The following is a 72,089-nucleotide window of genomic DNA, read 5'->3' as shown; positions in this document are numbered from 1 at the left end:
TACATTCACCGCCATTTTGTGTTGCCTTTACACAGGCTGCTCAATTCACAAAGTGTCTCTGCCCCTTGGACTGCAACGTGTCAAAAACCCCCTCCGTCCTTGTCTTGAAACCCATCTCAGACACCAGCCGGCTTAAACTAATCCTTGTCTGGACTACCTAATCTCTATATCAACTATCTGTTAGCCTTTAGTATTTTTCTCATGCCGTATCTTATCTTCTGGCCTTCGCTATTCTCTACTTGTATTCTCTCATTTCACAACTGTCCTCCAAAGCATACAAATGTCCTGCCACCTGCAAGTTAAGTTGTAGAGACGACCACTGATTAACCTGTGGGGAGGGGTGACAAAAACAGTTGGAAGAGAGGTTTATTTGGGTTACTTGATATCTTGTTTTTAAACTTTTCTCATTGGTTATATCTTGTTTTCAAACTCTTCCTAGTGGCTAAACATGTATGCATTGGGTGTGTTCTTGGTGAATCTATGAGCTATAAAAGATTGTGCGCCATGGAGTAAAGTGGCAGTCTCCTAAGAACATACCGGGTGTACTTCTGGGACAACTGTACTTAGCTGCAGCTAATAAACCTGATCTTCTACGCTTAACAGAGTGTCCTGTGTCTCTGTTCAACAAAGCAGGTGAACTCAGGAGATTAAGGCGTACCCTGCGCCGCCAGGCCCATAAGGTCTGGTTCTTCAAGAGTGGTATCGTGGAGGAGTGGTAGATGATATCCGATGACAAACCAAGGGAATAGGCCCAGCCCAGCCTTGTCTGGTCCTGGACGGGCGCAGACAGGCCCTCCATTGGCCCGCGCTCGCCCGAGTGTGTCTCGCCCTGCGGGAGCCCTAGGCAGCATTTATGCACCTCCTGGCGTGAGGAAACAGCGTTGGCGGTCTACGCGCCACGTGGCAGCCTAGGGGTTGGAGTTCTGCTATCCTGTAAGCCCCGTAAGCACTGGCGTTGCTGACAGGCAAGGAAACAATCTGTGGCAGAAAGGTATGAGCTCAATTTCGAATTTCGAATTCTTTCAAAGAATAGTGTCATCATAGACATAGATGAGTCAAGTTGTTCAAACCCAATGCATTTCGGGCGAACCCTTCGTGAGGGAAATTAGATCTGAAAAATAATAAAACTGAGAACCACAGATGTAACAGTTGCTCGCAAGTAAATTTAAGGGTTAGTGGTGAAGTGCAAAGTAAAGCAATACTGTGTACTTAATCCAGGCAGGAAAAAATATTATGTACGACCTTGAAACCACTGCATCAGAGACTGGAAGGGGTCAGAGGGCGAGCAGTAGGTAACTCGACAGGCCATGGGGTCCATTCTTAATGCCCCTACTGTGGCAGCTCCTTCTTCTCTAAGTATCAGACCTCAGTGCACTCGGAGTTAAGACATCATAAATAAGCCAGTGCAAGATGACAGAAGGCAGAGGAGCGCGGGGCGCTCATCGGACAAAACTTGACAAATACGCGCTCCCCAAATGAGGTGTCTGCAGTGGGGGTGGGAATCCAGATACGCGAGCTCCAGCGGATTCGGAGGGCGAGCCACTCACACTCCATGATATATTGCCAGCAATTTAGGGCATACGCACCTTCTTGGAGGCCAGAGTTTACTCAGTCATGACCGAAATCACAGTAGTCAGGGCACACCTATGCAACGTAGGAGCTCGTGTGAAGGAGGTGAAAGACTCCACTGCGGCCCTGAAGGGGGACTTAGCGGCTCTGAAAGCACAGGTCAGTGAATTGCGTAACGCCACCAAAATCCTGGAGGCTCGACTAGAGAACTATAAAGGCCACTCGAGGTGCAACAATATTCGTATAATTGGGGTGCCTGACTGCTCGCAACATCTACGGTTCCTGCCCATGGGGCAACGATTGATTGTCTACACATAGAGTAACACTGTCTGCAGACTGAGACATTTTACTTACATTGATACTGATATTGCTCCAAATAAAAAATGACTGCTGAAATAGATGGCCAAATTATTCCCCAGAAATCTGCATAACACTGGTAAAACTTTTCCATTTCCTTTAACCCCTTGTGTGCCCCGCCCTTTCCCCGCCCTGTGCCGGGCGTTGAATTAGTGGGCGGGGTTCATGACGAGATAGTCTCGTCATGGGCACAGCGCAACCGCGGCCCATGACGAGACCATCTCGTCATGGGCACTCAAGGGGTTAAGGCGGGCGGATGGAGGGAACCTTCTATGGCCCCAGCCACCCATTGTTAATCATGTTGAGTTGGGGTAGCCGGTGCTCTGCACAGTAGGGGGGCGCGGGCATTTTCAAGGGAGGCAGGGAGGGGGATTTGTTTAGGGTTTTGCCTACTTTGTTTTCTATGTTCTTGTTAAGGTGTTTTATTGGTAGCACTTTGAGACTGACGTGGATACACTACCCCCCACTTCCATATGTTCATGACCACTACACTAGCAGCACATAGCTTTACAGTGCTCTCCTGGAACATCAATTGGCTGGGGGACAAAACCAAATGAGGGGTAGTCCTGCAATTCCTTGAGAGGCACTCTCCAGATGTGGTCCTCCTTCAAGAGTACCTCCAGGGAAACACCTATCGGGCGTTGGACAGATGTGGAAACAAAATGGTGGCTCACACGTGCTATGCCAAAGACTCTAGAAGGGTGGGCTTTCTTATGTGTAAGTCAATGCCGCTCCCCATACAAAACACCTGGCAGACACACACAAGGGTGGTATGTAGCAGTCTCTGTAGCTTGGAGGGCAAAAAGCCCAACATTATTTCAGAATATGTGCCTCCAAGACTGCAGGAAGCCACGTTCCTTGACCTGAGTGCTCTACTCCTCTGCCTCCCTGATGGCGGATTGGTGATGACTGTAGATTTAAACACGGTCCTGTGTGATACCAGCGACCCCTGGCCTCCCAGGCTTGATGGGTCTCCCGGTCGCTCCCTTGCTGATTTCATGATGGCCCTGGGGCTCGTTGACACATGGCACGCCCACAATCCCATGACACAGCAATACACATTCCATTCCGGGGCTCATGGCAGCCTCTCATGTATCAACTAAATTCTCACCCTATCTCATCAACTCGCTCACTTCAGAGAGGTTTGCCACGTCGCCGGGGGTTTTTCCGACCACACCCCAGCCTGGGAGGTCTACGGTCTGTCAGAACCCAATGATTACGGGCGAATTGTACTTAGCCCTCAGTACCTAAAGGTGCCCCGCATCTAAGTTGGCATCCATGGGGCCATGGAAATTTTAAATAGAAAGAGAGTTCGGTGGACTCAGCACAAACCCTGTGGGAGGCATACAAGGCAGTTTTAAAAGGTCAAGGCCTCTTACTGATAGTGGGGCACAAAAAGGAAAAAAAGGGCCTGTTTAGAGACAGAATCCAAATTTACTGACACAGACCAAGAGGGCTAGCTCCACAATTTAACTTTTAAGCAGAAAGAATACAGGGACACTCCAACGCAAGCCACTAAAGCCAGCTATCGTGCAACCCCAAATCACCTCTATGAGCTGGGCGATAGGGTTGGAAAGCTCCTAGCCTGGTTTGACAGGAAGGAGAGGGCCAAACCGATGGGTCCTTGAAATGCTGACAGAAAGGGGTGATCGGGTTAGGGACAGGCAGGGCCTACTATACTTGCTTCATGCACAAATGGCTTTTGACATGGCTGAATGGCCATTCATGTTTAAAGTCCTAATTAAACTGGGCTTCGGCCCACACTTCATAGCATAGGTACAACTCCTCTACGCCGCTTTGTTGGCTCAAGTGACGGTAAAAGGGGCATGTCCTCAATGTTCCATCTCCGGGCGTTGCACAAGACAGGTATTCCCACTTTCCCCCTGGTCTTGGAGTTGCTCGCAGCTTGGATTAGGAATGATCCCCTGATCAGAGAATTGAAGTGGACATAGCACTGGGAGGACAGGATGCCTCTTTATGCAGATGAACTTTTGCTCTACGTCTCAGACCCGGTCCCTACTCTTGGTAGGATTATGCACATACTCACTCTGTTCCATCGATACTCGGGATACACTATCAACTGGAATAAATCCCTGATCTATCGCCTTCATGGAACTGCACCTTGTGTGCTTCGGGACTGTGCATTTAGCATTGTAGAGGAGGGGTTTCACCACTTGGGGATCTATATCACCCCAGAACCGGGGTTATTCTTCACTCACAACCTAGAGCCACCACTCGTGTACTTGCGGAGAGATGTCCAACATTGCAGAGCCCTGCTCTGTCTCTTCTAGGGAAGGCTGCCTTATTTATAATGATGGCACTGCCCCGCTTTCTCTATGCACTTCAAAACACTCCCTATCCAGTCCTGGCATCCTACTTCCAAGCAATCTAAAGTGAAACCTGTAAACTACTCTGGGATGGGGAACCAGCGCAAATAGCCATTAAAAAGCTGATGAGTGGCTGGTAAGATGGTGGAATTTCCCCTGCCAGACATACAGAAGTATTATTGGGCAGCGCAGCTCACTGCCATCAATCACTGGGTTATTCACCCTGAGGGAGAGTCAGCTTACTGCATGGATCGGCAGGACATTCGACCGGGGTGTTACCTCAGGGCCATCTATGAAGGAACCTGTCGCACATCGTACCGGAGCCCAACAGCAGTCACAATTATCCTTTGGCACACAACACTGAATGCCTTGGGCTGGAGGGATAAAATTACACAGGCCACCCCCTTGTGGGACACTGAACTGCTGGGCACATGGGAGAGACAGAGAGGTTCCGAAAAGTGGGACCTCATTGGCCTTTCCAGGGTGGAAGACCTGTGGACACAAGGAGGTGTGATCCCATTCACTGAGCTGCAAAGCTAGCGTCAACTGGCACCCACTGGGCCTACTGTTATTTGCAAATGCAGCTTGCATTACAAAAGGCGTTGCCAAAGTGGGAGGAACACCCCAAATGATCACCGTTTGAGGATAGTTTATTGAAGGATCACATGCCCAGAAAGGGAATCTCCCTTACTTACTGTAAACCGATTAATAACTCCCCTGATACTTTACATTGACTGCGGGAACAATGGGAGTGGGGCCTTTAGGGCTGGGAGAATGACGAGAGGCCTGAGGCCTTGCCCCCCCCTTCCCCCCAGGAGGTGGCCATAAGTTTCAGGTTTAGCCTAGTGCAATTAAAAATTCTACATAGATGCTACTATGCATGCACTACTATGGTAAAGATGGGCAAGGCAACAACAGCATTGTGTCTTAGAAACTGTGTCCAAGTGGGAATGTTTTTCCACATGATATGGGGTTGTCCTCCTATTCAGCAGTATTGGCAGTCAGTTGTTACTTGTCCGAACAATGTATGTGGGAGCAACGTGGAGGCTTCTGCAAAATAGTGCCTCCTAAATGTCTGGGAATTAAATTACCTTACCCGAATGTACCAGATCTGGATGACATTTGGGTCAATGATGGCTAAGCGCAATATTGAGCATGTGTGGAGGGCTCAACTGGCACCGCAACTAGGAGATTAGAAGAGTGACATGGACTGGTGCATGCCAGCAGAGAGAGTAGTCTACGAGAGAAGGGGCTGTCCTAAAAAAGGGGTCAAAATATGGGGGAAATGGAATGATCGTTGGGGTGGGCCATGTGCCCCTATTGAGAGTACCAGTCTTGACATTTTGTGTTTGGAGTGCCCAGTCTCTACTGCTGTCTTGTGAATTGTTGCTGGGGGGTGGGTGGAAGGATGGGGGCTTTTCAGAGACTGATATGGCCGTGTCTCAGTGCTGCAGCATGTTATGTTTCTTTTGCTTCTTTTACCTGCTATAAAAAGATCTTTAAAAAAAATATTGAACCTGTAATTAAATGCAAGATCTTTACAGCCGTATCTGGCTCACCGGCTGTGTACCTTTCCCAGACAGTCTCCCAGGGCAATCCACATTGCCTTCCTGGTTTGTAAAAGGCAGGGAGAGACTGGGCAGGATTAAACAAGGTTCCGGAGGAAGAATAAGTAGGAGATTAAGTAGAAGAATGATGTACAGGAGGTGTTACCTGAACATGGAGGAAAGTCAGAGCCCCTTTTTTGTTCCCTTATAACCCCAGTGCCTACTTTGTTCAAAATAAAAGAGTGTTTGGCCAAAGTTTTTCTTAGAAGCCCACTCCTGAATGCGAGGACTGCAAAAAACGAAGGCTGCCTAGTTTTGATTCCACTCATGCCCCTCTCCTCCTTAATCTCTCCACCCTTTACTTGGACACCCTTGCTGGATACCTAGAGAAGAAAGATTAGATGAGGCAAGAAGAAGGATGGTGGGTAACCACCGCTCAACCCAAAGGGAGTGGCCTAAGGCAGGTGGGAGACAGGACAGGGGCAATGCCAGGGCACAAGAAGAATTCAACAACATTCTGGAATGGTAAGAGTAATACCTTGTATTACAGAGTTTTTCGAAATATGCTAAATGTACAAATATAGTGTGAAAATTAGTTTTGAAATATCAGAGTTTTAATGATGCATAGAGTCGTAACCAATGAACTGATGATGTGGCACCTGAAAAGAGATACCTAGGTCACTTAGGAGTGCAAACCATTATATGAATAGTTATGCCACATTTTCCTGCGATTTGCCAGTTTCTAGTGTTCTGTTTAACTTATCCTGCACATTCCCCCTCCTAATCAGTGTTCCTCTGGAAAGCCACCACTCCCCTTGCTTCCACGGAGCATCAAGTGAATGATGTCAATATAACAGTGACGTACAACAGCGTGTATAGTGAATTAAGCTTCTATTATGTACTCAAAGTATCATTTTCTTTCAATGTTTTGTTCCTTCCATATCTCTTGCCTTCCTTCCATCTTTATTTCTTTATTTCCTTCTTTCTTGTTTTCTTTTTACTTTACTTTCTCTTTTCTTTATTTCCTCTTTTCTTTCCTCTTTTTTCTTTTCTTCTTTCTTTGTTTCCTTTTTTTGTTCCTTTCTTTTTGCTTTCCCTCTTTCTGTTCTTTCTTTCTTTCCTTCCTTCTTTCTTTCTTTTCTTTCATTTTCTTCCTTGCCTTTTCTTCCATCCTTTCTTTCCTTTTTTCCTGCTTTCTTTCCTTCTTGCTTTCTTTCCTTCTTGCTTTCCTCTTTTTCAAAGGCTGGCAGGCAGTGGCAGAATAATTGGCTTTTTTACGTCTGTGTTAGCCAAGACTTTTGTACTTCGTAACATTGTGTGTATCACATAGTTACTTATAGGGGCTTTCAGCCACACTTCATCCATTTGCCTGTGGTTGCGTCATTCTCATTTTTCTTCAACCCACTCAGCATGCTTTATAGGGCAATGAGTCAAGCCACTTCAGCCATTGGCTGACTTCACTATGAGTTACAGCATGCTGCTCTTTCACAATGAGCACATCCACACACAAAGTAGTCCCCTCCACTGCTAGGGAGCACTATGGTAATGTGTGTTTTGTTTTTTTTACCAAAAAACGTTTTTGCCTTTAGTCAATGTTTTTTTAGACTGACAAAACCATGACAACCCAAAAAAAGAATTGCCAAAAGCCTGGTGCACAATGTCAGACCTATTTGCTTTGCCAATATTTTTTTCGGGTTCAAACGCTTTTATTTCGAAATATATATATAAACAAAGAAAACACTGAAAAACAAAGTGAATGATATTTGCACACTACAAGGTAAATGATAGAGCGGCATGTAATTTCATAGGAGAACAGCGTTGCAGTACGCAAAAGGCGGACTCTCGGGTGGTCTCAGCAAAAGTAAGATGAGAAACTTCAGGCTTACTGTAGGTAATGATGAGATAGCAACCAGTATGGATGACCCGTGAGCAAGAGCTGGGTGGATAAGGCGAGTTAGCCAGACGTACACTAGTACGTGGGCGAATGAGATGCCAGAGTGTGCAAAAGAGAGAAAGATAGTGGAGAGAGAGAGAAAGAGAGGACTGGAGTGAGGAGAAGAGGGGTGGAGGGGAGGAGGGAGTATGGTCCCCTGGTGCGTTGTGGGTGCCCATCGGGTTAGGTGGGAGTAGGTCTGCAAGGCATAGTATGTGTATTTGTGATATTAGCCTTGGTATATGTGAGCTATGGAGGGTCCACTTTTTGGAGATACATGTCGAGTGAGTGCCATAAACCACGTGAGCCAGAGGTGGTGTGTGTTTTTTTATACATTATGTTTGTCAGCACTTCTGGTGGCACATAAAATTTTCCACCTTTTTTTAAGGAGATTTCTGTGGTGGATTTCCATTCTACCAGAATTGTTTTAGTGCCTAAGGCTAGCATTAAGTGGAGTAAGAGTGAGTCTTGTGGGGATAGGTTGATGATATGGTAATGTGCTGCTAGACTGTGTGTTGAGATCAGTCTGGTTGTGGAGAAATGGATTTTACAAATATCTTGGATGGTCTGCTGTATCTCGGACCATAGTGGTTGGACCATTTTGCATGTGAGGAACATATATATGTTCAATCGACCCAGTGGATTCCTCACAGCACCAGCATTTGTCTGATTGAAGTATCCCCAGTTTGTAGAGCCTGGATGGAGTCCAGCAGGATTTGTGAATTGACCAAAATCTAGATTGAGCAATCATCGGAGTAATTTTAGCTTGGAAAGGAGAATGCCAGATTCTATGCCAGCATTTGTCTGATTGAAGTATCCCCAGTTTGTAGAGCCTGGATGGAGTCCAGCAGGATTTGTGAATTGACCAAAATCTAGATTGAGCAATCATCGGAGTAATTTTAGCTTGGAAAGGAGAATGCCAGATTCTATGCCAGGTAGATTCTGAGAAGTGTGCAGTTAGGTTTTCTGGAATGTGAGTTGACCATTTCTTTTTCAGTTTTTAGATGAGTTGTGGTCTTTAAGAGTTTATAAATGTGCGATGGAACGTGACCTATTCTTTTAAGTTTCCCTAGGAGGTGAGGTAGGTCCGGTTTATGTGGATTTCAGAGATTCCTAGTTGATCTTTTACATTTTAAGAAGTTATAGAAATCGATGAGAGGGAGATGGTTTCGCGAGCTCAAATCAGCAAAGGGGATGAGGTTTATTGTTGAGCTCAAGTCTCCATGCAGTTAACACCTTTTTGGCCCATTGTTTCCAGTAAGGGGTTCTGCCCTCTAATTTGATTTTGGGATTATACCATAGAGAAGCTATGGTAGAACGGTTGGGGAGTATTTTGTCAACATGTATGAAGACTTCTACTGTGTCTGCTATTATCGAGTAAGAATGGGAAACAGGCAATTTCATGAGACCACGCATTGTTAGCGTAGATTTTAGCAGACTAGGGAAGAGTAATTGTGATTCAATTTGCATCCAACGCAGTGGAGGTACTGTGGCTTCATTAAGCCACCAGTTACCCTGCGCAGCTAGAGCTAGGAAGGCTTGTTGGTATCTGTGAAAATCAGGCATGTTTACCGTCTCTATTTTTGATCATTTTTAGGATGGGACTGGCGATCCTTGCCATCTTCCCCTGCCATATAAAATTTGAGACAGCCTTGTCTGCTGCTTTGAAGATGTGGTTAAATGGTTTTGTAGGGAGCATGCTTGCAAGGAAGTTGACTACTGGTGCTATTATAATTTTTGATGTCTTCCCTTCCCACCAGGTTGAGAGTTTGGGAGACCAGGAGGATAATAGGTCGTTGATTTTGGAATGTGTTTTACTATCGTTGATCGCGATGGAGGCATGTAAGTCTTTATCAAACCAGATGCCTAGGTATTTGAGCGTCTCAGATTGCCATTTCAGGCCTCAGTCGCCTAACATTGTTGGGGTACAGTGGATATTCATGGGGAAGATTTCCGTTTTGGAGCAGTTGAGGGTATAGCCGGATACTACTGAGTAGTTGTTGATTTCTTTTTTTTATTTAAACTTTTATTTATTGGTTTTAAGTACAGCCCTACACACATGATTGGACGACAAGTTCAAGAAAATAAACATATTAATTGAGCAGACATTGGTTTACATTGTACCTCAGACAGTACTCTCCCGTTCCGCATGTCTATGCATCTCCATTTCAACAGTAGGTGACACACATGGATCCCTTCTATATTAATTCCATTGCAACCACTTTCTATCCCATTTCTTGGGGCACCCCTGAGCCTTAAAAACCTCTGTTTCAGCCAGCATGCATCTATCCATTTCTTTTGCCCATAGGGTAACGAGCGGAGAGTTTGCTCCCCCCAACCCTTCGCCAGCTCTTGTGATGTGCGGGATAGCTTTGCCTGAATCTTCAGTGAAAATCAGAACGTCATCAACGTATGCTGCAACTAGTTGTCTACCTGACTGGAATTGGATACCTCTGATGACCTCATTCGGTTTTAGGTGGCATAAGAAGGGTTCAATAACTAATAGGAATAAGAGGGGGCAACCTGGTCTGGTGCCTTGTGCAAGGGAGAATCATTTGGATAGTTGCCCATTTATCCTGACTTTCGCCAGAGGGGCTGCATAGATGGCCATCAGCAATGGATGAAGTCCTCACCAAGTTGGAATTTGTGGAGTGCCTCATGTAGGAAAGTCCAGGAGACCATGTCAATAGCTTTTTCCATGTCGAGCGACATCGCCACGGTGGGTGAGGACGATAACCAAGCTTTTTCAAGGGCATGGCAGAAGACACGGATGTCGTTTTACAGCAAGCCTTCCTTTCAAAACTCCAGTTTGGGTTGGAGCAATGAGTTTTTGTAGTACCCTTTCTAATCTTTGTGCCAGAATTTTGGCATATATTTTACAGTCGGTGGTTATCAACGATATCAGTCTGTAGTTTTTGACCTCCAGAGCCTCCTTCCCTTCTTTCGGGATGACAACTATCGTGGTAACCCCCATCGCCTGCCTGATGTTGCATCATACCCGTGATACCACCAAAGGCTGATTCCTGCCATTTAACACCCTGGAATCCCTCTGTTTAACCCCGTTTCCTTTGACGACATTGTAACCTAAAATGGTGCCAGCCACTCCTACAAGACTTCCCGGATGGCTCCCTCGCCCTACTTCAGCCTAACGGCCATCACTTATCTGCAATGGACAGGACCACTTTTGCAGAGTAAAAGTGGCGATCCATCGGTGGAAATCAACTCTCCATGTGGCGTTCCACCACCCCTTTGCCACCACAGTGCCGTACCACCCTGCAGCACAATATGGCTGCACCCCGCCGACTGCTCATGTACCCCATCACCAGATAAGTAGCAGGCACCCCTATTTGTCATAAACAAGGCAGAATAACATGCCCCATCCTATAGTCATAAACAACTGCCCGACTTCACCCGGCGACTATAACTTACAACTTTAACTGAATTCAGAAAGCCCCTCACCGGTTGCTCTGGCTGCAAAGAGGATGTCATGCAGCACTGCAATGCTATCCCGCTACCTTCAATAGAGAGATCTGCCTCCTACGCTTAACGGAGCTCCCGCAACAATCACCACTACCACTTGGCCCTATTTGCTGCAGTCCTGCTGTGCTCCAACCCCGCTGCACCTTCTGTCTGTGCCGTCCATAGGGAGACTGCCTATTAGAAATCCAATGGCACGATAGTGTATGTGGCCTGTGCACAAGAGCCCACGTCACATCACGGCACGGTGATTATTGGAGAATTAACAACCACCAGCAATATGATACTCACCCGCCAACGGCATGCTTACCACCTGCAACCCTTCAGCCTGTCTCAATCACCTCGGCGCATAGACATACATCCTACTGTGTCTCCCGCCTGAGGGTCGACCGATAAAATTAAAATCTAAATTAGTGACTTTCACTCATGTGAGCCACCCAGCAGCCACCATCTGGGGCCTATTCCTGTAAACACTAGCGACCATTCTTGAATGTACAACTCAGTGCACAATTCTTTGCCTGACCTTTAGATGGCAGACATATACCTGTAAAACACACAAGATGATGGACATGGCCATAAGCAAATCAGTCTTGACCCTGTGCCTCATGGGAACAGTCCATCCCAAACTGCCAAGCCATGTCTTCCCTGGACCGGAATCAAGCATCCTAGGACCAGTTTCGAAGTTTCACCCCTCTTAAGCCAGGATAGCTTGACTCCAGTGGCGTAGTGAGCACGGGACCCACGTCTGGGCATACCCTTTCCACATAGGGCGAACAGCAAAACACACAAGATGATGGACGGAATGTTGCACATTGGCAAAACATTCACCCCCAGTCACAGATCTGGGTTTAATCCATCGTTATTTTGCTCACCACGCCACCCCAGTTCAGACATGGCCATATGCAAATCAGTCTTGACCCTGTGCCTCATGGGAACAGTTCAGCCCAAACTGCCAAGTCATGTCTTCCCTGGACCGGAATCAAGCATCCTAGGACCGGTTTCGGGGTTTCACCCCTCTTCAGCCAGGATAGCTTGACTCCAGTGGCGTAGTGAGCACGGGACCCACGTCTGGGCATACCCTACCCACATAGGGTGAACAGCAAAACACACAAGATGATGGACGGAATGTTGCACATTGGCAAAACATTCACCCCCAGTCACAGATCTGGGTTTAATCCATCGTTATTTTGCTCACCACGCCCCCCAGTTTAGACATGGCCATATGCAAATCAGTCTTGACCCTGTGCCTCATGGGAACAGTCCAGCCCAAACTGCCAAGCCATGTCTTCCCTGGACCGGAATCAAGCATCCTAGGACCGGTTTCGGGGTTTCACCCCTCTTCAGCCAGGATAGCTTGACTTCAGTGGCGTAGTGAGCACGGGACCCACGTCTGGGCGTACCCTTCCCACATAGGGCGAACACCAAAACACACATATACCTGTGTCAGAAATCATCTCCACAGTAAGAGGGGCACTTACTATCTAATTTCTAAGATCACACCTAAATACCTGCTTACTCACCAGGCCCTCACCTAATAACCCTGAACACTGAGCACTTCTTGGCTGGACTGCTCAATCCTATCAAGTAACTCAGAGCACATCCATGTGCTCCCCTTCCCGCCTATCCACCAGCTGCCTCTGGTGCAACGTACTGAGCCAAAAATTGGAAAATCAAATAGAAGGCCGACCAACTTTGCCTATACTTGTTTGCACTAGGTTTGATGATGAAAAATAAGTCCAGGTCCTTAAAAATGAGTGCTGGTTCCCACCACTGGCACAAATTAAACACAAGCTGTTGTCAGCAATTCACTTGTGCACCAGTATGGTGCCATTTTTTTATTTCCACACAACAGTTCTCCACTTGGTTAGTGTCTCGACCTTTGCACCCACAGCCGGCCATCAAACCTGCAAGTTATTTTTCAAGAAGTTAGCTAGGATGGTGAATTACAATTTCTATAAACAAATACCCAAGGGACATCTGCATTTTTCAAATTAGCACTTAAATACCCAAGGTGCAGCTGCACGTTCCTGAGCCTACAATGTCCTGAGGTGTACTATTTAGAGAATAAATCTGTCCTAATACATGTTCTAACTGCCAAATATCTTGCTCATTACTTAATGTTCGGAAGTATTCCAGTGCTTTGCCGCATTACATGGCACAGGCTTCCCACTTGCGCTGCTCTGTATTAATCTTTGGCTCATAAGAGACAAATACCATGGTCAGCATAATTTGACCCACTATGTTGATGTTCGAGGTGATCGGTCAGAGCTGGCTCTATGCACAAGAGTGATAATGCAAGAAGAAATGAGCAGTGCACTCCTGATTCTCTAATTTAACCAAAGGTATATTCTGGATGATATAGGTGCTGCAGCGCAATGCCCGCTGTCAATCGGGCATAAAGAAGCAAGATCAGAAAATGCAATCAACTAATGATTGACGCTGCGCACTGTGCTACATGTAACAATGTTACAAACAATTAATCACATTAACAAAATTTCAAAAACACCAAGCAATGATATTCGTTTGAACATATATTTTTTGCATATATGTAACAACAGTTTCAAATTATAGCATCATGAGTGTATCAACACATTTACAAGAGAAACAGTTGACATCTACCATAGGCAGTGCAATATATAGATATACCACATAATATTTCAAGAAATCACAAAACAGATGCTTTTGATGAGCCCAATGCATTTCGGGACTTTGCTGTCCCTTCGTCAGGGGCGTTCTGTGAAGAAAATACATATATTATATGATCGAACAAACAAATCGTTATTATATTTACACAAAAAGGACACATGGTGGCAACTCGTATAGTTGACATGGTACATGCAGCTAGACCGTAAATCACACATGCAGTAAATAAATCCTCCGTTCGGTTAAAGATAAAGATTATATAGAGGAGAAATGAAGTCACCCAATAGTGTGAAGATCAAAACAATGAATGTGACTCTGAAGCGAAGTATAAATGAGAAGGAAATCCATACCAAGTAAAAGAAAGAAAAAATCCATGCATGAGATGAATCTGAAGGAGATGGGGTTGTGAGGTCTCACCTCAAATATTATGTGTATACTTCCATGATAGGAGCGAACGATAAAGACAGGCTAACTGTTGCTAAAAACCAAGAGAAACAACTCGATGAGAGCAGGTGCTTGTATTGCAATAACGCGTGTAAACCGTGTCGAAGAAAGCACAACTTACCAATTACACAAGCAGGCGCTTGTCTGGTTCATCTCATCTCCCATTGTTTCACCTTGTATTTATTTTTCTTCCGGATATAACTTTATTTATTTATCTCCCACACAAATTAGCACCCCGGAGGTTAGTAATCACCCATTTACCGGTTTTTAAAATTTGTCATTTCACCTAGCATCAGCTTCGTGAACACGGTCCTGGAGAGCTGCTTTATCGCTCAGCTGATACATTGCATTAATTGAGTACGTGCTGGCGATTTTGGTTTTTTTTGGTTATTGAGTATATTTTCTGGTCTTCTTTGCGTAAGTGGTTTCAGACATCGTTTTGGTTAATATTTCTTGATCTTTATACTTAGCCCTGTCGCTGTTCTAGATTGGTCACTTTACCCTTTTAATCATGGCGCTACATGTAAGTCCTCTTTCAATTGCCATCAGTTTCCTTTCCACGTTGTCATCTCGGCTGGTTTAAATTGAGCGCGCTTTTCGTTAGTTAAAATGATGTTGCGATAACAGGACGCTATCCGTGAGAACCGGACCTGCTTCTTCCGTTGTGTTTCCCATGTAAGTAGTTTTCACCGAATTCAGCTGCGCTCTTGTTATAGTCTCTTGAGTTATTAAGCGTCATTGTTAGGATAAGTTTGTAATCACACACAATTATTATTTTGTAGTGCTTGTTTTCGGAGACGCAATATTATCACTCGATGTCACATATCTTCTTCGAGTGACTGATTGAATACACAGTCCGATTTAGGTTTGGACTACGCGTTGTCAACAAGTATCCAGGTGTCTTAATACTTGCATAGTGAGTATGATTTTTGCTTCGTTGTGTGTTAACTAGCGGCACGGCATATTTGTTATCTTTTCTGATCACGTTGTACTCTTACATTTTCTCTAGTTATCTTTACGCTGATCGCGCCTGCTTGTGTAGTTGGTAAGTTGTGCTTTCTTCGACACGGTTTACACGCGTTATTGCAATACAAGCACCTGCTCTCATCGAGTTGTTTCTCTTGGTTTTTAGCAACAGTTAGCCTGTCTTTATCGTTCGCTCCTATCATGGAAGTATACACATAATATTTGAGGTGAGACCTCACAACCCCATCTCCTTCAGATTCATCTCATGCATGGATTTTTTCTTTCTTTTACTTGGTATGGATTTCCTTCTCATTTATACTTCGCTTCAGAGTCACATTCATTGTTTTGATCTTCACACTATTGGGTGACTTCATTTCTCCTCTATATAATCTTTATCTTTAACCGAACGGAGGATTTATTTACTGCATGTGTGATTTACGGTCTAGCTGCATGTACCATGTCAACTATACGAGTTGCCACCATGTGTCCTTTTTGTGTAAATATAATAACGATTTGTTTGTTCGATCATATAATATATGTATTTTCTTCACAGAACGCCCCTGACGAAGGGACAGCAAAGTCCCGAAATGCATTGGGCTCATCAAAAGCATCTGTTTTGTGATTTCTTGAAATATTATGTGGTATATCTATATATTGCACTGCCTATGGTAGATGTCAACTGTTTCTCTTGTAAATGTGTTGATACACTCATGATGCTATAATTTGAAACTGTTGTTACATATATGCAAAAAATATATGTTCAAACGAATATCATTGCTTGGTGTTTTTGAAATTTTGTTAATGTGATTAATTGTTTGTAACATTGTTACATGTAGCACAGTGCGCAGCGTCAATCATTAGTTGATTGCATTTTCTGATCTATGCACAAGAGGCACCAATGTATATTGTTCCTTTTGGGTAATCTGCATCCTAGGTGACTTTTGCATGCTGACTGGCATACCTAGTTACCATTCAGCAGCAGAATCCAAAATCACAGCAGTCAACAGAGAGGCACTTTTACCCTTAGAGTGTAAAAACACTGAATCAAGCACTTTGCAGACATCTAAATGAGACTCAGAATTGGTGATGCTGTTTCGCGATCCGTTCTCAAGGAGTGTTGCTATCGCTGGTGTTCCTAAGTCGATAGTTTGGGCTTTGTGCATGCCTTCCATTGAAGAACACGGGGCACGGTCCCCATCCTATGCTAATTCAATTTATAGCGTTAAAACTTTATTAATAGTAATCCAGGTCATCTACCTGGCCAGGAAGGAGACAACTATGTAAAAAATTACTTTGCTACCATTTTGTGTACAGTTTATTATTTGATGAGTGAGCTGGTAAGTTTATTGGAAGCTGTTGCTGTGTTCTGAATATCACCTCCTTGAATTAGCCTTGGACTGCTCTGCCTCACTATCCTGAGACAGTCAAGTGCTAAAAGCAAGCATTTGGTCATCCAGTTTGGGATTCAACAGTACTGTAGTCCCACGTCACCAGTATTAAATGACTCCAACAGTCATAACCAGAGCTCCACAACCTCTGACTGACCTGAGGCCCCCAGGAACCACAGCATCCTACAATGTTTACTCTCTCTCTCTACTTCTGACAGTAGGAATTCCATAATTCTAGGAATGAATGAGTATCCGTTGCAAACATGTTCCAGGCATTCAAAGGCTTTTGCTCTGCTTCAGCTGTCCTTGCCAGGCAGACTAAAATGTGTGGAATGAGGAGAGAGCACATCTCATAGTTCAAATGAAAGCAATGATCATGCTTTGGTCCACAGTCTTTAGGTCGAGCCTACCAGACAGCACCAGCTCTCTGGCTATGAAAATCCAGTTGTGAACTTAATGCTTACCATTGCTTGGCTTTATTGTTAAAATAACAATTGATGGACAGAATGTAGAACAATGTCATACATTCACCCCAATACATAGATCTGGGCCTAAATCCATCGTTTTTTTGCTCACCATGCCATTCCAGTCTTGACCCTGCGCCCAATGGGAACAGTCCAGCCCGAACTACCAGGCCAGGTCCTCCCTGGACTGGAAACAAGCATCCTAGGACCGGTTTTGGGTTTTCAGCCCTCATCAGCCAGGATAGCTTGACTCCAGTGGCATGGAGAGCACGGGACCCACGTCTGGGCATACCCGTCCCACTCAGGGTGACAAATGCAAAAATAACAATTGATGGACAGAATGCAGAACAATGTCATACATTCATTTATTGTTAAGCTCACACATTCAGCACTCTTAGAGAGTGATTGTGTTTTCTAGCTATCTTTCGGTGCCGCTTCACCTCTCAAATACCATGCCCACCCCCTAGCCTCCCAAGGCACCCTTCCAGGTTGTCTGTAAAAAGCACAGCAACAGAGATATTTTACTGGTGTTCGGTTGAAGAGCACGTTGTTTTGTTTCAACTCTTGCATCTATATATTATAGGAAGCTTTGGCACAAAGGCTTTTATGGTGCTGGAGGAAGGCCCATCTGCTGCATTGAGATGGCTAATGAGCAAATGGCTGAATCCGGTAGAAAGTAGAGTAGGCCTTGAAAAGTGTTTCCCTTTACATTCTGACACTTCCTTATTCTTTTTAATTCCTTGAAAATGACTTGGAAAATAAACAATGCCCTTTATAAAGACAGAAAACAGTTAATTTAATGTAAATAAGAAATCTGTTGCTCTTCCTCTGGTATTTTGAAATGTATTTTCTTTACTTTTTTTAAAGAGCAACTCACAAACGCTGGCAAAGTGAACAGCTCTGCACTCGCATTATAAACGTTAGACCCACGGTCTTTGCCAATGCTTCTTTGCCAAGCTGTCGCAACTTTCAGGCGACAGACAGGACTGGCTATACGAGTTCTGTCCTGTGAGGGCCAAGGCAAGGACCCCTTTCTGCTCACTTGAGTTTATTGATTGAATGCAGATATAGAACAATTTGGCCCAGATGGCCTGTGTAAGGCGGAAAGAAGCAGAGGTGGGCATGCAGCAAAACAAAGAGAAGGCAGCTACAGACAAGGTACACATTTGTATTAAGCGATAACCCACAATTTTGAGGCTACATACAAGGGGGCCACCAACCCCTGAAGAACCCGCAGAGCAAGCACAAAGGAAAGATTGCAATCATGACACGCTGCACATATTTCCTGGGTGGAGTTTGCAAGTAGCCTCCCCAACATGGGTGATAGTAAAGAGCATTGGGCCCAACGACTATCAGACAACCACAGCCACCCGTCAGTCACGTCATGTCCTGGACTTGGAGCTGTCAACCATATTACAGAAAGAGTTCCACTTTTGATGGACTAACATCTCCAGCAAAGTCCTGTACTAAGCTGGTGACTTTTCCACAATCATGTAGAGCACTTATACAAGTCTTCGGCACAGGAAAACTAACAGGTCAGTCAGAAATGGTAAAATCGGGAGTAGGGTGGTGCAGGGTTAATGCGCTAAGACCTTCAATCCTACAAATCCCAGCATTACTTGTACGGATGCACATAGGAGCTCTATTTTTTATGTCATTAGACAGAGGGGCAACATTCGTTGCACAGTAGGAAATCAGCATCACCCTGCACCTATCTGATTCGTTCTGGCCTGCCATATGTTTTTCAGCAAAGTGAACAGGGCAACACTTGACATGACTGGACGTCTCAATGATTTTTAGGACACTTTGGGTTTGCACCTGAAGCGAAGCTGACTCAAACCATTAGTCAAAGGTGGCTTCTTCTCCCTCGTTTGTAAACTATGTGGTGACCGATGGCCGCTCTCTTGAAGCTTGTTCAGCCACGACAATCTGCATTGTACTGTCCTGATCCTACAGTCTCTGGGTGAAATACTCCTACTTGTAAAACCGGGCCACTCAGAATCAGGGTCATAGTGTTAGTTAGTTAAGAGAAATCTATGTGTTTTATGAACAATAATACCCAAACTGTAATTAAATACAAAGATCATTACAAGTGTATCTGGCTCATCAGCTCTATTCCTTTACCACATAGTCTCCCAGGCCAATCCACATGGCCTTCCTGGGTTGAAAGAGACAGAGAGAGACTGGGCTGGATTACACAAGGTTACACATGAGGATTAAGTAGGAGTATGATGTACAGGATGTGTTACCTGAGCATGAAGGAGAGCCTGGGGCCCTTTTTTGTTCCCTATTACCCCAGTACTTTAATTGGTTGAAAAAGAAAGTAAGAGCTGAGGCCTACGTTTTTCTTAGGAGCCGACTCTTAAATGCTGGGACTCCAGAAAACCACGGCTCCCTAGTTTTGATTCCACTCATGCCCCCTTTTTTTCCATGACCATAGACTTCCTTGTCTCTTTATCTCACTATTAAAGGCTCTTCCCTGCTTTCTATCCTAGTCACTGATATTCTTGCCCCCCCTCTTTATGTCTCCCTTTTCTTTCTCCCTCCTACTCTAGGTCAAACGATGATCATGTGCATTAAGTACTAGTCCCCGAAAATAAGTACAGGTGTCTACCTCCTGCACAAATAAAGCATGGGTAACTCTCTTTCCACTCTGGAAAGAAAGAATCCCAGGGGTGAAGAGAAGACCAGGGAGGGCGGGTGGTCCAAGGAGAAAGCATTTGTAGAAGACATGTATATTGAACAGTACTTTTGGTTAAGTGGAGATAAAAAGGAGAAGGGACTTTCTGAAAGTTAGGTAGATTTAGACAGACGCAAGGGATGGTCACAGCGATGGGAGGACAATAACATCACACTGTGGAAGAGAATTTCAGGAATAAAGATGGCTGGAAGTATGTCAGGAAGAGGAGTCAAAAGACTCTTTGCATTGGGGGTGCTGTTAAACCACAGGGGAGTTACAGAAGGCCATTCCACTATAGACAGTACTATATGGATCCACGCAATAGCCAGTATTGTTGGCAAATGGGTGAAGGAGAGAGGAGGAAAGTAGGGGGGTGTAGGCCAAAGCGTGCCTCAAGCTCTAACAAGTTCAAACTGAGAATTCACTAGAGTAAGTCATACTTAATCTCTCTACCCTTTACTTAGATAACCGGATAGTCAGCGAGGAAAGATTAAGTGAGGCAAGAAGAAGGAACGAGGGTAACACCACACAACCGAGAGGGAGAGGTCAAGGGCAGGTGGGGTGGAGGACAGGGGTAGCTGCAGGTGCGAGTGGGATTCAACCAAGATCTGTAATGGTGAAAATAACACCTTGTAACTAAACCCACCAATGAAGTTCTCTGAGGAAAAAAGTCCACAACATATTAAATACAATATGGTTTTAAAAATACATTCAATCACAATGTCACATCATTAATTTTAAGACTGCAAAGGGGAGTCTTGAAATGTAGCTACCTATCCCATAGAGAAATGTGGGAGAATCAGGAGTCAAGCAGGCAAGTCTCCAATCTCTCACTCCATGAACCATCCGAAGATTGAGCAACCGAAAGAGGGACTCTGGGGGTAGTTGGGAAGGGGCAGAAGGATGTAAGGATTAGGCCACAATTACACCCACAACACTAGATAGGGGCCAACCTGGTGGGACATGACCCAAGAGTTCTCATGGCCGAGCGGCCTTTGGAGGGTGGTCAATCATCCAGTTAAAGAATGGTACAGAATTGGTGATGAAAATGATAAAAGGATACGAGTGCGTCAGGGAGACTGATGTTACTTATCTATTATATTTGTTGGATGTCCTGGATGTGCTTGACATCTTGATTATGGATACTAAAACGCTTAAAAAGTTCTTAGACTTTCTCCACTGGGAAGCTCAGAAAATAGTGGTCTGGGTGCTGATTCTATCCAAGCTGACCTATTCTAATGCTCTCTATTTGGGTCTACCGGAGTATCTAATACATCAACTCCCACTGGTACAGAACACCCGTCCACCTTCTGTTTAAACTCACGAGGCGGTCTTCTGTGTCTCTGTACCGAAAACAGCTGCACTGGTTGTTGGTGGGCAAAATAATCACATTTAAAGCCCTAACAATTGCATACCGAGCATTCCACGGAGTAGGACTTAAATATCTCAATGCCAGGATCTGAGAATATTGCCCTGCAAGGGCCTTGCGTTCGGAGGATGCACGTCTGTTAGTGGTCTCACGCTTTAAAAGAAAGAGACAAGGCGGATCCTCCTACTCCGTTCGAGTCGCCTTGATCTGGAATCAGATCCCTTTACAACTCAGAAATATGCCTGATGAGACTTTCTTCCGGAAGCGTCTAAAAACGTACTTGTTTAGCCTATATAATGGTGTACCAGACCTGTATTTGTCTAAGCGCCGGAGCACTCCTGAATAGCCGCGCGCTCTACAAATATAGTCATTCATTCATCGCCAAGAAATGGGAGGGATGACTTGGATGAACGTTGGTGAGTAGGGCAAGCTCATTTGATGAACCAGGCAAAGGAGCAGGTGAAGAAAATTGAAATGGAGAGAGGGATTGTGGAAAATACAAGACAAACTGGGATGGGTCCAATGAGGAGGAAGATAGTGTGATCAGTTTGGAGAACGTGAGGTAAGCGGTGTCTGAGGTGGAATTCCAGATTTAAAATATTCTAATGAAGTCCCAATACTGAGTTGAGGCAAATTATGATGCATGCGCCCTACTCCAGCTCTAGTCATGCTCTTGTCATCTCGCTCCCGCGCCCCGCTCCAGTATCATACATTGGTATCCATTCTTTGTAATTGTGGACTTGGGATCCTGTCAAGCAAGTGAGTGGAAAGACAAAAAGTGCTTGAGAGGCCCTGAATTTCATTCGCATTTATTAAAGTAGATGATTGTACTAGGCACATTTACTGCAGAGAAAGTGACCATTACCAGGAGATATGTTTCTAATAGTGCACCAGCGCGTAGAGAATCTAGTTCCAAAAATGACTGCATCTGAGGTGGGAAGTAAATACCTGAAGAGTTGGCAAAGTCCAGTAGTTTTAACAACAGTCCTTCTAAAAAGTAGCTTGGTAGGCACAGTCACCATGCAGGTTTTCAGCCACCTCTGGGCATTGCATTGTGGACATAAACTATGGTCAGCCCTAACCCCTTGCAGGCTGGATGATAAACAACAGCCTGCCCTTGGAGTTGAGGTAATAATGTCCTTTTCATAATCAGTCCTGTGGGTAGGATCAGAATGTAAGCTGTCAGACAGCCATGTTGACTACAGTATGGATGTAGGATGTCAGCAGTATATAGTTGGTGCAGTCATGATGTAGGCATAGTATTGTATGCTTCCAACGGTTCCCAGATCCTGGACGCGAACACTAGCATTGTGCGCTTCCTCTCCACGGATCTGCTCCAAGAAAGACATGCGTGCGTCAGGGTCCTCATCTGAGAACTGTAGCAAGCTGCCACCAGGATGTAAAACCCTAAAGCACTCAGCCAGCATCAGGCCTGCTCTGTCCACCCCCTCCTTCCCTCGTAGCACAGCATCCATGGTGCCTTTATCCAGCACTAGGTGAAAAGTGTGTGAATTCAAGTGGGCCAGGTTTGTAGCATCAGCTTCCCTGTAGTGCAGCTCAGAGCCAGGGTTCAATGGAATGGGAGCTGTGGTAGCAAAGTGTTCTTTCATGGAGTCGATGGCCACTGGGGAGAAATCCACACAGGAAATGTGGAGTGGGTGAGGGGACTCCTTGTACAAACCTAGCCCCAGGTCTGATGTGCCACAACCCACGTCCAGGACGCGCCAGGGCCCCATGGGCTTCTCGCTCTGCAGGAAGGTGTGCAAGAATCCAGCCACATGCTTGTAGCCAAAGAACCAGTCAAAGTAACGGAATGTGGCAGGACAGTTTTCCACGTAGAAACGGTCCCATGTGCTCCGCTTATGCATGTTGTGCTGCAGGTCATCTGCAAACGGCATGGAGAAAAACAATTGTGAGCACAAAGTAAGTGTGTCATTCAATAGGTGTCTAATGGAACAGCAGAGGTTGCCTCCAGCTGTTTAACAAATGTTGAGAGTGAATTGTCATAGAAACAGTAAGATTACACAGAATACAAGAAAGATCACTTAACTCCCATTAACCAATGTGAGACGCTCCCCTCACACCATGGCCCGGCTAGTTATTTATCTATGAAATATGAAAATGAAAGCCATATCCGATGCAGACCCAACCATCCCTGTCTGGCTCAACGAGATGCTCTAGTATCTGAATTGAAGTGGGCGGGATTGGTGGATGGGTTAACGTGGGTGGAGGTACTCTACGACTACTAAAGCAAATTCCTCTTACAGATGTGCCCCCTGCCCTCCAGTCAGAAATAACTATTTTTAGCACTCCATAGTCATTGGCATCACCTAGGCTTGCTGACTAAGACACTGGGGCTTGATAGCTTGCTACCCTCAACCTCTGTTGGGAAAGGAGTAGTTCATTACATAATTACATAAGGCCTTCGTTAAACTGTCTGCCTGCATTGCTGCGAAGTCCTTCTGGCTGCTTCTGCCACAAAATAAATTCCAGATCGAATCAAGGGCATTTCTATGCTCAGCACCCTTCAACAATGCTTTCAAAAGCACCCACACCCTTGCAAGACAGGAGTCAGAGGGATCACTGCAGCAGCTTCCTGGACAAGGTGTGACTAGGCCCAGCTTCTATTAGCTTGCACCAGGTTATTATAGGAGAGGAGATTGCTGAGCCTCTTAGTTACCACTCTGCAGCACACTCTAACTGGTCAAGGGGTCTCCAACATTTTCTGTAATGAGAGCTACTTCTGATCTGTGAATATCGTTGTGAGCTACTGAAGGCAGGTAACTTGCGTATCATTACCAGACATTCCCTTGCCCAGCTTCAATGACATCAAACCCTAATGTCCATAGAGCCCTAATACTATTGGTTGAATAAAACACTGTCACTAGGGGTAATATAATAGGGCTTCCATGTGCATCAGTGAGTGCATTGTCTGTGCAGATGTATGTGAATGAATGGGATATATGTGTATGAGGGACTGAGAGTTTGTGTCGTATGTACTTGTGGCACAGGGCATTCCTTTCGCCATATGTGGCACAGTTACATGTACAACACAAACATTTAACCATATTTTAATTAAATGGGAGAAATTTAAAGAGCAGAAAAATGCTCTGCAAAAATATTCCTAATAAGGAACACTTTTCTGCACTTGATGGAACATTTTTCTGCACTTTAAATTTCTCCCATTTAAAAAAAATGGCTGTATTTTTCAGTTATAAATATGGCAGCGGTCTACCAGCCAATGGGAACAAGATGCCTGCTGTGTGTAAATGCAACACTTTGAAATGGGAGAAAATTCAACTGAAGAGTTAACTATATGTTTATGCGCATTACATAAAACTCATTGTTTAAATTTTCTCCCTTGTCAAAGCATCTTTAAAAACAGCAGGCATATTACTCCTAGTGGCCTGTAGACATTGTGCCATAGTTATAACAGGAAAATACAGTCATTTGTTTAAATGTGAGGAATTTAAAAGTGAAGAAATATGCTTCATAAAACATTAGGACTTTGAGACAATGCTTCATAGAAACATTTTTCTTCACTTTAAATTTCTCCCATATAAAAGAAAATGACTGTATTTGTCTGTTATAAGTATGGCACTAAGTCTACCAGCCACTGGGACACAAGATGCCTGCTGTCTGTAAACGTGACATTTTGAAAAGGGAGAAAATAAAAATTAAGAGTTAACTTAACGATAAAGCAAACACTTCATTTTATTAATTTCTCATTTAAAAGCATTCAGAAATATAATGTGGTTCCCATGCTCCAATATTGAGTTGAGAAGACTTTTATTAAAGAATTAAATACCTCAGTGCTTCAGTTCTGAACCTCTGTGACCCACTGGGTCATAAATCTGAGTACAGCACTGCCCATTATCAGGCTCTGCTATCTGCAGCCTGACAGGAATGTTAAATAAACATATCCTTTCCTTAACTTTAAAAGGAAAAGGTAACCTCTATTTATTGTATTGCATTTCCTAGTTAAAAATGAACTCAAAGCTGGGAGCTACTCTGAAAGTTTCACAAGCTATTCATTTCATTTCAATAAGCTTTATTTCGACAGTACTTTTCACAAAAGCATTTACAAAAACGCATCCAGTAAAAATATAAATAATGAAAATATACAGTAATAATAAAATCTTCCACGTATGTGAGCCCATCGCAGCGTACACGGTTGATTGCCAGATATATGCAATGTATACTGTCATCTATTTGACATCTCTGAAGCCAAGTGCAATACATCAGTAAGAGCAGATTACATAATGAGATTTGTATTAGTAAATGCATAATTGACACAGATGAAAAGAGACATAACCAACAGTACACTGATTAAGATGGATTTGTTTAAATAGGTTCACTTGCTGGGCACAGGGCTAACTTCCTAGACCTTAATGCCCACATCCAGCCCAAGAACTTGGCAACCGAGCATGCAAACAGTGGCCGGCAGTCCGATATTAGAATCTGCGGTGCTGTGGAACTACTTCTTGTCTCCAAGCAGATGCTTATGGGTTTAATACATTTCTTGAAGGGGCCTACATTAGCTGGGCAAACAAACAGGACGTGGGCAATGGTTTCCTTAGAGTCAATGCATGTGGGACACATACCACCCGATCCAGGTGCCCATTTATTTGTATAGGATTTTAATGGAAGAGAACCTCCCCTAAACTGGAAGTAGAGTTTTCTATCAAGTGGGACAGATATAATGTCCCAATAGGCTTCCAAGGAACAACAGGATTTAAATTCTAAGAACCTCACCGTCAGAGTCGACCTCTCCACCGCTTGTACCTCACCTAGCGATATTTCTAGCCAGTAGTGATTTTTCAGTTGTTCTGCTGAGGATAAAGGATTGTCCCATAGTTCCTTCATTCCAATGTCAATCAATGTCTTTTTGACATATTGAATCCAGTCAATTTTATGGGTTCGATCGGCATCCATAACATCCCTTAGGGTTGTGACATAATGGGCCAACTCAGGTACAGACCACAGACTTCTCCGATATAGTGTTGGATGGATTCTTGCTTTATAGACTATCACCTTCCAGCCTAGATCCAGCATCAAAGGTTTTAAAGTTGTGCATTGTGGGAGACATGCCACATTCCTCAGAAACTTATTCTCCAAACTAATGAGAGTAGACATGGTCGAGAAGCCCATAATTCCGAGCCATAAAGGGCTGAGCCCAAGGCCTTGGCATCATTGATCTGCAGGACTGGATTGATAGGCTTGGAGAGGGAACAGCTATGCTAATGCACCAGTGAGTTGTCGATGTTTGAAGGTAATTATTTCCACTTGGGGTTTTACATGGCATATTCTCTCAAGAGGCTTGTCACCCAATATTACACTCGCCTTGAAGGATATATGCTGTTTGAACGACATGAATTTTGTCTTTGCTGTATTTATGACAAGACCTCACAACCTGCAAAATTCCTCAAAGTGGAACAGTGCACTCTGCAACTCACTGGGGGGTTTTGAAATTAGTAGGGTGTCATCCACAAACATTAATATGGGGATTTTCAAACCAGCCAGTGACTGGGCATCAGTTGGGAGGCTGAAAAAGAAACTGAACAATGCTGGTAAGAAACAATAAGAATAACGTGGGGGCCAAAATACACATTCTGGTGCACCCCTTTTCAAATGGGGAAGAGATCAGTGAGTTTGCCCTGGGCTCCCCACCGCACCTGGGTGAAATTATCTTCGTGCAATCGAATTATCAAAGATAACAGGTCCGGAGGTATGCCCAGTTTGCACAAAAATAGCCCAAGTTTCTTGCAGGAGACCAAGCCCTTGGCCCCGGCGTCTATTAAGGGGTCAATTTCTTTGTGGGTGCTTTCATCTGGTTTTGCTGAATTTTTGGGATGTTTGGCAATACCCTGGGCCTGATCCAAAGCCTTGCATTTACCCATAATGCCAGGAACTAGTCTCCACTACTCATATAAAATTGCCCAGAAGTATAGAACAAACAATACAGAAATAACACAAAATACCCCAGTCTCCCAGACCAATAGGTCAGGCAAAGGATTTGTAATGACATAATTGTAGGAAAGCGTGTTGAGCCCAGCCACTAAACTATGTGTCTACACATTGGGGTCCTTATCATCAATTTGATAACACAAAATACCCCAGTCTCCCAGACCAATAGGTCAGGCAAAGGATTTGTAATGACATAATTGTAGGAAAGCGTGTTGAGCCCAGCCACTAAACTATGTGTCTACACATTGGGGTCCTTATCATCAATTTGACCGATGAGGACAGTAACTTTAAATGTCCCGATGATCGAGCCAAGAGGGGTACCTAGCCCAGCCTCTGACGGGTGTTTACGAGCTCTCCCTTGGCCCCAGGCACGCCATGCACAGCGGGACTGTGCAGCCATTTAAATGAAGTAGATGGGGGCAGCAGGTAATGCAACATGGAATTCTGGGAGTTTGAATGCCCAGCAGCTGAACAGTGCAGCTGCTCACCCCCTGTAAATCTGACGTAATCTTGGGCAGTAGATAAAAGCAATTCCCCAGCAAAGACAGACGCAGAGTAATGTCAAAAGCTCCCCAGCACAATATGCAGGCAGAGTCAATGTCCAAGTGCCTCCGAAGCACAGCAGGACCTTGGAGCCATTTAAATGGAATAGATTGCGAGCAGCTGGTATTGCAACGGGATTCTGGGAGTTGGTGTGCAATATGCAGGCAGAGTCAATGTCCAATCATTTCCCCCAACTACTACTGGTAGCTTGTGATGAACTGGTTGGAGACACCTGATATAGTATTTCTCATTGTTACTCCCGGTTTCTCAACCTTTATCAGGGTCTCCTCAAGGTTACACCTGCAACTCAACCTATCTTGAGACTGGCAGAAGGGACTAATGTCCACAAATGCCAGATCTGCATAAATACCGCACAGTGCCATTTCTTCATAATGGCCCTGCTTCATTCCTATCAGTCAACATCACCAATTTCTGGCTGACTGTCAACCCCTGATTCTTTACTCAATGCCAAATGGACTTACATTCTAAGCTCATCCCGTTGCCCTAAAGTCTCCCCCAGATGACATAGCGAAAAACGATTCTGTTTGAAGTGTGTATGTTACAAACAACTAATATAAGAGACTCTACTGACAAACTCCTGCGTTTGTGGTGACATCACATACCACAAAGGACGACATACCCAACAGTGTACAACCACAAGTTACATCATAATATTAATGAGTGCAGGTAACTGCCTAATTTATTTATTAATAATATTAAGTAAATAAAAGAAAAATGTGCGGACTCAAAGTTTTTCTTAGGAGCCCACCACTGGTTCTACCAAATGCTGAGGCAGCTGAATTCCAAGGATACCTGGTATTGATTCCACCTCTTGCCTGAATCTTGCACCACCCCAGATTTGCTATTTTTATCTCACTTTTGCAGGTTCTTTTTCATAATGCATCATCGCTTTGTTTACTTATCAATTCCTTTTCTCCCCTTTTTTTTTTTAGATCTGGCATTAGCTAAGTCCTTTGGATTTTACTAAAATTATATGTATAATATTCTTACTTAAAAGGGCTTTCAGTCACCTCTCTTAATCCATTGGTTTATTATGTCATTCACATTTTGCTTCTGCCCACTACAGCATTCAGCATGGGGCAATCGGTCAGCCTACTACAGCCAATGGTTAACTTCAATTTCAGTGGCTGCACTCTGCTCTTTTTTAATGAGCGCATCCACCCACAGGTAGTTCCCTTTATTACCAGTGTTTTTGTTATTACTTTATTATTACTTTATTGTTACTTTTTTATTTAGAGCCAGAGGTGAAAGCAAGACATTTCTACTAGATGTGAGCACAGTCCACATTCCATGATTTATCAGTTCCTGTCTCCCGCCAATGCTGTTGTAAACTCCTTTTGAGGTGTCTTTTGTTTAGCTGACTGCTGGTATTTCAGAGCATAATAGATTGTATCCATTTGAAACTGTTCTATATAAATGTATTCTCTTGCATGCAGTACACAAAGCTTCAATACTTTCCATTGGACTTTCTAACCGGACAATTCTTCAGAACACGTTTATTCGGGACTTAATTTCACCAAACTTTACCTAGGAAGAAAATCAGCCTTTATCAAGTTTAATTTGTGGCACCTATAACACTTTTTTAATGTATTTCTATTGCTGTTTCTTTCTTTCCTTCTCCCTTTCTTCCTTTCCCATGCCTTCTTTCTTTCCTTAATTTTTCTTTTATTTCTCTTTTATATCTTTATTTCCTTCCTTCTTTCTTCCTTTCATTCTTTCAAATTTTCCTTTTCTTTCCTTTTTTGTTTCTTTCTTCTTTTTCTCCATCTTTCCATATTTCCTTTGTTCTTTCTTTCCATTTTTCTTGCCTTCTTTACTTTTTCTTTCTTTCCAGTGTTCCTTTATTCTTCCCATCATTCCTTCTTTCTTCCTTTCCATCTTACCTTCCTCCTTGCCCTTTTTCCTTTCCTTTTCTTTCTTACCATCTTTTCTCCCTTCCGTGTCTTTCCTGCCTTCCTTCTTTGCATCTTTATTGCTTTCTTCCCTTCTTTTTAATATTTCTTTCTTTCCTTTATTCTTTCTTTCCATTTATCCTATATTTTCCTCGTTCCTCCTTTTTCTTTTTCAGTGTCCCTTCCTTCTTTTTGTTCTCTTTCCTAACTGCCAAATATCTTGCTTGTTGCTTAATGTTTGGAAATATTCCATTGCTTTGCAGCATTGTGTGGTACAGGATTCCCACTTGTGCTGGTCTGTATTAAGCTTTGGCTCATAAGAGACAAATGCCATGCTCAGCATAATTTGACTTACAATGTTGATGTAGGAGGGTGCTCGGCCAAGGCTGGCTCAATCCAGAAGAGGCACAAAATAACATAGTGCATTTTGGGTAACCTAAAATCCAGGCAATTTGTGCATGCTGAAGGGGATGCCCAGTGATATGTCAGCACTCAAATCTAAAATCAAAGCAGAGTCAACAAAGAGGTACTTTACCCTTTACTCGTGTAAGAACACTGAATCATGCACTTTGCATAGTATTTAAATGTGACTGAGAATTGATGATGCTGTTTCTTGATCCTTTCTCTAGGAGCATTGCTGTCTCTGGTGTTACTAAGTCGATAGTGTGGGCTTTGTGAATACCTTCCATTGAAGAACACTTGGCATGGGCCCCATGTTAGATCAATTTATAGCATTTAGCACTTAAACTTTATATTAGTCACCCAGGTCATGTACCTGGCCAGGAAGGAGGCAACTACGTCCGATATACTTTGCCGACCATTATTTTATGTATAGTTTATTATTTTATGAGTGAGGTGGTAAGCTTACTGAAAGGTATTCCTATATTCTTAATATCACCTCCTTGAGTTAGCAATGGACTGCTCTGCCTCACTATCCTGAGAGAGTGAAGTGTTAAAAGCAAGTATTTCGTCATTCAATCTGGGATTCAAGAGTACTGTGACACCAGTAATAAATGACTTCAACATTCATAACCAGAGCTCCATAACCTCTGACTGACCAGAGGGGCCCATGACCCACAGCATCCCACAATGTTTACAGTCTCTCTTTACTTCTGATGGTAAGATTTCCATAATTCTAGGAATGAATGAGTATCCGTTGCAAACAGGTTCCAGCTACTCGAAGGCTTTTGCTGTGCTTCCGCTGACCTTGCCAGGCAGACTAATAATGAATGGGATGAGGAGCGAGCACATCTCATAGGTTAAATGAAGGCAATGGTCATGTCTTTGTCCACAGTTTTTAGGTCAAGCCTACTAGACAGCGTAAGGCAAGTTGTGAACTTACAGTGCTTACTATTACTTGGCTTTATTGTCATGTTCATTCACTCAGCACTCAAGGAGAGCACGTGTTTTTTTGGGTCTCGCCTAGCTTTGCAGAGCGCATGCACTGCTCGCTCTGTGAGACATATTTGGTAGAGGAGATTTCGGAAGGGGACTTGAAGCCCCGCCCATTATTTTCATTGGCTGGCGACATAGTTTATGCTAAATGGTGGCCTCCAATTGAAAATAAGGCTTGTTTGTTACCGCCCTGTCTTCTTTTGGGACGGCCCATCCGGACTGGATCGTTTGCTAGACGGCTGTCATGACGGATCATGTTTTTGAAGTTAGTCTGTGCCGTTACCTCGCTGCAATCAGGTCTGCTCGTCGACCAATCAGAGCCGGCAGTCTGCTGGTAATGGGCGTGGCACGCCGACACCTCCCAGAGCGAAGCTTCCCCCTTCTATGCCGGCATTCCGCCCAAGCAACAAGCGAGGAAACCAAACATTCTGATTGCCGTGCACACTGCGCAGAGAACCAGCTGTGAGTCCCGCCGCCCTCCGTCTCTTCCACCCGACGGTCAGTGCAGCGACGCCCGGAGTCCCTAATGCACCATGTCCGACAGCGAGAAACTAGACAACCAGCGCCTCAAGAATTTCAAGAACAAAGGCCGCGACTTGGAGGTACGCAGCCGTAGTCATATTGTGCGGGAGGCAGCCAACTCGCTCCGAGCCAATGTCCCGTTCCGGCATTTTTTCCCTTGTTCTGGGACTTGAGCGAGTTGTGTGCGACCCGGAAGAGGCCTCGATAGGCCGCCTGGCCTATTGTCGGGGGAATGCTACTTGTGTTGGAAGCAGTAGTGGGGAGGTGGTTCTGTCTGGATAGTGGGGGTTCTCAAGCAACGCCAGCAGAAAGAAATACGTTTGAATACTGTGTTGTGGTGGGTGGATAGTAGCCGTGGACAAGGTAATGAAGAGTAGGGTCATGGGTTAGGTGGCTTTCATTAGTGATGGGCATGTTTGATTATGCAGGGGAAACCACCGGCTGGAGGGATGTTTCTGACTTGAATAATGGTTGACGTGACTGGTATACATCCGCACGGAGAGGTTATCAGAGTTCCTGCTTGTGTTAGTATAGGGGGAAGGAGGGTGATGTCTGAGACTGGATTGCATGGTTGGTACTGTCAGTTCTCCCACCCTCTGCTGGTTGTCGTTGCTGGTTATGGTGGACCCGCGTCCCATTTCTGTATCTTTCCCAGTGCGTGAGCTAGATTTGTCCCTCCGTTTGCGGCTCTGCTGCTCAGGCTCGCGAGGCCGGCTTTGAAAGGTCATGTGACTTTGCTGGGCAGATCCTGGTTCAAAAAGAAACTTCACCACTATCAGTTTTTAACCAGGATCCTTTAGTCCGGTGGGAGGTGAGGGAACAAAAATATATATATGTTTATAATTTTGGGATTAAGAAAACGAGAAAATAACAAAAAGAACTATCGGATAGGCGGCATGGTTGTGGATGTCATTATTGTGCTGCTGATCTTCATATTTGGCAGTGTAGACTTGATAGTCCGTCACTTATCTAATAATGTTCCATTGAGGTTCTGTGGGTGATCGACCACCCGTTGTCTTGCCACATACTGACGTGATAAATTGTGAGGTTAATGAGGGCATTGCCCCCAAAAATACCAAATGTGTTTCTTGACCATTATTTTTTTCTCTCCAACGAGCGGGATACCCATAGTTTGAGTCTGTGTCTTCACAATCGAAGTTTGTATTATTACCTATAATTAGCTTAATGTTTCCCTAAAAGTGCTCTATCTTGGGTCAGCGATGGGGGTCGTTGATCTAGATACAACTGCCAGTTGTAGAAACAGCCTCTCAAAGGTTCGATTCTTAAATGATGTAAACAGCTGCCAGTTGGTCTAACCAGGTCCCTGCGTTGTAGAATGCTTGGGGGGTGGGGGGGTTGATAATTAGTAAGGGCAGGTTTCAGTCTGGTCCACGTTGACCCAAATGCTTTGTTTAACTTTTCAGAAAGCAGCTGTATCAGTTAATTAAAACTCTTTAACTACTCGGCTAGAGTTGACCTATACAATGTAGAAATTGGTCAGTTGGAACTTCCTTGGGGCTGAAATTAAGAAACAATTTCACTATATACAATTAAAACTTATTTACAGCATAACGCACAGACCGCAATTGGTATGGCCTGGAGAAAATGGTGCCATTTTTAATTTACAATAGATTTTCTACTACCTATAACCATTAAGTAATACTATTTAAATAAGTTATGAATGTGTAACACATCAATCAAAATATGTCCTTGAAGAATGCAAGGGTGGGCAGTGCCAAATGCAATCGGACAGTGTGTTGCTCGAGATACTCTTCTTGGGTTATAAATCCATATCTAATTTAGTATTGTATGGTGTCCACCTCTAATGTAGTAGTTCTATCAATGTAGTTAATATAGAGTCAACTTTTTAACATAGGTATCGATTTCCATCTAATACTGTTTTGTTCAGTCCACATATAACATACAACCACTAGACCTAATCCGTCAAATCCCCAATAATTTTAACAAAATAAAGAGAAATTTACCAAAATGCGTTGAATTACACACCATCTGACAACTATAGTATGTCTGTACTTTTGAGCAGTATCACATAGTCCCAATTTCGGCGTCTTTGGCTCTCAGTACTGGAATAATCTAATACTAGGATACCAAAGCAATCGTGCACTGAGACATCTTCTCCTGACTGGCAACAAAAGATGTATGGTGCTGTTTAGCATGCGCATGCCGGTTTCTTGTACCCAATGCAAGTGCCAATTGTTGCATTGTGGGGTATTTTCAAGCTGGACAAAGTGTATCCCAGTCAGCGGAACCAAAAAAGGTATGTAGGTCTTCCGTGGTACAGTTTGTTTTACTGCCATTGTCCCAAGTAACTCCTGCAACAATCATGGACTGGAGTGCTCTTGAAGCTGTATTACATTTTGCATTCAATAAACCATGTGGTAGACAAGGCTGCATGTCTTAAAACTATTAGAAGCTTGAGTGTGTACTATGTGGAGTTGTTGCTGTTAGCAAGATGATACATGGTCAATCCCAGTACTATTCTAGGATGCTATTAGGGAAAGGCATGTTTCAGATTTACAATTCAATGAACTTTGCAGTAGGTTTGAGTATATTGAAAAATGAAGTCTTGTGCTTGGAACAGGACTAGTAGACCCGTGGGGGCAGTGAGCCAGTAACTCACTTTTGTTAGAAGAACCAATAAAGAAGTCTGCAAAAATAACTATTATTTCGAACACTGCACAGCTCTACAAGTAAATCTGAAACTGGAAACTTCACTACACACCACATACACTCCATAACACAAGGATAAAAGACACAGTAATTTACAACGCCATTTACAACGCCAATAGCTCTAAATTAAGCAAATGCGAAACCTATTGCATTTCCAATGCTTGTTTCTCTCTGTCTAACCGCTTCACCTCTCAAATCCCCCTCCAGATCTGTCCCTCTTTCCAGCTTGTCTGTAAAAGCACAGCCATATTTTGCTTAGGAGTTGTTTTTGTTTAATTTCCTGCATCTATATATTACAGGAAGCATCTGCTGCACTCAGTTGACTAAGAAGCAAATGGCTAAATCGTGCGGAAAGTAAAGTAGACCTTGGCAAGTGTTTCCCTTTACATTTGGACACATCCTTATTCTTTTTTAATCCTCTTCAGAGATTCTCGATTGAAAAGTATTTGAAAAATACACAATGCCATTCATAAAGATTGAAAACATTTAATTCAATGTATAGTTTGGAGATACATTAAGATATGTCTTTGCTTTTCTTTCAGTATTTTGAAATGTTTTTCTTTCACTTTTTTAAACAATACTTTACAGACAAAACACAAGCAACGTGAATAGCTTGCCTTTCACATTTAAAAGGCGATACCTACTGGCTTTTCTTTCAAGTGACAGACAGAACTGTCTAAACTGGTTCTATCCTGTGTGGCTAAGGCAAGGAGCCCTTTCTACTCACTTGAGTTTGTTAATCGGATGTAGATATAGAAAATGTGGCCAAGATGTTCTGTATAAGGGGAAGAGGAATGAGCACAGGTGGGCATGCAGCACAACAAAGAGAAGGCAGCTACTGGAAAGGTATACATTTGTTTTAAGTGATAACCCACACTTTTGAGGCTTCATAAATACAAGGGGGCTAACAAGCACTAAAGAACTCGCAGAGGCAGCACTAATACTAATAAGGAAAGATTATAATCAAGACATGCAGCACATATTTACTACAGAGTTTGTAAGTAGCCTTCCCAACCTGGGTTGCGAGTAAATAGCCATGGGCCCCAGGACTATCAGACTGCCACCCATCAGTCACGTCAAGGCCTGATATGGAACTGTCACCATCTTACAGAAAGAATTTCACTTTTGATGGACTACCATGTAAAGCAAAGTCCAGTGCTATGCTGGTGGTCTTTCCAAAATCATATAGAGCACTTACTAGGAGACTACTGATACAGGTTTTTTGCGCAGGTAAACTCCCAGGTCAGTCAGAAATAGTAAAATAGGGTGTAGGGCAGAGCATGGTTAATGCACCAGGACCTTCAGCACTACAACCAGCATTTCTTGCATGGATGCAAAAAAACAGCTCTGTTGTCTCGGTCATTAAGACAGCGGGACAAAAAACCTTGCACTGCTGGAAAGCAGCATCACCCTGCTCCCATCTGATTTTTTCTGCCCTGCCATATGTTTTTCACCAAAGTGAACTCAGCAACTTGTTGCATGGCTGGAGGTCTCAATGGATTTTTATGACTCTTTGGGGTTGTAATCAAAGTTGACTCCACCCATTAATCAAAGGTGGTTTCTTCTCCCTCGTCCCAAACTATGTGGTGACCAATGGTCGCTCTCTCGAAGGTTGTTCAGCCATGACATCCTACATTGTACTATCTCTTTGGATTTGATCCAGAGACTCTGTGGGTGTTTAGGAGGCTGGGAAATATAGATTGCTTTCCTGCCAACCCTACCTCCTCCCAGCAACAGTGCATGGGCTTCTCTTGTCCCTGGGTGTCACCTAGCAAACAGAAGGTGTCTGATGATCGATTCTGGGTGCAATCCCACTGCATTAACCATTTGGTACTAGATTCTCCCAACTACTATGCTAATGCCTGGGAATATACATACGGTCTTGACTGAAAATTACAGGAAGTAAAATTCTTAAGAAAGCTTGGTCTTGGGTTTCGGCTCTTATCCCAAAGAAGGATAAATACTAGCCCCATCCAGCTAGTCGGTGCACTTTGTCTAGGCTTCAGGAGACTCCGTTCACCAGATCACAGGAAGGTTTGACAAGAAAAAGACTCCATTTGTTGCTTATGAGTCTAATCAAGGTCAAAAATCAAGTGTATGGCTCTTGAGAAATTCTGCTACTGTGACTTACCTTGGAAGAAGAGGAAACTGAACAGTCACAGCTCCTCCGCTAAGGTGGAGCAGCGTTGCCCCACTGCTCTTAGAGCAGTGAAAAGAGGAAAAAGAAAACGATAATAACAAGGTTATTATCGTTTTATTTTTGGTTGCTGCGGGCTGGGTTAGGGTAGGGAGCGGCTTGTGGCTCACGGTGGGAAGAGGAGTTGGACTGTGCACACTAAGTGTGCATGACTGCTTGGCCGGCCGAAACGCCGGCCAAGCAGTCATGCGCACTTTGCATATTCCCCACCATGCTATAATGGAAGGCCTGGTGGGGAATATGCACAGGCTCCCTGTCCCGATTTAAGCACTGATCCAAGGAGCGTTGACAAATCACAACGCTGCATAACAGTGTTGTAATTGCAGCCTCTTCCAGACTGGAGTCAGGAAGAGCAGAGAAGCAGCTGTCAGAAAAGGTAAGTGCTTTTTAAAAAATATTTTCAACCCCTACCCCTGTCCCTACCAGCTGCCACTGAAACTTAATTGCTCAGTGTGAAGAGAAGAGCAGGGCCCTGTCCATGAGAACAAAGAACAAGACCCGGCACAATACATTATTTGTGGCTGTCTTGTGGAGAAATAAGCAATGCTGTTGTGGGCCCTACAGCAAGGCGGACCTCTTAGGGTGTAGATTTCTCTCAGGGCTTGTGTGAACTCCTGTGGTGTGTGGGAGAAGGTGACATAACATACAAAATGAGGTATATGTGCCCAGTGACTGGCCGCATTGTTTTGCACACATGGCTGAAATATAAAGCATGTTTCTCTCTGGAGAGAACCTGACTTAGTGTTATAGAGTACCTAGCAGCTTTGTTCGGCATACATGAAAGGCATTTTCTTTTTGTATGTTACAAGCAGGATGTTCTCAGTATCCTTGTACGCTTTTTAAGGTATTATAATGTAACTGGGAAGTGTGCTCCTTAGACCCTATTTGGGGTGGGGGGTCGACAACAGGGCAGCTAGGGGCTACTTGGCTCCAACTGTGGTGGTTGAAGTTGTTTGCCACTGGTGTACTTTGTCCATCCCATCATGGCTCTGGAAAAAGGGCCAAGTACAAACCTTTCCACACTTGACTCTTAAGGTAGTGCGGTAGAGGGCTGTAATCAGTGGTAAAAATCAGTGAAGCGCTGCACCCTAGTCTCCCTAGTACTGTTCTCCTCTGTGGAAGAGTTTCTATTTCTACAGTTTGCTATACTATATGGAAAATGCAAGGATTAGGCACAGTTGCAGATACCTCAACAAAGACTCACTTGTGATGTCCCCTCCCCTCTGAGAGACTGGCTTCAAGGCATACACCAGCCCTAGTTGCAAAGCAACATTTTGAGAACTCTGCCGAGCACTCCTCTACTTACTCATGAAGAAATTTGAACAAAGTGGAGAGGTTTGGATTCCACTTTTACAGATATATTCCAGGCACAAAAGGTGGATCTGCTGTCTAAAGCTTCAGAACCAGTTTGGGGTGGTTCTCTTTTAAATGCCCTTCCCAGTCTGCTCTCCACACACAGTCTTTGTGTAAAGCGATGCTTCTCACAACATTTAGCACTGAGTCGGTCTCCAAACTTGATCACCCACAAAATGGGCACAATGAAGTGTACCGTTTCTTCACTGGGCTGTCATAGGTGTCTCTGAAGCAGTAATCAGAGACAGACAATAAAAGGAGCAGGGCTAACCCCACACTTGCTCATCTTGAACATTAGAAACTACAGTCCCACTCTTCAACCCCAATATCTACCAAATGGCAGTCCTGAGGAAGTGGCTATAGGTTGGCCTTTATTCTGCAGGTCATCATAGGCCCTTTTCTTGTCCAAGAACTTGTTTTATATACATTAATATTTACTTTTTGCTTGGGCTTCTCTGTTTGGTCCTTCCCAACTATATTTGGCATAGTCTCCAGAATGCTTCTCATTTTTTACTACAACACTTCTGGAATAAAAAAACCTTTTAGACACAGGTAACTCTTTTTCTCTCTGCATCCTCTCTCCTATGGCGCTGAATGTAAAAAAAAAAAAAAACGAATTAGTGAAAACTTTCTGCTCACATGGTGAAGGTTCACGGTAGAGACTTTTTTTATCTCTCTTCTATTTTCCACACTTGAAGAGACTTTGGTGATGAGCTTTGCAGGAGTGCATTACACATGACTCCTATCTTGAGCTTATAACCTATCATAACTTTCGACTCGTCTTGGTGACGATTCAATTAAGGGTTGGGATTTTTTATCTGGCTATTAATAAAAGTTGTGACTCAGTGAAAGTCTTGCTTATCACGGTTTTTATGCACATGGGTGCTAGTGCGCACTATATTAAAACACAGACATTCTGAAAATACCATCTGATGATGCTTATTTGTGTTTCACCCTTTTTTGTATTACCACATCAGCCTTGCAAAAATCCACAGTTGGACGAAACACGTGTCGGCTGAATCATCTGTAATTTGTTATTACCGGACCAACTGTATTGAACATTTAACTGTATCAAAACAAAGTACAAAAAATGACTTATCACGCCACACAAATTCTGAACTTTTGATTTAGAAAGCAATGCATAAGGACTACACTTATTCCATTTAACTTCTGTATATGTATTCACTATGGTGCCATCTTACAAATTGACTTGCTCATAGGTACAACAAGTGCTCTATTATTTATATATTTTTATATAATTTGAGAGAGGGACACTGGTTTAACGGGCTCTCGCTGAAGCAAAGAATGTGACAACAGTGTATGAGTACCAATCGTTAATATGACTATGCTTCAAGGGTGGGAATGTGCAACATTCACACCACAGTTGTCTTATCTTGTATCTGTGAAAGACCTACTCAGCAGCCCCTTACTTACAAAGTGTTGGAATTGGCTCATTCCGCAGGGCAGTACCCAAACTTTTTGCCCTTTGCCTCCTATTTTTCTGACCCTGTTTTCGTTGGCTATAGGATTCTGGGCACTTTACCACTGCTGATCAGTGCTAAAGTGTATATGCTCTCTGTATAAATTATGACAATGATTGGTTTTCCATGATTGGCATATTTGATTTACAGGGAAGTCCCTAGTAAATTGTGCCATTTTTGGCAGGGACTGTAAATCAAATGCTACTAGTGGGCTTGCAGCACTGGTTGTGCCACCCAGATGAGTAGCCCTGTAAATGTGTCTCAGAACTACCACTGTAGTGTCTGCGCACACAGTTTAAACTGAGATTTTGTCTTGGCAAGTGCACCTCCTTGCCAGGCCCAAACCTTCCCTTTCATTACATGTAAGGCACCCCTAAGGTAGGCCCAAGGTATCCCTGTGTTCAGGGTGCAATGTATGTGAAATGTAGGATATGTACTGGTGTGTGTGACATATCCTTATAATGAAATACTGTGTATTTCGTTTTTCACTATTGAAAGGGTAGGTAGAGGTGTGTGGTGCAGCAGCACACACTGACTTGGATGACTCCAAGGCTGCCTGACCGATGAGAGGCCCGGGTCTGATGAAGGGAGTTCCTTCTGCACACCGCAGCTGCACCGCACTTGCGGGCAGCTGCAATTGGGGTCATTCTGCCTACAGGAGACCCAGCGAGGTTTACCCACTGACAGCGGCAGGACGTGTCTGCTCCGCCCATCCTGATCCCGCCCTAGGGACATTTTCCTTTTTTTTGGCAATTGTGTTGGGCCGTAGCTGCACTGCACGGAAGCGGACAGCTGCTTTGGCAAACCCCAGCACTACGTGGCCCAAAAGGGTCCCCTGCTTGATCCTAAATGTGTGCCCCACCCCAGGTTTGAACATACCTGAGGGGGGGGGGGGGGGGGGAGGGGGCTGGGTGAGAGGCCACAGTTTGAACGTAAAGGGGTGCAGTTTTGTCACTAGGGAAATTACGGTATTCCCTGGAAAAACAGCGCCAGAGCGCTGGGGCTTCATGCTTACGGTGTTTTACTGGTATTTATGTATTATGATTGCATCCGTGGAGATTTATGTGAATGCCCTAACCTGAACTTAATTTCTTCCCTTGAGGCTTTAGGCATATCATTTTGCCTACACTGTCAAGATAACAAGTACTGTTATTTCCAGAAACTGCCTAATATACACAATGATGGTGTAGGGTGTTGTTTTCACAATGATTTCATGACCTAGGCCAACTAAGAATTACTTGCGTGGTTGCGCTAACTGTGATGTTATGCCTGCTAATGTTTTTATAACGTATGCAATCTACAATTATTTACGTGACTGCACTATCTATACTGTTATGACCATTGCCTAGTGATTTTATGATCTATGTGATGTTATGACAAGTGCCTAGTGGCACAGTGATTTAGGTATAATGTGTTTTATGTACAATTCAAAGGATATTTTAATATAACCTCATGTGGAGTCTCTTTTTGTACCAGAGCTCTATTAATGCTTCTATCTTATTTACTGGTGAATTCAACTAGGATCACCCAGGTGAGAGAGAACACAGAGGAAGAGACGGTGGTGTAATGCCACAGGAGAGCCATGACTAAGTCATTCCTCTGTATGCTAGATTGAATTATGTAATATTAAGTTTTCCTGTGAAATTAAAAAGTATTTTAATTTTCTGGAAGATAAGCCATGGGCTGGCCAGTGGAGTTATTGTGTCCACTGATGAATTGTTGAGTTTGTGTCAACCACACTACTTTCAGGAGAAACCCGTGGCTGCTCTTCCTCGCTATCATGAAAAACAAGTGCAGAAAGATTGTACTAGGCCTGGTTCGCAAAGCCATACTAGGACAGACCCAGGATACCTTTGGGAAACAACATCAACCACCACGGTTGAGGCCCAGTAGCCCCTGTCAGCCCTATGGCACCCCAAGTGTGGCTTTGACACTGTGTCTGCTAGGACAATGACACTGAGCTAATATCAGAGTTAATGCCTCTCAGCTTGCTGCTCCAACCAGTCAATGTATTTGATGGATTCCAGTTTGATAGAACATAGGAGACCAATGCCTTTTGGGAGGCTGAGAGCTGATGACTATGTGGTGATCTGTGGGAGCAATGCTCTGTGCGGAAGAGGCAGCAAATAGACAAACACATTCAGTACTCCTCATTGGGTGTAAATGTCATGGTCTTACTCAATAATTGAGAGTCTGCCCTTGCTAAATAGGTGGTTGTCCCTCATGTGAAGATTTGATGCTGATCCGATATCTCCAACATGCCACTCATAATCCTCTCCAAATTTCTCTCATTTCATAGGTACTGCTTGTTTTTTCTCCACAAAGAGCTATGCCCTTTTTGCAACATTTGTAATAAAAAGAAATTGATGCCAACTCACTGCCATACTGGATGATAGTCAGACATCCTCTCTGGCTTTAAGGTCTGGTTACAGAGAGCTTTAGTTGTTTTTAAAGAACTTATGTTGTCAATCTTTAAGTATGTACAACAGGAAGTAGTTTAGAGAAAGTGGGATTTGGGTCATCCAGGGGAAGCAGAATCAATCCACTGTAGTACAAACCCTTTGACTGACAGTTTACTCTGCCACAGTATGCACTAGTGAATGATGAGTGTTTGCCACTAAGCCATGGTATGCATTAGTTTAAGTTGTTTAAACTTGCATATATGATTCTTTAATGCAAAACCCTGACTGTTAGGGTGAGCACTCTAAGGAACGGTGGTGAGCTGTAAGCATACTCTGCACTATCTACAGTGTTCCAGGATGAAAACATGCATACATCTTTACAAACTTTATCAATTGGAGGCTATTTATCATTCATTCCAATATTTATAATAATCCCAGTATGCTCCCTGAATATATGCAAATACAAGCATGAAAGTATAAAAGAACAATTGTTTCCTTTCAAATTAAAAGGACAACTTGAAAAAATATTTTTTAAAGCGTTGTGCAATTTAAATACCATTTCTCATAAGAAAATCTGTTGAATGATTCGAATGTCACTTTCCATCTTACTTGGAACTGTTTGTGAGGAGCACTTTACCTTGGGACCAGCCATGGGGGAGTGCTTGCTACCAAAATAGCACAGTACGTCCCAGGCTAGAGCGGCTCCTTTTTAGGTCTCGGCTAGCGAAGGCTGCGCTTGCGCAGTCTCGCTCACGAGATTTAATGTTTTTCAGAAGTGGGGCTTGAACCCGCCCCTCTTCTCCATTGGCTGGCCTCTTAAATGCTGGTCAGCCATTGGAGAAGAGCTTTGTCCGTCATTACAAGCCCCGTCTTTTTCGGATTCGGGGGCGTGTTTTTTCGCTTCTTTCTCATTTTTTACTCACTGCCCCTTTTACGCGTGGTGGGCGTGTTTTTTTTTTTTTTTTTTTTTTACCGTCGGAAGGTTCGGCCATTTTGTGCGCGGTCGTAACGGAGCGGGACGTAGGGTCGCCTCTTCCTTGCTGCAGTGTGTGCTAATGTGGCTGCTGCTCAGAACCGTATGCCGCTACAGAACAGTATTATTTTCATTTACATAGTGCTCGAGCCTTCCACCCGGTTTCGTCTCTCACACTTGCTCCTTCGCTTCGCTGCCCCTCGCTCTCTTCCATTCTTGTCATTTACATAGTGCTCGAGCCTTCCACCCGGTTTCGTCTCTCACACTTGCTCCTTCGCTGCCCCTCGCTCTTCCATTCTTGACCGCATCGCCCCTTTCTGCCTTTTTTTCCAATGACCACCTCCCTGCCGCCTTTATCAATTCCTTCTATTTGTCTCCCTCCCCCACCTGTCTGTTTCTCCATCTCTCCTCCTTGTTACGGTCTCCCTCATTCTGCCTCCCCCACCCCGTCTCTCCTATCTCCACCTCACTCGCCCCATCACCACAAATCTCACCTTCTGTCTCCTCCCCCTCGCCTGGCCCTATTCCCCCCCTCCCTCCATTTCCCCATCTCCCCTCCTGCCCACTTCCAACCTTCTCCCTAAATCTACGGCATGCCCTCCACATCGCTAGCTCCTCGTTCCTTTTCCTCACTTGTCCTCTCCCACCCTCTCATAAGTCTTCTAGAGCTTTGATCCCTCACATCTCGGTGGTTTGTTATACTTCCCCTGACTACAAACACAGGCGCCAGCACTTTACCTGGCCGAGACGGTGATAAGTAGGGACAGTCAGAGCTCCGAGAACAGGCAATTCCTGTTTGTGCAAAAGTTTACTACCTGCCTGGGTCTGCCTGGCCCCGCACAGCCGGTGACATCACCCAGGAGACGCCGTTTTTCCCTCCCCAAGGGAATTCAACAAGGAAGCAGGAAGATGTGGTGGGGCAGTCTTCGTGCAGAGCTTGGGCGCGGTATGTTATTAACTATTGAACTAACTTCTACCTTCCCTCCCACGGATCCAGGACACAGCGGCGTCACTATGGGGGTGCGGGAGGTGCAGACCGCACCGGGTGACACCCTCACATGGGGTGACACCCAGCAGGGCGCAGGGGGAGGGCGAAGGCAGTGCTGAGCGAGGTTGCCTGCCTCTGATCACCGAGTTGTGGGGCCATCTTTTGAGTTGTCGGGATGTCTGCTAAGACGACTTTCAGGCACAGCAGCTCTGTGTACAAGCTGAGGCCTCTCGCCTGCTAGCCCGGCAGTTCTTCTCTCACTGAAAACCTTGACTTCAAGATGGGGTTCTCACTCTCTTTCCTCTACTTTCTTTTATTTGCTCCCCTGTGAAATGGATCCAAAAAAGAAAATCATTTTTGCTGGAAATGTCGTATTTTAATTCTAAGGTGCAGCATCTGGAATAAAAGGTTAAAAATATGAAAAATAACTAAATAAAGTAAGACAGTGGTAGCAAACTGGCCAGATTGATTTTATTCACACCCAAACACATTAGCGCCACTTTTACAGAGTTTGCCAGTGAAGTGCTATTTTTGTTTTCTTGTCTTTGTTTTCCCAGGGCTTGCAACTAGTGCACCAATCCTGGAGGTACTGCAAAGTATGGATTGGAAAACAAAATGTGTACTGCGGCTTTTATTCCAGGGATGTGGTCTTTTTACCATACTGCTAACGTTTTGTAAGGATATCAGCAATGGACATTGAAATGGGACCATTCAAGGCCCCTTTCAGGCAAAAGCACTCACTGAATTCTGAATAGTGAGTGTAAAAGCGTTAAGGTAACAATATTGTTCTTGCTTGCATTTCACATGGTTTGCTAAATTTTGCATTCCCCTATGAGTGTTTTTTCCAGGATGATGTTATTTTTTTCTGTAGGCCGCACATTGCTCTTGTCTATTGCGTCATTTAAATTGAGCCTCATCCAGGCGCATATATATATATATATATATATATATATATATATATATATATATATATATATTATAGCCGACAGCAATTGGGTTGTAGTTGAAGGCAGTGTGAGTTTTTCTCAGTGGGACAGTATGGTGTTCAGTGGGGAGACGATGTGGCACTATGGCCAGAGCTGCTGAGTTTGGAACTGGGGAACCAGGTTCAGCCTCAATAACCAGTCCACCAGACGACTCTCTTGAGAGAGCACAATCCCATGCTAGACCTTAGAAGGCTTCGCAAGACCTTAGAAGCGCTGGTGTCTTAGCACCAGCAGGTGGACCCTAGCACTGGCAAGTCTGGGTTAACCTTCAAGGTTTGTCCACCACAATCCATACTGAAGTTCACCTCCAGTCTTGCTAGCAGGCCTATGAAGCAGCACAGCCAAGAACAACAGTGACTCTGTCACTGACGTCACAGGACCCTAGAGAAGGGCCAGCTCTAGGGCAGTGCAACCGGTGTGACCGTGCGCTGACTTTGGGTGGAGACATTATGTTTGCAAGTAAATTAAGGTTTTAAAAGCGCTTGCTGGCCTCCAGCAATTTTCGGCAACAATAAAAATGTCATGATGACTCTGGTGTTTAATGTTCTTCCTAGAGAGAGATCGGAGTTTTGTCTAGTGGAAGTTTTGACTCCTGGAAAGGTAGCACATAGGGTTAATGTGCCTGCAGCAAAGAACATGTACCATGCAGATCACAAAGTGCACATAATGTAAATAGGTCAGTGGGCTACTGCGTGTGTGTGTGTGTGTAGGTGGCTCTGTGGGTGACTCTATTTGTGTGTAGGTTGCTCTATGTGAGCGGCTCTGTGTGTGTGGCTCTGTGTGTGGGTGCAAATGCAATAGGTCTCGCATTTGAGAGTGATTAAGCTATTGACATTGTAAATAACAATGCCGTTTCTTTAAATGTTTTAAAAACAAATACATAAACAAAAATAATGTCATGAACAATGCCAATAGCTCAAACTTTAACAATGCCGAGACCATTGCATTGTAAATGCTTGTTTATCACCCTGGCAAAAGTCTTACTCCTGCCCTGGTAAGGAATAACATTTACAACTTTTTCCAATGTAAGAAGAGACTGTAGAGGGGTTGGTGAATAATGTTAAACATGTTAGTTTGTGGGTCTGCACCAACTCACAGGACATTTCAACCCATCAACTACTGCTTCCCGCATACTCCCTGCCCCTGTATGCAGATTTGTGGAAAAATTAGGGCCCTGCTTAGAATTCAAGCCCTAATATGAGTGTTAACGTAATCAAAGAGATTATTATGAGAGCACTGATATAAGAATGCTCATATCCCCAAAAAACAGAAAAAGCGGTCTATCAATCTCAGTTAACACACATCACACAAAATGGTATAGTGAGACCTAAGCAGCAATTCAACAAGTCACTGTGACAGAAAAATAAAACAAACTATAAAGGGCGATTAGTGAGCAGTATTTTGCTTTATAACGGCTTCATTTTCAAAAAGAGGGATCTCGTCTGCGTAGATGAAGTAGTATAAAATGACTCTCTATTTGGGTCTCACTACACCATTGTGTGTAATAAGAATGCTGTCATAGTCCCATCTTTGCATGGCACCTAAAAGGTATATTTTTGGGCAGGTATATTTTTGAAATATTTGGACAATTAGATATTTTGTAACATTCCACACTCCTGGCTGACAAGACAACATTTTTATGGCAGAGTTCTGGTTTGTTTAAGAAGTGCTTGCTGTTTAGATGCTACAGCCTGTAATAAACCAAAACACTACTCACTAATCGCCCTAGCCAGTTTGTTTTATTTTTCTGTCACAATAACATGCTACATTTAAGTCTTTTTTTATACATACATAGGCTCTCTCAAAGATGCATGAACATTCTAACTCTACTATGCAATATTTTCCAGTGTATGCCTTTAAAGTTAAATGCAAACCTCATCTTCTGATTTCTTTTTGTTACACTCTTCTTTTGAGGGTGCAACTTAACTCTACCAATGCAGCATATCAAGCAAGGAAGCCCTACTCCCAGCTTCCACATTGTGGTAGCTCATATCGTATTTCTTTTTAAGACAGCTAGGAACATCAGGCAAAGTCACCAACTATTACCAAACACTTCCCCTAACAACAAGCATTGGCATAGCCAATAGGTCTCGCTTTTGGGACCTTATAAGTATTTAGTTATGCAGCACAATATCCTTGGTGCAACAACATCAACTGTTGCATGGTTAAACACTTATAAGGTCACAAAGGCGAGACCTATTGGCTATGCCAATGCTTGTAGAGGTAGAGAGAGAGGGTGGAGGAATATAGAGAGAGAGAGAGGTAGAGGTAGAGAGAGAGAGAGCGGGTGGAGGAAGAGAAAGAGGGTGGAGGAATAGAGAGAGAGGGTGGAGGAAGAGAGAAAGTAGAGCGAGGGAAAAGAAGGTAACACGGGAGAAAGGAGAAGAAATGAAATAGGGGAAAACGGGACAAGAAAGGGAACGGGAGAGAGGCAACGAAAAAGAAAAGGGAAGCAAAAGTAAAGGAAAAGAGAAAAACGCTCAGTAAAGGAGTGGGAGAGAAGAGGCAGCTAGGGGAAAGAGCAGGAGAGACAGAAAGAAGGGGGAAGGAAAGCGTGGGAGAAGGAAGGCAGGTTAAGATGAGGCCGGACTTGTGACAGGAGGCAATAAACCAAGTGGGAGGGGTGGGGGGGAGTGCGGCCCAGAGCACACACAGCGTTTCCCTTGCAGGAGCGAGCAAGGGCACCATCTGTTTGAAAGTTAATTACAAACAGATTGTTTCAAAGCTCGCTCCCGCAAGGGAATCTCCAAACGTGCATGCGTTGCCATTGAAAGCAATGCAATGCGTGCACGTTTTTGGCCTAAAAAACGAATCTATTACAAGAGGTCTCCTCCTACGCAGCGCGAGACCTAAAAAGGTGTACCCCACAAGTCAGCTGTGTAAGCATATAAAACTACCCCCAACGAAAAACTTGGTCAAAGAGGAATACTCAAGGGGAGACAGAAACCAGACAAAAACAAAACATACCAATGAGAAAAACAAATCAGATGAAAAAGACTTGTATCAAGTAGAAAAGCAAGAATGTGGAGGGCAAGGTATACAACACAATGCCTGTAGAGGAGAGCAAAAGCGGTCAGTAGTGAGATTGCAAAAAAAGGAGGTGTTGGACCAAGACTCTTGAAAAACAGTATCTTTATCTTGAAAGACTATATATTGTGATTTTTTGGAGTCCTGAACTTTCGCCAAGAATATCAACTCATAGGTCACTATGCTGTTTCTTCAAAATGTAATGTGTCTTCTTCAGACCATTGGCCTCCAAGAGGAGAACATTCTCTGGAGGATCCAAAGGAACAACCATAGACTAGATGTCTTCAATCACTGGGAGGTGTGCTGGAGTCTCAACGTGGACAGCACCTCAAGCACTTTTGCCAGCACGTAAAAGAAGCTCTCCAGTACATGTGCTGTAAGCTCCTTGCCAGCTCCCTGTAATGTTGTATGCAGGTGGCCTAGAAGTTAAACCAGCTGGGTCATTCCCAAAACTCAAATGGACTAATTGACAGACTGGTATACAAGCATAGGGTTGTGGTACTCCTATAGTCCGATACCCAGGATATATTGCTTGGGGTCAATGGACAAGTAGGCCCAACCCCCCTGCAGCACAAACCATTTGGCTGCCAGTTTACAATACTACCTTTTAGATCCGTGATAGCACTGTCTGCATTTAAAGTAAGATTTATAACCATATGTTCATGCTGTTTGGACTAGTATTAAAGGTTTATTAATAAAAAAAGCCTTTATTATTAAGGTGAGCACTCTAAGAAAATGCTGTAAGCTCAGACTGCACTAGTGACAGTGTTACTAGTATAAAGATGTGTACGCGCAGTTGCAAAGTTTAATATTATGAGGCTATGTATAATGCTCCCAGAAAGCTCTCTGATTAGATGCAAATACTTGCACAAGTTGACACCAAGCCAAATGATTATTTGCTATCTAAAAAAAATGTTCCCCAAAAATATATTCAACTAGAAAAAAAGCGTTTTAGTGATCTACTATTAAATTGTAATTAGCATGTCTTTGAAGCATCATTTGATAAAACATGTTTGATACATGCTAGTATTTCTAAAACATATTCATAATGGTAAGTCAGTGTGTTAGACCTGACAGCCCTTTCGCTGTCCCCTCCTCATTTTTGTTCCCTTTACCCTCTAATTTTTCTGTCCGCTAGTTTTTTTTTGGTGTTGAAGTAGAGGCTCTGGGTGCCCCATTTTCACTAATTGAGGGTGAGGCGCAAGGTGCTTCTCTAAAATGGAGGGAGGGAGAGAGCTCCTCCACAAAATGGTGGCCTAAACTGTCACCTCAGAACCTGGGCCATAGACTGTCATGAGGGGTTCCAGAACCTTCTGGGCCACTCTGGCCAGTCAGGGCCCAAGCTATAAATAGAGGTGAGGTGCGTCGGCCATTTTGTAGAAGGTGTGACGTGAGGTAGTCAGGAGTAAGGCACCTGAGTGGGGAGGTGGATGCGCTAGAGAGGGAAACTGACAGTTCTCAGGGCCTGCTTTTTCTTCCCCATCGGCTGACACTACCCCCTACCTCTTGACCTGACCCTGCCCTCAGCCACTGACCCTGGGGTCACATCGACCTCTTGTGCTTCCCACCTGGCCAGGACTTCTGAAGAGAACGGGGAAAGAGAGTGATTATCTCCGGCTTCCCTGACTTTGCCTGGGACTTCCCTATATTATGACGCCACTGGCGTGGGGCCTGCCACCTCCCAGCTTGCCTGCCTGAGCTGGGGCATCTCTATCTTATGACGCCACTGGCGTGGGGCCTGCCACCTCCCAGCTTGCCTGCCTGAGCTGGGGGCATCTCTGAGCGAGAAAGGGGGTGCCTGGCGCTCAAGCAATCGCCACCTCCTATCCTGCAGATCACCCCCCTTAATTTCTACCGCCCCCTCCCCCTCTCGCTAAGGGGGGGTTCTGAAAAGCACCGCTGTGACCCCGGGGCCGAGCAGTGTAGCGCCTGACCCCCGTGGGGCCCGCGGAGAAGACCGGGGCCCCGCTGCGACAGAAGATGTCCGTGCAGTGCAGACCGGACTTGTGAGAGAGTCGCTGGAGGGTAAAAGAAGGCCGCGTTAGGCCTTGAAATCAGCATCACCCCTATCACATGCCGGGGGCGGACTGCGGAACGCCGCCCCCGCTGTTGTCCGATTGAATGGGGAGGCCGCGCCCCCGCAGCCCGCGCTGCTTCTGACGGCTGCGGACGCGCCTCCCGTCAGCCACTAAGACGAGTCCCCCGGGCCCAGGAGACATCGAGAGGCCCGAGGACGACCCCGCAACAGCGCTTCAGCTTTCCCCCCCAGATACCAGAGAGTGGGGTCTGCCAGCGAGAGGAGCTCTCTGAGGAGCGAGCCCTCAACCGGCTGAGACGACCTGCGGGAGACCCACAAGTAAGGAAACCCCTGGGGAGGAGGGCGGAAGGCCGGAGTGGCCCTGGATTCGCCCCTCCCCCGGGTAAGTCTCTCCCAAAGCCTGGCGGCCTCCCATTGTTTCAGCAGAGGAAATAACTTGGCTCCTGGCCCCTCTCCTCTCGCCCTGTGAGGTATGTGACATCTGTAGAGTAAGCCGGGCATTTTGGGGCAAGGGCAGAAACCAGCCATGTGTAATAAGCCTATGTAAGGCTATGCTTCATGCATTCCGGTATTGCCAGAACTCAGGTGCTAATGATCTGCTGAGAACAGCGCTATGTATAATAACTAAATTTCAAGCGCATTGTGAATGCTGTAAACAGCGCTATGATTAATGACTAAATTTCAATCGCATAGTGATTGCTGTGTACAGCGCTATGATTAATAACTAAATGTCAAACGCATTGTGATTACTGAATACAGTGCTATGATTAACGAACTGATGTCCAGAGCATTGTGATTGTCATGTGCAGCGCTACGGTTAATGACTTGATTTAATGTGTTATTGAAAATGCTGTGCTGGATTTGACCACTAGGTGGCGCGCCTGATTTCACGCCAGATCTAGAGTGATATAGTACTACCAATTTAATCACAGTGATATGTTTTGACCTTAATGAGTTGTAGATAAGAACTGATTGAATCCATTTGAAAAGAAAGGAAGAACAAGATAAAAGGAAAGAAAGTTTTTCTTCATTTTTCTAATTCCTTGGTGTAGCGTCGTTTGTTTTAGTGGTGATACGCTGGAGTGCTGAGGTGAGTGTGATGCAAGCACGACATGTTACTCCGGAACGAGGCCTGTCCACCTGAGCCAAGCTACCCTAGGACTTTAGGTCCAACAGTGTAAAACCAGTTTACACAAGTTTATAGGAAACATGAAAATAAATAAGCATTGGTAAACCCAAAAGCACACAGTGTCAATGTAGTCCCTGGCACTGAAAGAAACTACTTTTTTTCCAGGCAAAATGCTCCTTGTGAAAGAGCAGAATGCTGTAATCCACAGTGAAGCCAACCAATAGGAAAATAGACAGATTTTTAATAAAAGCAAAAGGTCATGGTTAATGCCTGACCTAATTAGTTGCCCAATTCTTAAAGTTAGAATAGTGTACCCCTGTAATATGGCCATCCATTAGTGTAGATTTACAACGTTTATGAATTCACAAGAATTTACAGAAGTAGGCCTGGAAATCTTACTCTTGGAAAATACTTGTGAACTGCAATTCAACAAGACCAAATGTGCATGTGTAGATTTGCTCAAGGAAAAATCTGCTGATCGTTTGCAAGTTCACTTCTTCTCCAACCCCTTCTTCCTACCCTGGAAGAAGTTTTACTATTTCCCTTGTCTGGAGTACATTTCCAACCTTCTTCTGTGTGGGAAAAGATTAAAGAAGAGTTGGTGGAAACCCTTAAACATGCAACTTTGCACAGACTCAAAAGGGCATTCCAACTACTGCTTACCGCTTCTTCCAAACTAAAATGTAGATGTGCTGAAGATGGAAAATAAGGGAAGCGCTAGTATGCAAACGCTGTTATAATATGAGCTCTGGCATAATCAGACAAGCTATTCTCAGAAGTCTCATTTTAGGAGATCACTGCCATAGTTTGTTACTTCACTGCATAGAAGCATAGGGACAAGTGTTTTTGTATTCTATGTTACAGGACAAGTAGATTTATGAAGCATCCTGTCCCCTGGACAAGTAAATGTTGCATTAAATTTCACACCCCTGCAAGCAGGGACTAACACGGAGATCAGTGATATGAGGGTAGGTGCTACGTCAGCGTACGTTGTGATGATGGATACTGCAACTAGTACATGAGTTGTAATCATGGATACAAATCTGGTATCTGTGAGGAAGAAACAGCCAGGGCCCAATGAAACTGGCTTAGCATGTGCTGGACTTTTGTTTAAGGTATAAGTGTTCAGATCAAAGAATCAGTCACTGGGGAGAATAAGAATCAGAAGGGAAAGCGGGATACTAGACGGGGTAAAGTTTGCATATTGGGATAAACCTTGTTTTGTAGAGGATTGACAAAGTGGCTGGTGTTATCTGACAAGTCGTTCACGGAGCAACCCCTTTCTCAAGGGGGGGGGGGGCGCAACTAGTCAAGAACTTTGTACAAATGTAATCTGGAGGTGCACCACATTTAACAATGGGTTCTATAGAGGGCCTTCCAAATGAAAGACCTAAGAGCAAATTTGTTTTGCTTCTTGGTGCATCAAGGCTGCTTATATTGTTCTGCAAGGAAATGGACATTATATAGCAAGAAAAACGACATTTTGCAGAATGGTGTAAAGGCCAGTTCTGCAACATATTATGTGGTATTCTTATGCAGCCATATTAGCATTTTCACAGCACAAACAATCAATTTCTTCTCACTGCGGAATAGTCAAACGCTGGTTATGATGTACTAGTATCAGACATTTAACCTGTCAGTTGCGCACAGATCTCAACAGTAGGCCCACTAACTGATGTAGGTTACAGATACACTATTAAAATACACACTAAACCCATGTTGTGTTTACATCAACACTTTTCTTATTGCAGAGTAAAATAGGTTAACCAGCAAAGATTGTCAACATCTTCTAAGAAAGTTGCTCTTGAACATTTTAACATATTTCCATAAATACGTTAGCCCACAGAATCTGGACCATTTCTTAAAGTAAAAAGTAAAAGTGTTGGTGCAGTGCAGTCAATTTGTAAGAATTTACCAAAGGTGAGCAGATTTACTTTGTGGAAATATGTTCAAAGACTCTGTAAACCTTCTCAAATGCACCTTAGTGTTGAAAGAACACTATGGTCTTGCATATCAATTAGTTAGTTTCCCCGGTGGGAGACACCTCCAATACGGAGTTCACCGTAAAGTTTTCGATAAGCCTTGCCTAGGGTATAGAGCCTCGCTTCTTGCACACCAATTGTCAGCAAACCACAGTGCTTGTTCTATACAAGTGCTGGTCTAGCAGCCTGTCTCAAATGTCGCAAAAACAATAACTTCATGAAAACACCTTGTAACCATTTACCTTGGAATGAGGAGCCACCGAGTTTGAGCTGTCGCATCCGGGGCAGTAAAATAATGAGCAAAAGATCCTCTTGTGTGCCTGGCTTTAACGAAAAATAAGTAGCTGGGTCTAGAAGGGGTATCAGAAGGTTTACTATAAAGTACTGCCAATAACTACAGCATAACTTTCCAAGCATTAAGGCATGCAATCAGGTGAAGAGAAGTCATATTGTGGCACAGTGTTAGAGGTGGTCAGAGACAGCAAATACTTATGCCATCTTCAGCTCTAACAACAAACAAGCAAAAGTTACCATTCACTTGTGGAGGCTTTGAGACAACAACCACTCCACCTCCAAAAAAGACTTGAGAAAATGGCGACAGTGCAGGATGCTAGTGGTGTGTTTTCTATAAGGGAGAAAGTCCCCTATTGACGAGGACGTTTGCTGTACGAGACAGAAAGCAAATGCTGATCCCTGCACGTGTATTTACACATAGCAATGTATAGAGTAGTATGTCTGACTATTTTTATTCCTACCTATATTTGCAGAATCACGAGTAATGGGACACTACATGTAGCAAAGATATACAGAGTTGAAGATAAAATAGTAGAGTTGTGGCTGCAAAACGAAGACACTGGCCCGAGAGAACATGGTGACTCTGATCAAGGTCAGGCTTCGCCTACAGCGCAGGCGCCGAAAGAGATCGGAAGCCGGGTGCCGGAAGCAGACAGAGAAGAAAGACTAGAACAGGTTGAGCTTAGAGTCATAAAACAGCTGTAAAGATTATGAGTGAGAGCAAAGATATTAAAAAAGTAATTCTATAGGAGTGAGAAAGGTGTAATGAGTGTCTAGAGACGGTATTGGTAATGCATGTGCTATATAAATTTAATACATCACAAAGAAAGACCTCAGTGATTATGAAATGGTATCAAGGAAGTTAACCGGGGGGGGGGGGTGTGGGGGCCAACGTGAAAGTGATTGCGGGGGAAAAATGCTACCGCTGGCCACAGCTTGCAGTGCATGTGCGCCAGTAATCACGCCATATGGCGCCTCTGCTCAAGCGCGCGCCCGCGCACATGCACTGCAAGCTGTGGCCGGCGGTAGCTTTTTTTGAAGCCCTTACTTAAAGTCTCGCCAGACCAGCGCAAGCGCTGGGTCAGGCTAGACCTAAAAAGTAAGACATATTGGGCACGAAAGTACTTGTTAAATGTTGACATGAATAGAACGGTTTACAAACAATTGTATTTTATTGAGCAGGAGCACTTCTGTAGTGATTCGATGTGTGTGTATGCATTAGGTTCTTAATAGTGATGAACAATAAAATTTACTTATTTCACGAAATTATGGTATAAAACAAAACATGCCGCCTCTGAGCATACAATATATTTAGCAGACCTTCTAAGTTGCCACATGTCAGGGAGTAAGTAGTTAGTAAAAAACACAAAAACTCTTGTTAAGTGTGATGCAGTATCGGATATATTCCTTGATTATTCTTGGCAAACATACATGTTCTTTCCAAGAACAAAAATAAGGGGTGGTTATCTCAGCAGGAACATGTATTGAGTTTTAACGAAGATGTGGGAGGTGGCACATAGGAGCTTTTAAAATGTTTACATTTTTTGACAATCAGATATTTGGATTCTGCAGTGGTATGTTGCAAAACTAATAACTCAGGTTGAGACAAGGGTTCCTGGCATTCAGGCTAAGGCATCTTCCATTCTTAGCCTGAAGTCCGTAGTTAATAAAGGGGAGCTCAAACAAACGTGTTTACACAGATTTGAAGAAGATATTTTGAGTCATGAATTATAGCCCTTTCCAGAATTAGGGCATTAAGACATGTTGGTTTTACCCAAAGATCTATTTGAATGGTAATGTGATTTGTACAATGGCAGCACCTTGTCTGACTGTGGTGAACAAAATAGAAGCTGTGTCCTATTGAAACTATTATTACATGTAATTTTTTTAGAGAGGGTTGTAAAGTAATTAAAGGTTATCTAGAGACAGTGAGATGGTATATATATAGCTGGTATTGATAAACTGTTATTAGACTCTGTTCTAGGGCCTAATCAATTCCATATTGACGGTGGTCTGTTCAATAATGTTTACTCATTGTGATAATGTTGATCTTACGCAAATTAACAACTTACTTACATTCTTAAACTCTTATTACATGTAATTAAACTGATTTGCTATGCTTAGGCTGCAACATAAAATAAAACATATTGCCTTAAAATTATGATGCATTTTAAATTGGCCTCTTTTATTCCTTTTTAATAATCCAACACTTAGTTGGTTTGGTATTTTCAAACGCCGTTTTTTGCAATGGCAAATTAAAACGTCTTATGCAGTATAAACGTGTCACTTCATTACGTCAAATAAAATGGATAGCAAATCACGCAGTATATGTGATGTTTTGTCTTGACATGTGGCATTACAAGCTTGGTTAATATTCGAGCACCATTGTAAGAAGAGACTGCTTGACATTTTATTTATTTTACATAACAGGAAAACCAACTGAAGTTTTTGGGGCGCTTTACATGAGCACCAGTTATATTACACAAAGTGACATTCATTTTCTTGGCACTTTTTTTCAGTTTTATATAGCGCGAACTCGGCCTGAAGGTTATGGATCTCTTTACAGGTGCACCAATAACGTTACACACGGACACATTCATTTTTCAGACACTAGGAAATTGAGTGATTTTCCCAGAATCACAGAACGTTGAGCCAATGTCGAGATTAGTACCTGGTTTCCCAGTTCCCAAACCGGCAGCTCTGGCCTAACGCCACATCCTCCTCAACATTAACATGACTTCGGAGCATTTTAAATGGAGCATTCGTGTTCACCGGCGTCTCTCTTCAGACTAAAAACAAGGACCGGAAGTTATTTTCTTTTTCCGTTTGGATCCTCCTTATAACCCACCCGACTAACATGGCAGCGGGGTTTCCCTGGTGACCGCTGTTCATGTAAGGCCACTCCCCTCCCTTTGCACACTTTAGTTTAACCCTGCAACGCGTTCTCAGGCCTCACTTGAGCTGCAGCGTACGTCGGTCCATTGCGAGAGGTACATGACAAGCCCCAGGTTAAAGTTCGCTTTAGATAGCACGGGCTGTTATTATCTTTTTTTAGTACCTGCGAGGCTGGAGAAGCCGCGAGCACGACAGAACGGAGAAAAGAGACGAGCTGTCCTCCACGAGGCAAGGATTGCAGCCATGATCCCAACCTATCATGGACCGAAGTGAACGGCACTAGAAAGTAAAGAAAGACTGGACCACGGCCATAAATGGCAATTGAAACAAGCATTGGAAAAGTTGAAAGGTCTCTCGTATGCGAGTTATTGGCTATGCCAATATGGTTTAGTAATGTTGTATATACCAGAGTGGCTGCTGTTCAGCATGGCTAAACGTTTGTGGGGTAAAGGAGTGTGTCATGAAGTGGCATAAAATGGAACAGTGTTATAGGAAGGCTGCGGAGAGTTGCATACAGTTCAGTGGCATGGAGAAGTGGTGTCATGGAGTAGCATACAGTGTTGTGGAAGGAGTAAATTCTCGTAGAGTGGAAGGGCATAGAGTTGAGTGGCATAAAGTGAAATTGTGTCCGAGTAGAGTGTTGAGGATTTGTGTGGAGTGGCATTGAGGGTGTTACGAAGAGTACAGAGTTTTGGAGTAGCATAGAGTGGAGTAGATCATAGAGTGGAGTATTGTAATTGCATTTATAAAGCGCTTATTACCCCTGACGAGGCGAATAAGCGCTATGTCGGCGAGTAGCACGCTACTCCGGATCCCAAGATGGATTAGTGTTAAATTAGTATAGTGAAATATGAAAGTAATTAGAGTGGTGGATAGGTTAGTTACTTATTTGGATTCAGAAGGATAGCGGAGGGATAGAAGAGGGAAAAAGGTTTGCATTTATATAGCGCTTTTTACCCGATTGGGTGTTGAAGTGCTTTTTTCTGACGAGTAGCACGCTACTCCGGAACCCATCAAGTATTAGTGGTGAATTAGTATAGTGAAATATAAAAGTAATTTGAGTGGTGGATATTGGATGGTGGATATTAGTCAGTTATTTGGATTGAGAAGGATAGTGGAGGGATAGAAGTGGGGAAAAGGGTTTCATTTATGTAGTGCTTGCTACTCCTAATGAGGTGTTGAAGCGCTTTTTTCAGCGAGTAGCACGCTACTCGGAACCTATAATGGATTAGTGGTGAATTAGTATAGTGAAATATGAAATTTGATAAGTGTACATGTTAGTCTGTTATTTTGATTGAAAAGGATAGTGGAGGGATAGAAGAGTGAAGGATTTTGATTTTTGTGTTTTTTTGGGGACGTCATAGCAGTAGGGGGACACTTGGGATGAGTAAAAAGGGATGTGGAAGGGAAGAGTCAGAGGGAAGAGTTTAGAAAGGCTTGTTGGGGGGGTCAGTATAGTAAAGAAAAAAAAAGGTGTCAGATGGTGCAAGGAGGGGTAGAGTAGGAGAGAGTCTAGAAAGGGCTATTTTGGGGGTCATAGTAGTGGTATGGGGTTTGCAATGAATGAGTGGATATATTGATAGAGGTATAGGGTGAGAAATAGGGTAGTGCATTGGAAAGAGTAGTAGAAAGAGGTTTGAGATGAGTCAGAGAGTTGAGGTACAAGATATATTGAGAGAGGTATAGGGTAGTGCATTGAATATGCTTTTTTGGAGGAAATTAATAAATACATAGATCCAAGTACATGGAAGGTATATAGATGCATAAAGGAAGTAAGTTTAAGTAGATTGAAGATGCATTCAATAAACTCTGGTTTTCAAGTGTTGTACTTACAAATGTATTTATTTTGTAAACAATTATTCAATATGTTTATACAAAGCAATACACATATAGGTACATATCTATAGCACAAATAAATGTTTATGTACAGAGGGATATGCTGTATATTTCTGTTTGCGTATGGTCCTTGGGGGGGGGGGGGGGGGGGGAAGAGCCAATTTTTGAGTAGTTTTCTGAAGATAATGTGGTTGTCGGTGGATCTAATGTTGGGAGGATTAAGAGTTCCATATTTTGGCTGCTTGAACAGAGAATGATGTGCCACCCATTTTTTTTCTCTTGTATCTTGGGATTTTGAGGCGAGGTGCCACTCTAGAGCAGAGGTTCCTATGATTAATGTGTTTGGTGATTTTGTTCCTGATGAATAGCGGTCTCATTCCATTTATCGCTTTGTGGGTGATACAAAGCAGCTTGAACGTGGATCTTCTAGCAACCAATGCATGGCTTTCAAGGCAGGGGAGATGTGGTCTCACGGTTTGATATGCAAGAGTAGTCTGGCAGCCGAGTTCTGAATCCGCTGTAATCTTTTCAGTCGTTAAAGGTGATCAGTGGTAGAGGCTATTGGTGTAATCGAGTTTGGACGAACAAGGGAGATGGTAGCTATGTGTCAAAGAACAGTCATATGAAGTGGCATACAGGAAGCTGCTTAGAGCATTGTAGATGAGTAGTGTCGTAGAATGGCATAGAGTGCTATAGAGTGGATCAGAGTTTAATGAAGTAGAGCATCATAGAGTGGAGTAGTGTGGCCTAAAGTGAAGTGGCGTAAAGTGCAGAGTAGAGTGGCGTAGAATGCAGTGGCATAAAGTAGAGGGGTGCAGAGTAGAGTGCAGTGGCGTAGAGTGCAATGAGTGGAGCGGCATAGAGTGAAGTGGCATAAAGTTGAGTAGAGTGAAGGTGTAGCGTGGAGTCAAGTGCAGTGGCATAGAGTGCAGTCACACAGTCAGAGTGTAGGGTCATGGAGTGGTGCTGAGTAAAGTGACGCATGGTAGAGTATTTGCAGAGAGCAGCGATGTAGAATACAGGGATACAGAGTAGAATAGTGGTGTAGGATGCAGTGGAGTAGAATGTTGTAGAGTCTAGTGGTGCAAAGTAGTTGGCATAGGTGCAGTGGCGTAGGGTGCATTCATTTTGAGTAAAGTGGTGAAGCGTGCAGTAGTTTAGAGTAAAGTGGCATACTGGTAGAATAGATTGTTTCACAATGGAGTGGGACAGGGTAGCACGCAGTGGCATAGAGTGGTGTAGAGTAGCACAGTATTTATTGCAATGGAGTGGTGCAGAATTTAGTGGCATAGAGTAGATTGTTTCAGAGTAGAGTGAAGTGGTGCTGGGTAGAGAGGCGTGGTATAGAGTAGTGGTGTAGAGTACAGTTTTGCAAAGTGGAGTGGCCTAGACTGGAGTGGTGTAGAGTGCAGTGTCAGTGCATTGGCATAGAGTGCAGTAGAGCGGTGCTGAGTAGAGTGCAGTGGCATAGACTAAAGTGGTGTGGAGTGGCAGAGAAGTAAGTGCTGCACAGTATAGTGTTGTAGAAAGCATTGTGAGGAATGCAGTGGCATAGAGGGGTGCAGAGTAAAGTAATGGTGCAGAGTGGCGTAGAGTGCAGTGGTGCAGAGTAGATTGGCATAGAGTTCAGTAGAGTATATTGGTTTTGAGTAACGTGGTGTAGAGTGCTTTGGTGTGGACTACATTGGCATGTGGTGCAGTTGAATAGAGTGGCGTAGATTGTTTCAGAGTACAGTGTTCTAGACTAGAGTGGCTTAAAGTGGATTGGCATTGAGTACAGTGGCACAGAGTGGAGCAATGCAGAGTAGCGTGACGTAGCCTAGAGTGGAGTGGTGCAGGATAGAGTGCAGTCACATAGAGTGCAGTGATACAGAGTAGAGTGCATTGGCTAAGAGTAGAGCATGCAGTGGCAGAGTGCAATGGCGTAGAGTTGACTATTTCAGAGGAGATTGTTTCGGTGTAGTGGTGTACAGTGGAGTGGGGCACGGTAGAGAGGTGTGGTATAGAGTAGTGGCGTAGAGTGCAGTATTGCAGAGTAGTGCAGAAAGAAGTGGCCTGGTGTGGTGTCAAGTGCAGTGCCAGAGTGCAGTGGTGCATAGTAGTTTAGAGTGGCGTGGAGTGCATTGGCGTAGAGAAGAGTGCAGTGGTATAGACTAAAGTGTTGCAGAGTAAAGTGCTGCTGAACAGTGTCGTAGAGTGCAGTGGTGTTGAGTGGTGCAGAGTAAAGTAACAGTGCAATGGTTTGGAGTGGCATAGAGTACATTGGTGTAGAGTTTATTGGTTTGAAGTAAAGTGGAGGAGAGTGCAGTGGCATAGAGTGCAGCTGTGTAAAATACAATAGCGTAAAGTGGTGTAGAGTGGCATAGAGTAGATAGTTTCATTGCAGAGTGAAGTGGCGTAGAGAGCAGCGGTGTAGTGTCGTAGAGTGCAGTGGTGCAAAGTAGATTAGAGTGGATTGGTGTAGAGTACAGTGGCGTAGAGTGGAGTGATGCAGAGTAGAGTGTCAGAGAGCAGTATTGTAGAGTGGCAGAGTGAAGTAGCCTATTGTAGAGTGGTGCAGGGTAGAGTGCATTGGCATGAGATAGGAGTGATACAGAGTAGAATGCATTGTCAGAGTGACGCAGCGTGCAGTGGTATTGAGTAGAATGTTGTAGAGTATAGTGGTGTAAAGTGCAGTGGTGCACAGTAGTTATAGGTACAGGGTGCATTGGTTTTGAGTAAAGTGGTGTAGAGTGAATTAACGTAGAGTGCAGTGTCTTAAAGTAACAGTTTGCAGTGTTGTAGAGTGGCAGTGTAGAGTGCAGTGGCATGGAGCAGCACAGAGTGCAGTGGCAGAGTAGATTGTTTCAGAGTGAAGTGGTGCAGGGTAGATTGTAGTGGTGTAGAGTAGTGGCATAGAGCAGAGTAGTGTCGAGTAAAGTGGTGCAGCATTGATTGCGGTGGTGCAGTGGAGAAGAGTGGTGTAACGCTTCACACATAAGCTAGGTTTTGACAAGAGTTTTTACGGATAAGCAAAGTTTATTAAGATCATGGAGAGCTTCAGGGAGTGGATCTTGGGCTGATAGACATGAGTTTATGAGATACATATTTTCCTTAACCACCCTCTGAAATAAATCATTGTTAACGCCCCTCCATATTAGTCTCAGGCTATCAGTGGAAGGTATTAGGTTCCTGGCCCCACATTCAGAAGTGAACATGGGTTGGGGGGCTAGACTCAGCCCAATTCTGATGGGATTGTGGCCCCCCTAGCTCTTGGCAATGACTTCAGCTACTGTTAGGTGGTCGGCCCGGTGGGGGGGGGGGGGGGGGGGGATGTAAAGAAATCTATGGGGGGAAGAACACCCCCTCCCTCTAAATGTTGGCACTGGGTGATTGGTTCTATGGTGTGCTCCGACGATGTCCATGACATCCGTAAGATTATGTGAGCTCAAAAACATGTCCAGTTCAGCACCCCTGCGACAAGTGGAGCTGGGGGTACAAGATCCTGAGCGGTTTAGTCTGTCCTTTAGTTTTGCATTAAAATCACCCCCAAAAGAATGCCAGTGCTTTTTACCGATTCATGCTGAAAGTCAAGGTGGGAAATGAAATCAAAAAGCATAATAAAATTACCATTAGGGATAGAGTTGGTCTATAAAAATTAATCGGATATAAGGAGACTTTTATATAAAATGGCTTGGACGTTACAGCTATTGGTGGGCAAAACTTTGAAGCTGCCCCAAGCAGCAATGTTAAGCCCAATAAATAGGCCCCCCCGAGGGACGACCAAATTTGGGGCTGGGAGCGGAGATATTATGGCAGTGGAACCCATTAATATTTCAATCTTAAGTAGCCCAAGTCTCCTGGAACATAACTATATCCTGATCCTTAATCAGGTGTAGCCAGCCCAGGTCACCAAGCCTCTGTTGTAGCCCAGCTACATTCTAGCTCAGGATACTTGGATCTATAACAGCCTTAGCTTTGGGTGTGGTTGGCTGATTGTCCGTCATGTAGAAGGGGAAGCGACAAAATCCTGAGAATTATCCAAGGAGCGAGAACAAAATTCCACTGGGGGTGTCTGTCAATCCTGTGTGTCCAAATCTGATAATGCCTGAAATCTATTTGATACGGGAATTGAATTAAACACATGGTCTGTGTGCCGACATTGTGGCTTATAAAAAATAACCCAAAGGGAACAGAAATCCTTGAGCTTTGAATAAAAGTTTGTTCACAAAAGTCTAAAATGCAATGGACCAAATGAGGCCTACGAAAGTTGACCATACAGTCCCCATCGACGTTTTTGAGAAATTGACCAACCCACCCAACTCAGCGAACCATGAGTATTTTGTTCATACGGGATGGGTGGGACCCTTTATGGTTAGCCAATCCACAGTCTTATTACAGATCTGCCCAGGATTCCCTCTGACCCTTTAATAAAACAGGAACACCAGTCAAGACCAGTACATAAGGGCCAATAGCTGGGGGCAGGTTTAAAACATCTGCATTGTCTCTCGGGCTTTTGCCCCTCATGCTGTCAATTTTATTTCAGCTTAAAGCAAGTGTGGATGGTGTATTGGCAAAGCTGAACGTTCTGACTGATCGATGCATGGGCCCAGAGTTCTCATAATGGGCTCCCCATGCGAGTTCTGTGGATTCCCATGCGCAGTGCTAGATTTCAACATGGGAGGTGCTTTGGATTTGTGGAGAGTGATGCAAGGGTTAACCGATGTAAGTCCCTCATGCATGTTTAAAGTTGGCGGGTTGAGTCTGGAGTTGGGGGTCTACCGAAATTTGGGAACCCGCAGTATATTCCGGTATTGGAATTTCATTGATACCACTGCTGTTTAGAATGTCCATGGCAGTAACCAGATATTCGACTTTTTCCCCCGAAGGGGGGTAAGATTCTTATCAAGCAGTTCTTTGAGGTGGGCTAGTGCTTTCTCCAACGCTTTTTCAAAAGTGCTCTTAACAGCAGTGACAGATAAGGCACCCTCAGTAATGTCTTTCATTGGTGCTGGCGAGGCCATATCAATCTGTATACCAGCATGATTAGATAACATAACATGGGTCTCTACATTGCCTGCAAGGTTAGCAGATCTTGGGCCTTTTATGCTTTTTGGGTAGCAAAACCCGCTTCACAGATTGTGCTCTTGCCTTAGGTTCATCACGGGGTTTAGCAGCCCGTCCTCTGGTGGTTATGCTGGGCCTGTCAGGGGGTTATCGTTGGTGCTATATCTGGGCTTGCCACAAGTGAACTCTGGGGCATGGTTAGAGACATCGAAGAGAGGCAGTTGGGGACTGGCAACAGAAATAGGAGGGCCTAAAGACAAGCGTCTGTTTAATGTACTAGGATCTAATGAAAGACGTCTTTGTCATTTCTATTTGGTGAGTTAGCAGTGATTCAGCACTCAATGAATGCATCCAGGGTCCCTGCTACTCCTTTACGCTTGCTATTGGTGGAGATTATGTGTAGGCAGAACTAAATATGGCACGAATGTGGTCTAATGGCTAAGATGAAGGTAGGTGCAGCAGTACCTGAAGTTGGAGTAAGATGCTCCTTTGCTGGTGCCCAGAGACCAAACCTCAGAGATGAGGCCCAGCCCAGCCTCCTCCGGGCTTAGACGGGCCTGCCCTTGGCCCATGCTGCGGGAGCCCCTGCAGGAATTTAAAGGCGCCTCCTTGCACAGGGCAAACGTTGGTGGCTGCGTGACGGCGCTGGGAGCCGCAGAGCACGCTGGGGAGTGTGGTCCTACACTCACCCAGCTCCCGGTCTACTCCATGACCCTTCCTCAGTGTTTGGCCCCAGCGAGGGGCAAAGCTGGCAGGCAGTAAGCCGCAGCAGAGCGTGGTATTTTGGGATGAAGTGGGGGTCAGGTAGATTTGAGCAGCATGTGGTAGTATGGAGTAAAGTGGGGTAGATTGGTGAAGAGGGGAGTAGATTTGGAAGTCTGAAACAATCAATTTTTTTGTAATGTGCATGAAGGAAAAAAAAAATCCTCCTACACCTCTTCCCTTACGTGGATAATCAGGGTGTCTCGAAATTTCTCTTAAGTCAGAAAGAAAAACACCAAGCTCCCTGGAAGAGAGCCTGACATTTTACATATATCTTTGATTACACTGCAAATGTGACGAGATAAGATTTAAAGGCCTGTTTACAGAAAGAGTTATACGAATTATTTTGAGAGGGAGAGTACCGGCACTGCAAGAGAAATGCAATACCTTATGCTCTAAAAAATACTGGCTATGCAACTGTTCTTTTGTAACTATTATCCTCATGTAAAGCACTCCGATACCTCCGGGTCTAGTCAGCTCTATATAAAACTTTTCAAATAAAAAAAATACAGCTAAGTGTTTGGGCAACGGGGAGGGACAATGTCAAGCAGAACAGCCAAGTAAAGCCATCAACTAGAAAGACAGAAAACATCCGAGTCAATGGTAACCAACATGTGGAATACATTACTAGGTCAGTGTTCTGAATGTCAAAGATCTCTTTAGCAAACCAGAAAGTTAAGCTTAGACCTAAAAAGGATTAAAAGCAGTTTACTCTGAATCAGTGAATCAAGTAATAAGAGGGATGCTGCTGTTTTAAGGACCTCAATGCAGACCGCTCTATGCACACCTCTAAAAACTAGCATGCAGGGCCTGGACCCAGCTCAGACACGCCAAAATACAGCCCTAATTACAAGAATGTGACATGTTTTTGTCTCAAAAGCCAGAATTAGCTGTAGGTCTCACTCATGACATGGTCATGAGTCAGCAAATTGGGTGTAAAAAAAAAAGTGCTATTATTTACAAAGCCAAGAATAGCCAGCACTAACCTGAATGGGCTTGCAAGAATACGTTTATTCTTAAATAAAAAGTAGTCACGTGATATGGAGCCATTTGGTAGCTGCAGTATTACAAAGAGGTTGCTTCCCAACTGCGATTCTCTTATGGGTAGGTTCCAAGTGCTCCATGGTTTCTACTGGGGTGGACCTCTACACCGACTAAATAGCAAATGAACGAAATGGAAACCTAGCACTCAGTTTATCAACCCACTGAAATAGGTAACATTTGCTGTTTTATTTTTTAACTGGATGTGCTTAACGTTACACTGGATTCGAATTCTGGTCTAAGCCAGCCAGCAGACTGACCGGATGCAAAGCAAGAACTCGCCAACTTGGGTCATCCACCCAAGAGTGAAGGAAAATGGAGTAATGTACGTGCGATAATGCACAGTATTTTAAAGAAGCTAATAGGGCAACCTACCTGGAAGTGATAATAACTAACCTAGCCAATTAGACACCCCCAACCTCCAGTAACTCATTCATGTTGCAACAGTACTTCCTAAATCCTTGTAAGATACTAGGAGACATTGTTTTCCTAAGCCTGGTAAACCTCCGAGATCATTTAAAATACAAGTCAGCTACCTAGATCAAAGCTCATTGAAGACGTAGTTGGAAAAGTAGCTTACTAGATGCAGTCAAACTACCTTGTGCTCCTGGCAATATACGCTTTGTCGTGCAAGTGGGATTTTTACTTGCTTTCCTCCGATGAACTGTTTGAAAAGGTAATGCAATAACAAACTAGCTTGATAAACATTCCACTAGATGGCGCTGTTACGACACTGGTTGAGGAACTCCTAACTGCAATACTGTAAATGGCCCTGCAAGTCTGGTAGCAACCTCAAATCCAATGGTGGGGTGGTCAACCACACTGGACTGATAGTCCGGGAAGGGCACCAGAGAACACAGTAGGTGAATACCAGAAAGCAATCTGCAAAGGATCGGAACAGGACTTCAAGTGGCCAGAGTCCCAGACGCTGTAGCATTTTAGAACGAACAAGTAAACGGATCCCCATTGTCTTGTCCTTCTCTTTACTGGGGAAAAGCACGGACTATTTCTGAACAATTCATGTAATCCAGGTCAATTATTTAGCGTCCGTTTATAATTCACGTTTTACTAATCTTGCACTCTTAGTATTAGCTGTTCCCACTAATGTTTTTGTAAATTCTATTTTCCTCTGGCATTACTGTTGAACTGAGCCTACGAGTGTTTATAATGGCTTAGAGAACGCGCTCTGAGGTTCAGACTCGAGGCAGTGCGAATTTCGTGAAGTGTCCCTCTCACTTGGTCAAAAAGGTGTTCAGAATTCAGGGACATCTAATTCTCTGCTTTTTTTTTTTTAGAGTACATTCATCCAGCAAAGCACTGTCCAGGCTGGTTTTAGGTGCATGTCTTGTGTTACCTCTAGATTCATCTACGATGCATAAGATGCCAAAGTACTGGTAGGGTGCCACATTATGCACGCAGCAGTCAGACTGTTTGGGATGTGTACGTGACGACCCATCAAGCTCTTGCCCTGCAGAGGGACCAGAATCTAAAGCAGATAGGAGTGGACCAGATTTGAAAGCGCCAGCGTAATATGGTCTTATTGCGCTCACTGTCCCGCAATCATCCGAAAATGCAGGGAAATGAGTAACGCAACCCCAAATTAAATATTTGAAGAGAACCGTTTGACAATGCTGTAGCACTGCGGTTCATAATCTTGGTTTCTGTGAATAGCCACTAAATCACGTTTGGAAGAAAGTTGCTCCGCCTAAGCAATTTCTACTATCGACTTCAAAACCTTGCATTAAAAACAAGCATTGGCATAGCAAATAGGTCTCGCTTTTGGTACCTTGTAAGTATGTTATGCAGCACAATATCCTTGGTGCAACAACATCAACTGTTGCATGGCTAAACACTTATAAGGTCCCTAAGGCGAGACCTATTGGCTATGCTCATGCTGGTTTGATTACTGTTATACGTATGCATGGTTTTGGGCATAGCTTCTGGAATTATGCGAGTCTGTGGCCGCTGTATTTCCCGCATAACTAAGAATTTGTCGCATTTGCCACTTAATCCATCATCTGCAATATTAACAAAAACATTTTTCTAGGTCAATAGGATCAAACATTACTAAAAGCATAGTGACACTAGTTCCTGTGCAGTGAAAGGCCCTTCGTAAAGATTGACTAGTTATCTTTCAGTTTATTACTGTATTTGGTTGTTAAACTGGTACTATTGAGGTGAAATCTCTGCCCAGACAGTGTTACCATATGTAAAAAACACAAAATAGTCAAGTAATACTATCACAAAATAGTCCGCAATGCCCCACAAAATTTGCCTTTTTTAGACTGCTCCATTGAGTCAACATTGCCACTAGGGGTGGGCGGAATTTGCGTAATCGCGTTACGCAAATCTCCGCGAAACGGTAACAAATCTCCGCGAACACGCAGAAATTCCACGAACACGCGGAATTGCTTGTTCGTGACGCTTTTTTCCTGTTCACAGTTGCTGTTTGCGTGCTTGGGGAGAAATATCTCGCGAACACGCATTTTGAGAACGCGAACAAGAAAAAATTTCGCGAAGTCGCGGAAAGCAGAATTTTGGGCAATTTCGCGTTCTCCGCGGAACGCGAAATTACCAAAATTCCGCAAATTCCGCGAGCGGAACGGAATTTGCTGCCCAGGCCTAATTGCCACATAACTTGGTCCTCCACTACCAATAAACTCCAGTGGCCCTGGTTTTGGGGCACATGATTTTGTATGAAGTTTAAATAGTAAAGAAAAATGAAGGTAAATCTAATTCTAGCTCACTTTTCAAATTGTAGTTCTATAACAGAAGAATGCCATCACTACGACCCTATTACTTGCAATAGATTTTAAACCAAAATGTAACATTGCTATCTCTCAAAATGCTCGCAAGTTTAGAGTGATACATATTTTAGTGGCGAACAAAGGGCTGTAACTTGATCAATGCAATTAGCAGAAGCAAGTCTAAGATGTACAAAGATTCACAAAAGTGTACCAATTTAAAATAAACACCAGTGAAGCCAGTAGTGCTCGCCTTTCGGACCCATTGGCTTTGGCAGTGCTTTTTAGACATGCTGTACAACATCCCTGATATTATGAAGCATGGCTAAAGAATTAAAGAAAAAGCATTTGACGTGGCTATCCGTGTTATTTTGGAGTCATGCGCACCTCTCATGCACTTGCCTTCAAAATGACGAAGGCCCTTTTTTAGGTCTCGCCTGGCTATCGCGTAAGCGATAGCTCAGCGAGACTTATGTAGGGGCTTCCGAAAATGCTCCCAAAGGCTTCCCAGGCGGATCGGGTGGCGGTTACGTGCACAACCATGCGCATTCTATTTGCCACCAGCTACTTCCTGCGTGTGTGCCGCCTCACACATTCAGAGATTTAGTAAGGGGCACAAGACCTTAGGAATGCGGTTTATGGCCAGTGCATATGAGGCATTCAAGCGCAAAGCTGGCATCTGACTTGAAAGCAGCAGACTGCTTTCGCCATAACTTTAGTTATAACTCACACCCCATATGCTCGTTCCCTCCCACCCTTCCTTTGATGTCCGCTTTTCTAGTTGTTTACAAACCACTCCACACACTGCTTTTATGCGAGTTTATGCTACCGACATTGTAACTTTTATTTGTTTTAAAACCAAAACATAAATAAAAGGCATTGTCATTTTACAATGCCAATAGCTCAAACTCTTATAAATGCGGGACCTATTGCATTGCAAATGCTTGTTCTGTTCAGTTACTGATCAAAGTTGGATCGGTAACTAAAAACAACAAATACAAGTGTTTTTTTTTTTTTAAAGATGGGGAAGGAATGGGTGGTGGAAGCAACTCGGGTATCACGGGAGACAGAAGCAACACAGAGGGTGCAGGTGGGGGGTAGGAGAAAGAAACAGCCAAGAGAGCAATGTGGAGTCGGTGAGGGAGATGCAGAAGGGTAAGCAGGAAACAGGGAGAGCAAGGAGGTGGTGAGAAGAAGCAATGGATGCGAGATGGACATGGGAGGTGGGAAGTAACATGTATTGCTGGACTTGGGAAGATAAGCAATGTTTGAGACAGCAATGTACAGAGGGCGGGGTAGAATCACACTGGTGACCATGTAACTGCGGAGACTATGGGAAGAGGAGAAGGAGCAACAGGAGAGAGAAACAGAGGGTATGGGGAGGAGAAGCAATGTGGAAAATTTTTGAGCAACTTGAGCAGGTAGGGAAAAAGCACAGACGAGGAAAACAATGGGGGAAGCATGCAAGTGCAATATGGAATGGTGCTGGGAGAAGCCCATGGACTACAGATGGATTCAGAGTGCAGAAGGAGAGAAGAGCACGAGGGAGACAACTGGAAAATCATGCACTCATTAGGTGCTCAACTAAAAAGCAAAAAAGAAATGTGTATTAAGCAAGCAGTAGAAGCCAGCCAATCTAAAGTGATGGTAACGAGGCAATGCTTCATGGGAGTGACAAGTACAAGACTGACAAGCTGGAATACAAATAAGAAGCAGGAACATGAGTAACAGGAAAACTAATGGTGACCAATGGGTTGGCTCCAAGCCCCTGTATGTTCTTGGCAACCCCAAAATGCATCTTGTAACAGTGTATGTGCTATCTAGCAGGCGAGACCTAAAATGACTGACAAAGTGTGGACGTTTTGAGAGACGGGACAGAGAAATGTCCACCTTATGTGCAGAAAGGAGTAACTGTAGTGTAAAAACCTGACACTATTCAGACTTCTCGTTAGCTATTGGGAGGTTGGGGTGAATAATGGAAAAGTTTACATTTTGTAAACTTCATGCCAAACCTGTGTGTGTTTTTAACTAATATTGTTGTAAGTTGCTGTTATGTTTTCAGGTTGAATTTCTTTATTCATGGTTTCATTGGCCCTTGTTTTTTTATTTAAAGTGGCACACAACTTTGCTCCTCCTAAAATGTTCTGCAACAAAGCAAAGTTTATCAAACTATTGTTTGCTCTGGCAACCTTGCATGCTGTTGGAAATATTTGGGGTGAGGGTACCCAGAATCATGATGTCCCTGGGATCCCTTCCCCCAAAGCTACAGTCCTACATTCGTATGATATTCAGTCATGGTTAATACTTGCATTCTGGTGCTCTTAGCTTTGATTTTCAGATTGTAAATGCAGACTACACCACAGAACACAAATAGGAAAACAGGCCTGGATGAGATACTCATACCTGAGACGGGACAACCAGAGATCTTGTGAACAGAACCATCACGATTGTGTCATTTTGACCCCAGGACACCAGACTGAGGACCTTGGGTAGATTAGGTAGTGCCCTGAAACGTTTGTAGGAGGCTCAGATGTTGCTTTTGCCCCAATCCAAGTCGTTCTGATGCTCTCAGGAGCACCTACTGCTGCTCAGCTCTCAAAGCGCTACGCAAACAAATGGACGGAATGCTGAATAAATCATACATTCACCCCCAGTCAAGAGATCTGGTTTAAATCCATCGTTCTTATGCTCACCATGCCACCCCAGTTTAGACCCAGCCATGTGCAAATCAGTCTTGAACCTGTGCCTCATGGGAACAGTCCAGCCTCAACTGCCAAGTCAGGTCCTCCCTCAAGAGCAGCATATTGCGATATTCAGTAAATTGTGGATTGTAAGAAGTGTCTGGCATATTATATTGAAATGCTCAAGGCCACTCAACGTTTTTGATATATATTTGCAGACATTCACATTTCTATACAAAAACGAGATGAGGAAGAAGTTATGGATCAATGAAGGTGAACCAAAACAAATGACTATTGTATAAAAGGTCTTGGGTGTACTGAATTAAAAAAATATGATTGGTAAAATGAATCCATCGGCTATTTAGTTTCTTTTTAAAATGTTACTTTATAATGTGGCGAGCAACAAAATGAACTTATCGTCTTTTGTATGACTGGGAATGATTTATAAGATATGTTTTCAATTGGAAATCAGTTTTTTTTTTTAAATAAAGAACTCTATGTAAAAGCATTTCTTCCACACCTACCTGGGGTAAATAAGACTGATTGTCTTATTTACCCCAGTATAAAACTAGGGCTAAAAGTTAGAGAAGTCTAAGAAGAAAAAAAAGGGACCACCCCAACTATTTAGACATGGACAAAGGACACTTGGCAGCTATGCATCAAATCTCCACTGATTAATTATGGTATTACTGCTGTTGTACTCGTAAATAGTAAATCTGCTTCCAAGTCTGTCAATGAGGCATGCTGGTGTATTGTAGTATTGCTATGTCTACAGTAGGCCTGGGCGATGAACTCTGCTCCATTTGCAGAGTTTTCTGCACTCTGCGAAGCATGTGGCGTCATGAAAAACTCCGCTCCACGTAGCAGAGCAGAGTTTTTTTCCCCCTCGCTCTCGCTTGCGCACGTTAAATTGGCAACCATGAGCAAGGAAAATCCAACACTATTCTACCTCCCAGCGAGATTTCTCAATGTGGGCGGTTGCAGATGGTCGCTATCACTCGCGTTGAAAAACATTCTACCTGCGTTGAGGAAGCTGCCAATCGAGTAGAACTTCTACTCGAACTGCAAAAAGAAGCAGTGCATCTTGTGCAGAGTGGTGCAGTTAGTGCTGATTTTACAGCGTGGTACAAACACCAGGTGCTAAAAATCAGCGTGAACGGTGGGACGCAACGCACTACACTGTTTGGGAACTCTGCTTAGTGCAGCTAGTTTTTTTGTCATGTTTCCACAAACTCCACCCTGGTGAAGGCTACAGCCATGTCTATGCTGCTGCATTGAACACCACAGTGCCCAAGCTCTGCTCTTATACCGGAAATGCCCATGGCAAGGCAGGAATGTTTAATCGGAGACACCTGGCTTTTTCCAGATGCAGGTATACCATCAAGGAAGCAGCTTCTTAGGGCTTTGCAAAATTTAGAAATTAAGTTAAACTAAAGTCTGTTCCTCACAACTATTCCCAGAGCACAACATCAATTATAACTGTCCAGATCACGTAAGAGTTTAATTGCCATGCCACTGTGCCACCACTGGGCTGTGAAAAGGGACAGGAAGCTGCAAACAGCTGATACACACCAGCTAAAAGCTCCACAGGTAAGTTTTCAGGCTGCTCAAACCTCTTTTTGGGATTGGTTACTTTCCACTCGTTTGAAATCTGATCAGGCCCTTCAAATGTATCATGGAGCTTGGCTTGCTGTTCTTGGATTTATCAACAGTAATTCTATTTCATACTCGGACACAGACTTGTTGATGGATTCTCCATTAGCATTACTTCCAGCTATTCAAGTGCCGCTGCCTTTAGGACTACGATTCCCAAATCCCTTTGCACTGCGCTTCCTTCCACAACTGAAACACCCAATGCAGGGAGGTGCAGGATCAATGGGAGACAAGCGTCTTTTCTGAACGAACCCAGGGAAAGAGCGGATTAGCACGCAAGTAAATGAAAACATGCCTGGAGTTAAGGTGTGCAGTAAATAGTTCTACAGTTCATACAATCCCCAACAAATATTCACCACCTTGATATCCTGTTGCCACTGGGCAGC

At 43.9% G+C, this 72,089-nt stretch overlaps 1 protein-coding gene across 4 annotated transcripts; it reads right to left on the bottom strand.

The window, feature by feature from the left end:
- Window positions 1–21,957: 21,957 nt before the first annotated feature.
- On the bottom strand, window positions 21,958–63,377 carry CSKMT (citrate synthase lysine methyltransferase). Of its 4 annotated transcripts, none has more exons than XM_085626086.1 (2): window positions 63,288–63,377; window positions 21,958–23,049 (listed from the first exon to the last, which is right to left on the bottom strand). In XM_085626086.1, exon 2 carries the CDS (start codon window positions 23,030–23,032, stop codon window positions 22,385–22,387), a length of 648 nt encoding a protein of 215 aa, XP_085482212.1. In that variant the 5' UTR covers window positions 23,033–23,049; window positions 63,288–63,377; the 3' UTR covers window positions 21,958–22,384. The 4 variants fall into 4 exon arrangements, with proteins under 4 accessions (XP_085482212.1, XP_085482209.1, XP_085482211.1 ...); XM_085626083.1 differs by lacking the exon at window positions 63,288–63,377 and adding an exon at window positions 56,104–56,212; XM_085626085.1 differs by lacking the exon at window positions 63,288–63,377 and adding an exon at window positions 55,717–55,859.
- Window positions 63,378–72,089: the final 8,712 nt, after the last annotated feature.

This window comes from Triturus cristatus, chromosome 9, assembly GCF_964204655.1.
Source record: "Triturus cristatus chromosome 9, aTriCri1.1, whole genome shotgun sequence".
Classification (NCBI taxonomy): Eukaryota; Metazoa; Chordata; class Amphibia; order Caudata; family Salamandridae; genus Triturus; species Triturus cristatus.
Note: the sequence above shows the minus strand (reverse complement) of the source record. Positions and strands in the feature narration are given on the sequence as shown.

Excerpts from the sequence above, each read along its gene's own strand:
- CSKMT (XM_085626083.1), bottom strand. The coding sequence starts at position 56,185 with ATGGCTGCAATCCTTGCCTCGTGGAGGACAGCTCGTCTCTTTTCTCCG. Across the intron at positions 23,050-56,103 it reads CGGCTTCTCCAGCCTCGCAG|ATGACCTGCAGCACAACATG; the intron begins GTACTAAAAAAA and ends TGCCGTTTGCAG.